This window comes from Lytechinus variegatus, chromosome 6 (genome assembly GCF_018143015.1).
Source record: "Lytechinus variegatus isolate NC3 chromosome 6, Lvar_3.0, whole genome shotgun sequence".
NCBI lineage: Eukaryota > Metazoa > Echinodermata > Echinoidea > Temnopleuroida > Toxopneustidae > Lytechinus > Lytechinus variegatus.
In genome coordinates this window covers 14,813,752-14,879,784 of record NC_054745.1, presented here as the reverse complement: position 1 = coordinate 14,879,784, position 66,033 = coordinate 14,813,752, and the positions used below count along the sequence as shown (strand labels likewise).

The 66,033-nt window shown below is 40.1% G+C and overlaps 2 protein-coding genes across 2 annotated transcripts in view; both read left to right on the top strand.

The window, feature by feature from the left end:
• The first annotated feature begins 6,014 nt into the window (after positions 1-6,014).
• LOC121417065 lies at positions 6,015-51,650 on the top strand. Its single transcript, XM_041610630.1, has 8 exons — positions 6,015-6,113; positions 18,882-19,106; positions 27,557-27,690; positions 30,354-30,626; positions 31,265-32,039; positions 43,184-43,372; positions 48,221-48,431; positions 50,599-51,650. Exons 1-8 carry the CDS (start codon positions 6,018-6,020, stop codon positions 51,108-51,110), a joined length of 2,415 nt encoding a protein of 804 aa, XP_041466564.1. The 5' UTR covers positions 6,015-6,017; the 3' UTR covers positions 51,111-51,650.
• A 5,969-nt stretch (positions 51,651-57,619) lies between these two features.
• Positions 57,620-66,033, top strand: part of LOC121417064 (indoleamine 2,3-dioxygenase 2-like) — a 23,964-nt gene continuing 15,550 nt past the window's right edge. Inside the window, exons 1-3 of the mRNA XM_041610629.1 lie at positions 57,620-57,797; positions 63,144-63,239; positions 64,547-64,666. Of these exons, the coding sequence (XP_041466563.1) occupies positions 57,693-57,797; positions 63,144-63,239; positions 64,547-64,666 (321 nt within the window). The 5' untranslated portion in view covers positions 57,620-57,692. The remainder of the gene's footprint in view (positions 57,798-63,143; positions 63,240-64,546; positions 64,667-66,033) is intronic.

The window sequence follows — 66,033 nt, the reverse complement described above, 5'->3', positions numbered from 1 at the left end:
CTGAAAATTTCATGTAAAAGAAGAAAGTTGTGGCATTTTAAATTTTGCTTATTTTTCACATAACAGTGATATGCACAACTCAGTAATACGCAAATGAGACAGTCGATGATGTCCCTCACTATTTCTTTTGTTTTTATTGTTTTAATTATACAATATTTCATTTTATACAGATTTGACAATAAGGGCCAACTTGACTGAACCATATAGTATTAAACAATGCTAATTACATGTGTTCATGGAGGAATAAAACTTTGTATTAGACATGAGAATGAGAAAATAAGAAAAATTCATATTTCACATAATAAAATGCAAAAGACATAGTGAGTGGATGACATCATCAGTCTTCTCATTTGCATACCGACCAGAAAATGCCAGTATCTGTTTTTGGTGAAATTAAGCGAAAATATAAAATATAACTTTCATGTTTTACATCCGATTTTGATGAAATTTTCAGTGTTGTGTTTGTTGGATTTTTCTCTTTTTATTAAACTTAATTTTGTGTTGGGGTGGACTTGTCCTTTAAAATAAATACATTTTAACATTTATAGCAAGTTCTTCATGTAAACATGCTCAAAGCACTTTCCAATATAGCTTAACATTGTGGGGGCGTCGTGGTCTAGTGGTTAAGCCTCTTTCTTTCAATCTGAGGGACATGGGTTCGATTCCCAGCCGGGGTGTGTTTTCCTTTTAAAAACAAGAAAATTATCCATATTGTACTGCAACCCAGGTGAGGTAAATGGATACTTGAAGTTGTGAGCACCGGATGCGGTAGACTAGCTTAGCCAGGGTAATATAGGAGCACTATACAAATCCTAGGCTATATTATTTCATTTATTATTATAAAAATGAATAATTCTACTCTTCAAGTGCTTACAATATATTAAGTGGGTGTTATACATAAAATTCAAAAAAATATTGTACAGAAGGACATGAACTGATTTTGAATACTGGGACCAGTGAAACTTGTCCACCGTTTACCCAAGTTAGGGATAGAAAAGGGTATGGAAAAAACCCAGCATGAAATGTATTGTGGTGTCAAGTTATTAATCGACAAGTAAACAAAGCAATTTTTCTATGATACTGTTTTTGACCAGTAGCAAGTGAAGCTCTTTGAACAAAGGAAATGATCATACTTTCTGGCTGTTGTAATGATACCGACTGCTCGATTCTGAATGTGCTGTTTTGACTATATCTAGGCGCCTGAACCCCAGTGATTGAACAGCATGATGGCAAGCATCATACGTCAATATCTTTCCGGCCATTATATTGTATCATTGTAGCTCCATGTTTGTATAAATGGGAGTTTTGGGTTTTACAAAGCGAATTTACTTGCTTACTCGTTAATGACAAATTAAGTTCAACACCTAGAATTCTAACAGATTCAGCAGATTCAGAATTACCAATTAACAAATGAACATGGGCAGGTAAATAGTGTCTATGTCTAGGACTTTTTGTTCATTCAAGAGTAGGCTTAACTTTATTTCTTATCATTGATACATTAATTTCCTGAATACAATAGCATTGTGAAAACTAGTTGGAGATTTGGGAACTAAAGAAATCAAATTCAACATTATTCTGCCTCAAAGTGTCCCCAAGTGGTAATAAATACAGAGAAAAAACTATAGGTCCCAATACAAAACCCTGAGGAACGCCATATTCAAACCCATCACCCATTTTTAATTACTACCGACCGCCATTCGTTTTAAAGGCAAGGTCAGTGTGTCAAATGTAAATGGGCCCTGTTGTACAAAGAGTTACGATTGATCCGATCAATCGTAACTCTATGGAAATTCATCAGTGTCATAATTTTTTCTATGAAAAATTTGCACAATGTCCTTTGTAAACAAAGGAAATCACACAAAATTGTTAAGAAATTAATGACTTTACAGATATACATTCATATCTAGAAATCTTTTTGAACAAACATGCATTTCATATGCTGATTTTGCTGGCTTTTCATAGTTGCGATTGATCGGATCAATCGCAACTCTTTGTACAACAGGGCCCCAATTTTGATTTCTTGACTCTAAAACCCCCAAATAAATATTTTGAACAACTCTCTATCAAAATGGAATCATTTGTGACCCTTAAATTGGCAGCCACCTTGGAGTTAGAAGTCGGGGGTAATTCAATTCAGCAAATAGTTGTCGCATGTCAAGTTCTTAAAAACTTTACCCCTAAATCATTATTTCTGTCAGATTTCTAGGCCAAATTGCCCAAAATATTCTCAAAATTGTCTCTAGCTGAATTCTCCCAAATTTCACAAACCCTTAGAAAAATTGGCATACTGGCTATTTTTTCGTTATGAAATTAATTAGAGCACAAATGGTCAAAAAAAATCTTTACACTACACATTCCTCACTTGAACCTGGGAAGCGATTCGCTAGGTCCATTGGAGAGATTGAGCGTTGACCACAGACTGTAGGTAGTTGGACAATAGGGTGACCCTTTGATTATGAGCAGAGCCATCAAGGGATTCAGTCAAGTGAAGGAAGCTACATCTTCATTTGAGTCTTTTTTGGGCAGGTTCATACTTAAAAGAGTGGATGAAGATGGTTATCTTCTTGCTTGTTTTTTCCACCTATGCTGATACCTCTCTTCTGATGTGTGGATGGGCAATACCACACTGTAGCTAGAGATCATCTGCTCTTGTTTTTGTCGCAGCCAGTAATTGCTCTGCAAGCAGCATTCAGGGCTGTAACAAACGTGGCAGCATGTGATGACCTAAAACGGATGAGGACTGCATACTCAGCAGTCAAGTAGCAAAGAGCAGGAGCTGTCGCACGGATGGTTTTGCACCTGTTCCCATTTTGTGTTCGAAAGCTTCTTCAGGATGCTGTTCCTTGCTCCAACTTTAGCCTTTGTCTTGGCAACATGTTCTTTGTAGGTAAGGGAACTGTCTAGGGTGACGTCAAGGTAGATTGGCTTACTGGTGTGTTCCAACCATTTCTATACCGTTTGCCCCTTAGTACTGGTCTGCATCTCTGTTTTTTAGGTGGAAAGCACTGACTCAGTGGGTTTTCTATGGATTTGCCCAGAGATGATTTGCAGCGTAGTAAGGAGTCAGGCCTACCAGAGCATCGCTGAGTGCTTTTTCATCTCTTCAAAGGACTGTTTGTGTGAAGTAATGCAAATGTCATCAGCGCGGACAGGTAGCTCTCATTATTTGGATTGGTTGGTCATTTGTGTAGATGATAAAGAGTAGGACGATGATGCTTCCTTGTGGGAGACCTTTTTGTGTGTCAGCCATCTGCTACTGAAACCACTGAGATTCACAAAACCGTTGATTTGAGAGCATGTTCTGAATCATCTGTCAGGCCATGGATAGGTCCATGGTCATCTCAAAGACTTTCCTTGTGAGTATTCAATGATTGTGTCATAAGCTTCAATGAGGTCAACAAAGGCTGCTCTTTTTATCAACCCTTCCTCGAAGCAATCTTCAATGTACTGTGTCAGATTCAGCAGTTAACTAGAACAAGACTTTCCAGGCCTAAATCCTGCTTGTTCTGGAATAAGGAGCTCATCCACCAAGGGAGCAATGTGGTGGAGGAGCCTTTCAAAGATCTTGTATGACAAAGCAGAGATATTGGCCTGTAGCTCTTTGGGCTGGCTGGTGTTTTGCCTGGCTTGAGTAAGGCAACTACCCTTGATTTCCTCCATAAGTTTGGCATTGTGCTTTCACTCAAGACAGTAGTTTAGCATGTCAAGCCGCCGTTGGAGTGCAACAGGTCCAAGATGTTTCATCTGTTCACAGATCGAGGACATTGTCCAATCCAGCTGCCTTGCTGATCTTCATTGCTTTGATAGCATTGCACAAGTTGTTCATGCTGAAAGTTCTTTTGAATTCAGATGACTCTTGGCAGGCTATTCCCAAACTTTGAGGATGGAACTTCGCGGGTTACCTTGGCTGTTCACTAGAAGCTGGCTGGCCACTTGGCCGGCGGTAACTTGGGACCTACATGTAGATTGGGACTTTGTAGAGTCATTCCCAAGGATCCGAATCTGGTGTTTCTGCTGGCCCTGAGTATAGCTTGTATGGCATCCCTGTGGAATATTCTTCCTTGATGATTTCTTCAGCAGCTCTAAAAATGTGTCGTAATGAGTAGGGAGTGCAGGGAGGTTCTGAAGATATGTATCCAGATCTATGGAAAACTGCTCACAGTTTACTTTCTTCAGGTTGAAAAGTCTGCAGGAGGGAACTTTGCGAGGAGTGATGTTTACCACGACATCAGGCAATTTGCAACATTGATATTTATCATATGAAATTAAATTGATTAACCACTATCAAAGCAACAGCAACAAGCATGTCTAGCAACCTACATGTATACTATGGCGGAAATGAAAGAATAATCGGACATATCTTTATTAAAATTTGTTATTTTCTGGTGTAAATGGAGCCGTTACCATGACAATAGGCCATTTGCATCATTGATATTTATTAATAAAATCAAGCGTTGCTAAGGAAATATCCATTTTATCATTCTAATTAATTAATGCAGAATACTTACCGGAATTTTGCTTTAAAAATTAAATTAATGGGTCAAGCCTTTCGCATGTAGATTAGTTCGTTTTTACTGTACATCCACCATTACCTTTTTCAACAGGTTATTTTTTACCAAATAAGTTGGTATTTGGTTGCCATGGCAATGGTCTGGGATGGTACTTACATAATTACCAACAAGCATATTAATTTTTAGCAACCTAAACTTAGTGGAAATTAAAGGATAAAAAGTGACTCTACATGATTTTATCAAAATTTGTACTTTTCTGAGAAAAATAAGATGTTACCATGGCAACAGGCCATTTGCAACATTGATATATATTTTTAAATTCAAGCATTGTCAAGGCAACATCAATACCTATCATTCCAATAATCTCATGCATAACACTTATGTAGTTTTTGTTCTAAATGAGTGGGAAAACCCCAACACATGTAGTAGCTTTTATTGTCTTTCCTGCCATTATCTTTTTTTTCCATGTTATTATCTTTTTTTTACCAAATTAGGTATTATTTGGTTACCATGGCAACGGAATGAAAGTGTATTTATACATTTAGCAACATCACTCCCTATGTTTAACACCCTAATCGCAGGGAAAATGAAACAAAAAACAGATTATACAACTTTTAAATATTTTTTTAACTTTTCTGGAGGAAAAATGAGCCGTTACCATGGCAACAGGCTAATTGGAACTATTTTGATGATCTTAAATATTTCTGAATTTTATTTGTATTTAATCGGAACCTTGAATTCAATCTCTTGGCTAATTAATATCATGTTTATCTACCAATTACATGGGAATACATGTTATTTTTGAGAAATTAATCGGTTGCCATGGCAACGGTCGAAGACGGCATTTATAAATTTGGCAACAAGCAGATTCGTATTCAGCACCCTAAAAATAGGAGAAATAGCACAAAAAATCAGATTCTACAGAAAATTTTTGGAATTCTTACTACTTGCCGCCTACTGCTAATAAAGTTTTTATTATAAACTCAAAATTTTGACCGTCCTCCGAGTCCATCTTTGATCAGGAATATATTGTAAATTCAGTATAAAACAGACCCTGTGAATTCAACTTTGGCAAATTTCATATGTTTATGCTTGAAGATAGTATAATTGCCCGTGGGGAGTAAGGTGATTTATCAATTTTATTTTAAAGAGACAACTTATCTCGATATTTTTCTTATGTCAACTTTAATTGTGTTATGTTTGTTATTATCATCATCACCATGATATCATTATCCCTCATAGCTCGCGATCACATCATAATTCCCATCGCTTCATCCTCACCGGCACCATCATCATCACCTTCGATCTTCCTCCTGATCATCTTCATAATCATCATCACCACCATCGATCATCATCAACAACAACATCATCCTATTAGACTTTTAATAACAGAGAATCATGGAGCGAGCTCGCGCGCTAGCGCTATATACAAATATAGCATGCATGCATGGCTAGCTTATACGCTTGCATGCATGCATCACGCAATTCGCAAGAAGGACGGAGAATATGGCTGAAGCAGTGGTGGTGAATACCGCGTCCGAGGCGGAGTCGGAGATAATTTTTGAATGTGATATCCTTGACGATCATGAAAAACTTTTAAGGGTGAGATATTAGAAGCTAAGCATAACGAGGACAAATATGAATTTTGCATTTGAACTTTAGAGCATTAGGTGATGAACTTCGGAAGTTCATTTTCATGAGCCCAGGCCAGGTCCATCCAGGGGCAGGGACAGGGAGCTCCGCTGAGCTCCGGCCCGCTTTGCGGGCGCGGGTAGCCGGTGTTCATAAAGCTTTGGTACTTGGTAGGCCTAACTAAGTCTAAGCGACTTTAAATTAACGCCTGGTGATCATTTCTTGTGGTTGGTGATGGTTTCGCGCCTAAGAAAGGATCACCAGTCATTCTTAAAGTCACTCTTAACTTACAAATCAGCTTTAGGCCAAGTAAAATAAGAAAGTAGTTGATCGTCCTCGCGCGCATCACTTTTGGCCGCCGCATGAAAATTTTTGCTATTTACTATTTTCAAAAAAGAAAGAAAAAGAAATTGTGTTGTTTCTCGTCCGCGCCATCTTCCCTTTTTAATTGCAGCATCAATTTTCTTGTTATTAACTATTTTTATGGCTGCTGAATAACGAAAAAAATTCACAAGATTACTCTGGGATCTCTCTCGCAACTTCAAAAACAATTGCAAAGTCCGATATCGCCGTAATTGCAAGAAAGAAAAAAAAATCTGATTTGTTTTTTTGTTGGAATTTTGAAGATACCATCATAAATTAACGAGCATGGGTGACCTAGGCATTTTCGTCCGAAAAATCGGCACAATGTACCGTGCTGACCGGTATGATTGCATCTTGAAAGGACAGGGCAAGCGCAACTAGTTGGAACTGAGCTGAAGCTAGCGGTTTGTTTTTGGTGAAGATTTGTTTATATGCCATTTTGATTAGAGTTACAGCAAAATATACCATAATTATACCTTTTTCATATTAAAAGGACGCACATGAAAAATATTTCACATATGTATACAATATTATTGGTAATAATATTATTATGTGAGAAGTGAGATTTTTATTACTAGAGTAAATGGCGACAATAGTCAAATATGACTAATCGCCACTCAAACCAAAAGAAGAAGAGGAAAGTTTGCAAACTCGGATAAGATCGCGGATTTCTTCATTTTTAGTGCATTTTCGGGGACCCCGCTTACTGAATCTGAACTAATCCGTTGCCTGCTCTGGAAATATGGCGCAGATAAATCAATTCTAATGACGTAATTTGTATTTCAGCGGGGTTTTTTGGTGAGTGATAGCGCCTGTACTTAGATGTGTGTTACGGTGATTGTGTGCTTGTGACTCTGTTGGGTGAACTGCATGTGTGCTAGGATGATGTGATTGACTGTGCTGGCGTGACATGTGAATTTGTGAAATGCATTGAATTTTCTGGCGAGTTTTCTAATGTCAGGAGGCAATGCATCGAATATTCAATGAGGGATTTAATATTCAATATCAATTTTAAAAATGAATAAAAATTGAGCAGTAGTATTCAACATTATGTAAACGAACAAGCACCCGAAAACTGCGATGTGAAACCATGCCCAGAGCTAAAAATGAGATTGGCTCTGGAAAATTGAACAAGACTCCATGACAATAAAAAAGACCCCCGTGCATTTTTTTTACCCTTACATAAATTAAAATGTTTCAATTATTCACTTGACATGAACATTCTGTTTGACAACAATACAGTACCAGTATACATCAGTAATAATATATCAATAGATTTTTATCGCACAATACATTTTCCATAGATTTCCAATCAATCGTAGATATTTATACATATGTAATAATATATATTTCTAATCATTTATTATTAATATTGAGCATACATCGATCACATAATTCGAGCTTGACATGGCCTGACAATCAGCAAAAAAAATAGTAAATAGTAAGGACCTCCCTCATCACTGATGTAAAAAATTGGACCGAGAAAATGCCTCCGTGTTCTTAAAAAAAATAGTAAGATAGCAAATAGCAAGGACCTCCCTCATCACCGCTCTCAAAAAACCCGGACGATCAACTACTATCTTTTTTTACTTGGCCTTATATGAAATGGCACCCTGGGCCTGGGCACTGTTTCTTATCTACATAAATGACCTACCGATGATGGTTAAGTCCAAGGTCCGGTTGTTTGCTGACGATTGCATAATCTACAAGGAAATAAGAAAAGAAGAAGATACACAAGCTCTTCAGGAAGACATCGACTCACTATGTCGATGGGAGTCTCAATGGCAGATGTCATTTAACCCGTCTAAGTGCTACACCATGCATGTTAGCCACAAAGTCAAACCAATCATCACTCCATATACAATGAAGGGGAAAAGGCTAGAACAAGTGACTCACCACTCATATCTTGGCCTTGAAATACACAAGGATCTCACTTGGTCTCATCACATAAACAAGATTACAACTAAAGCAAACCAAATGCTGGGTATCATCAGAAGAAATCTCCATTCATGCAACCAATCAGTTAAAGCCACGGCCTACAAAACGCTTGTCTGCCCACGATTAGAGTATTGTGCTGCAATCTGGGACCCATACCAACCTACCAGTAAGAGGAGCATCGAGGCTACTCAGCGTCGGGCTGCTCGATTTGTGGTGAACAATTATGACAGACGATCCAGTATTACAACCATCCTGTCCAACCTACAATGGGAAACCCTTGAAAATCGTCGTACCAAGCTCCGCTTGATTGCCATGTTCAAAGAGGTTCATAATATCACTCCGTCGAATATCAAGCTTCGTGAGTGGCCTGGTCCAACACGACGGCAAATTGGACCTAATATATTAGAAACCCCTTCATTTAATAAGAACTGTTACCAGCATTCATTCTACCCAAGAACAACCAGGGAGTGGAACCTATTGCCACCAGATCTGCGCAGCATTTCAAATATAAATACCTTCAAGAATAAGCTGGATGAAATCAATGTAGAGGAGCTAGTTAAAAAGGCCCATTTTAAAATATAATTGAGGAAACAGACCCGTTCACACCGACTGCGCGGTATAACAGCCACCAGGCAGTGTTTGCGCAGTATCCACCAGAACCAGAACTCATTCAATGAACAAGGTTATGATATAACCTTGTTCTCAGTTATATCTCCATGTGTGGCAAAATAAGGGTGGCAATGTTTGGCTTATTTTCTCTTTTTCTGTGGGGCAAATGTTTGATTTTTTTTACACTGACAGTTTTCATTACACCTATTGTTCATACTTATTTCAATTTGATTCTTTAAATCATTTTTTCTTAATTGAAAATAGAGATAAAAAAATGAAAACTTTCTTGCAGGGACTCAGTTTTATAATTATGAGGGGAGCAATAAATAGCTCTCCTAGATCTTTTAAGGAGAGCGGTAGAGGAGCACTGCAAAAAGCTCTTCTTCAACATACAAGGGGAGCTTTTTGTCCAATTAACAAAACAGATGGAGGAAATGTATGTACCTGTACTATAAATTTACAATCAACAACCAAAGGAAGTATTTGTAATCGTTTTACAATGTTTTGTAATTAGATTGTGTGTTATCAAAACCTGTTTGAGTTAGGTTTTGACTTTGGCTTAAAGTTAAGTCACTAACAATTTTTTTTTCAGGGGCTCCATTTTAAATTTTTTTGGCAAATTTCGGGGGCTACTTTTTTCATTTCGGGGGCTCTTTTTAAAGGGGAAGTTCACCCTGAAGAAAACTTTGTTGTAAAAATAGCAGAAAAAATAGTGAAAAATATTAGTGAAGGTTTGAGGAAAATCCGTTAAAGAGTAAGAAAGTTATTAGAGTTCGAAGTTTTGGATTTGTGACGTCATAAACGAGCATTTGCCCCATGTGTTATGTAATATAAAATGCACGAATTTCAAATTTTGCATGGTTCCTGATGACAAATTTTGTTTTCTATTCATGATCGGGTGTGAAGTGATTTGTCTATTGATACATGTACACAAAAGGTACAGTGAAAAACCATTGTAAATTTTCTGAGAAAATGACATTTCATTGATTTTTTACCATTTGCTATGTAGGAATGCTGCTCGCATATGACGTCACAAATCAAATAATTGAAATTCTAATAACTTTTTAATTATTTGATGAATTTTTCTCAAACCTTTGGCAATATTTTTATTATTTTTTTCTGCTATTTTTACAATAAACTTTTTGTCAGGGTGAACTTCCCCTTTAAATACTACTTTTTTGTATTTTGAGGAGTACCTGTTCACTTAATAATGAATTATTACTTTTTGTTCAATATTGTATGATTTTTAAAGTTATTTTTCATGCTTAGAATCTTGGATGTGGGTGTGTGTGGGTGGATGTGGGTGAGTGCGTGTGTGTGTGTGTGACTGTGAGTTGGACTTGGATATACCTGTTCGTACTTATTAATGAATTATTCAATATTGTATGATTTTTAAAGTTATTTTTTATGCTTAGAATCTTGGATGTGGGTGTGTGTGGATGTGGGTGTGTGTGGGTGAGTGCGTGTGTGTGTGACTGTGAGTTGGACTTGGATATAAATGAATTCAATATGTAATTTCTACTATTCCAGTACAATACCCTGTACTCAGCCATGTACATGTAATAAAGGCCCACATCCCCTAACAATTCCTGAAGTTCTTTGAAAACGCAGATCTCCATGAAAATTTCATTTCTCTATTGGGGAGTCTAAATTCGGTGAGAATGTATTCATTAAGAACTTAAATATATATGACAATGAAGAAATCATCAAACTTTATTGGCAGTTTTGAATAATATTCATGAAATGTAAACTCTGTCTGAAACAGAAAATCACCATCATTGAGGCCTTTACTGAGTGAATTGTCCCCCAGAGCTCTGGCAGAGACAGAGCTCTAACTGGCTTGCTAGTAAAAGCGCCAATGCGTGAGCCTGCCGCCAGCCTTGTAAAATAGATGGAGCTTTGTTTGATGATTTATTGTCTGATATAATACCTCATCCCCTAGAAAAAGAAAATAAATGATTTTTTAGTTATACTTAATAAATAAGGTAACTTATTTTGGAAGTTAATAAGCCGTTTTGAAAAGCAAAGCGGAATGACAACTCACCAATGCTAGGTTACAAGTCTCAGGGATTTATTTCCTGTGTAATTCGAATTATTTAATCACAGAATCGTGATATCTGTAGGGGAAAAATGTGCATTCGAAATTGCACATGGTGGTAGTCATAATGGACCCCTATACATGCAACTGTTTCCCGACCGTTGCATTGATTTTTTTTTCCGTACTTGGTACCATGTGTATGGAAATACGTGGTACAGAAAAAATAACGCAACGTCGGAATTTGAAACTGCGCTACTCGCTATTTTTAAGGATTATTCATGACTTTGAGTGTTGGATTTTGGATTTTTAAATGGTAAGCGGAGCTCGAGCATATTGAGTTGTTATTCACAATAAGCATGATTTTGGGTGATTTCAAGGGCGACTTTAGGCATTTCCGCGCAGGTCAACGATCGCTAGGCGCGCTATTAATCGCGCTACCAAAAATGGATTAAGGCGCGCATGTAGCGCGCGATCGCTCTCGCGCGCCTTAAAATCGAATCCCTGGCTTACTCCCCTAATGCCTGGCTCGGCTACCTATGCCGTGGTGTAGAGGCCAGGATTACCCATGGTGTACCTAGACCTAAATCACCAATTTTAGTCTTAGTTTTTCGTCCAAAGTTATGTACATGGGCAAGTTTTATGTTTACCCCCATTTAATTACATTTTTCTTACTTTTCATTAAATAAATAGTCGTAAAATTGAAAGAAGTTAAGAGCAAGACCGTTCACTTATCCCGTCTGTTTATTCGGCCATTTTGATTTCTTTTGTTATTGATACCTAGATACACACGCGGTAACACGCGTGCAGAGCTGCAACTTAGATTTAAAAAATACTTGCATTTGTCAATAAAAATTTACGATTCGTAAAATATTTGTTTCGGTTGATAAATATAAAATAATTTATATGATATTTATCGATAAAAAAAATATTTTGCGATTCCTGATATCTATCGGCAGATGCAAGTATTTTTTTAATCCAAGTTGGCAGTTTCTTCTTTCAATTTTTATCATGATTAGAAAACGAAAAGTGAAAAATAATTAACCAAAAGGGAGTAAACATAAAACTTGCCCATGTACATAATTTTGGGCGAGAAACTAAAACTAAAATTGGTGATTTAGGTCTAGGTTCAACACGGGTAATCCTGTCCTACACGGAAAGGCATGTACAGTAAATCCAGGCGTTGGTGGGGAGCACTTGTTCCCTGCTACCACCCTGCCTGTGGGGAATCTACAGGTAGGACTATGGTATGCCAATGTTGTACAGAGCACACTCTTTAAAAAATCATTAAAATATCAATTTTGTGACCAAAAGTACTAATTTCCATACATTTGCAATTTATTTTTCATTAGTAACTTGAGAATAATTTTTGTATTCACCAGAGCGCTCAAAAACTTGAATTTTGGGCATATTTTGTGTACGCCCTCTATTGGCGGAAAGTAATATATGGCAAGAAAATTTTAATTTTTTGATCTCTATTTTTAATTAAGAAAAAAATGATTTAAAGAATCAAATTTAAATAAGAGTCAAGTTATATGAATAATGGGTGTAATGGAAACTGTCAGTGTAAAAAAATCAAGCATTTGCCCCAAAGAAAAAGAGAAAATAAGCCAAACATTGCCACCCTTATTTTGCCACACATGGAGATATAACTGAGAACAAGGTTATATCATAACCTTGTTCATTGAATGAGTGGTGGGGAGTGACTCCATACGTACAGTATATAACTTTCACTCCCCAAAACGCCCCAGGCTAACATGGACAGGGGGGCTCAGAACCGGAGCGTTCAAAAAACTTAAATTTTTCAGCATATTTTTGTCATGTTTGTATAGACTGTAATAGGCCCAGTAATATTTGTCAAAAGTTAAGTTAAAAAAAACACTAGGCTAAATGATTAAAAAATGTGATATGATAAATAGAAAGTCAAATGAGAACAGGGTTTGAAATTATTATGTTTTGAGTACCGGTAATTTGAAGGGAGAGATAACAGGAGATCCTGTTCACATGCATGCGCACCATCATTCAAACCCGGGGGACCACTTCCATTGGTGAGTGGATACCATGCGTGACCATGGCATGTTAACTTTGGTGTTAAATATTGTGTTATCTCTCTGATTTAACACGCCCCTAACATACCTCCAAATCGGTATTTTGAAAACCGTAATATCTGCGTGTTATCTCATTTCGTGTTATCTTCAGCTCCTCCCACTCTACATCTATTTAATCCAAATAATCAAATGCGCCGTTTAATTATAGAAACAAATCACGCAAAATTTTCAGGGAAAAGGGGAGTGTGTGCATGGCGACATGAAGCCTGCATTGTGACATTATTTTGTAAGCGCATATATACATGTAGGCCTAAAGCTAAATAAAAGAGCTAGAAAGAGACGTGAGGAGGGGTATGTGATTGCATTAAGAATTGAATGGAATTTATTTTCATACTTCATAAGATAACAAAATAATATAGAAATTGATTATTTCAGACAGCTTGGATGAGAAATTATAACAGGAGACAGATGCCTCGATCGATTGTGGAGTGGGCAAGGGACAATCGCCCCAAAACATGGGGGCAAGTATGATGTATACATGCCCCCAATAATTTTGAGAACTTAAAAATGCAAATATTGAAAAGCACTTTAAGAAAAAATTAAATCTCACATAGAAATATCAAACACAAAATTGTTTTTTCTTCTATATTATAATTTGATGCGTGGAGCGATCAGCCATGCAAAAAAAAAAATCACTTTTGACTGCCCCTCGCCCCTCCCCCCCATCTGAAGCTTATAGATGGTGTGATAGATAAATTGAGAATAATAGAATTGGAGCTATATAATCATTGAAAAGGGTTTTTAAAACGTGAATATTATATAAAAGTTTCCCAATCGCTAATCTCATTCTTTCTTCATTCCTCTTAATTTCGTAAGAATTTTCTTATTATTTATTTATTTATTTATTTTAACGGATTTTCTTGTCGCCAAGTTATCTCAAAATGGACTTGGTCAATTTCATTGAATTTCATGTCATCTATAGGATCTGTCATGGACACGTGCAGAGAAGCTTTTCAAGGTCATCAAGTTATGACGTCATCTAGGCGCCATTTTGTAAAATCACATCAATCATATCGCCATTATCAATTATCAAAAATCAATCAAATTATCATCAGATGAACTTCAGGTCAAAGTTCATCAGGTCATGTCATCAAAGGTCACCTGGAGGTCACGACGCGCGCGTACGCGCACGTCAAAATTTCAAACTGCTCAAAATTACTTTTTGACCAAAGAAGAGTACGTTTCAGGTCATTTTAAGCATTTCAAAATTTTGCTTCCACGCGTAACGCCTTAACGCAACGCAGAAACACCGTTTTTTTTTACATCTTTGCATTGATAATAAAATTTTGAACAATTTGATACCTTGATCAACCTTCTACAACCTTTAATGACGAAATTAACACCCGTTGATATTTGCAGCACGTGTGCGCGCGAGCTCTCAGTATAGGCCATATATGGGCAAAAACATGCCTATTGCAAATTCACTGTAGCTCTTTAAATAGTCCATTGACCCCCAATTTTTTTTTCATATATCGATAGAGTATTAATTGTAGATTTGATTTCATGTCACCATTGTCCCTCAATTTGATCATGACGTCATCAAAATGGCGCCTAAACTAAAAATTTCATTTTTTCAAAAATGACGTCATCAAATTTATGCAAATTTGGTTGTAACTTCTCGAATATGGATCGTTTTTCGCCTAGATTTCGATATGTTGTAGTTTAGAATGTACTCTTTCTCCTCAGTTCACATGAATTTTCGTTTTGAGAAACGCATCATTGCGTAAAACAGCAATGAAAAGAGGCATGTCATTTTTCCTCATTTTGCGTGTAATCTCTATGGGACATGACTTTTTCTCAAAACTAGATTCGACATTCCTCTATTTTGTGAGCCATATCTCCATTTTTTCTTGTCGGTTTTCCCTGAGCTTTTAGTATGTTGTAGCTGAGATTCTAATCTTTCGGAAGTGTGCCCTCCATTTTTTGATCAGATGCCGGGATCATGCCCGTATTTCGCTTGCAAAATTGGACTTGTAATTCTCAAATTTGCTTACGTGTAAAGTCTATGGGAAATATGCTAGCTCAATCGGTTAGGCGTCAGACTTGCATCTCATTCAATCATGCGGGCAGGGGTTCGAGTCCGCGGGTGAACATGATTTTTTTTTTTTACTCTCTTGCGCATGATCAATTATAACAATTCTAATAATTAATAGCTAAAATATTGCAAAATAAAACAGATTATAATTACCTTTTTTCGTATTATATCTATCTAATCATATCCGTCCATCCACTATCTGTTATAAATCTATCTATCTATCCATATATATGTCTGTCTACATGTATCTACATGTACCTACTTTGTATATGTATCTGTCTATCTCTCTGTCTAATATAACATATCTATCTGTTTAGATATGTATATCTATCTATCGTTCTATATATCCATCAATCTATCTGCCTGTCTCTATCTATCTTTATATATGTATGTCTGTCTGGCTATCTATCTATATCAATCTATTATTCTCTATCTATCTATCTATATCTATCTATCTATTTATCTATCCATATGTCTGTCTGTCTATCTATGTTTTATTAATATAACCACCTATTATTTATCTCTCAATCGATCACTTGATCCATCCATCGCTCCATCCATCACTCCATCCATCTATATATATATATATATATATATATAATCATCTATCTTGTATGTATCTGTTTGAAGATGTATGTCTGACGATTGTCATCACCACATCAATAATCACATTTAGCAATGGTCAAAACTTATTCTTAGGATGTCTACGATCAAGATTATCAATGTATCTAAATTATTTATTTCATACATTAGCCGACACTGAATGACAAATCATGACAGACCACCTAATTCGTCCGCATGACAAATTAAATTCTAGTTATTTTTGTTTGTGCTTTTTTTAGACGTGTTTGTAATTTTCTTCCTCTCCTTTTGTCTTTTTTATATCATGGCAAAAAGTAACAAAATAGATAACTCATGATGATATATGATGATTTCATTTAATCCAAATCAAAGATGCATTTAAAGTGTATTTTCCTAGGAAATTCTGAAGAAATTGTTTAATTATTGTTAGTGGAGACTAAAGGTAGATAGAAAATAAAGCTGGAAAAATGAAAGAAAATTGCATTCAATCCTGCCAAACGAAAGCTATTTGCCTGTTTATGTTCTTTTTGACGCTTGCGTCTGCTAGAAAAAGTGCAGCCATCGTCATCCACAACTTAACCTCTCCTTAACGCAGTGTTAAATTTTCATGTTATCTTTGAACAAAATTTTAGCTAAAACCATTTTCAGAATACCAAATTTCGTGTTATCTTCCTCCCTAACACAGCGTATGGGGGTTGCACATTGCGCTCTGCGTATATCATGACCTGCGCGGTGTTACCACTTGGGATAAATGTTTTTCTTGTTAACACGATTTTCAGAATACCAATCGTGCTAGCTTAACACCGTTTTGTGCTAACACGGTTTTCAGAATACCGCCCCTGGAGTGGAGGCTTCTCATTAGAAAGTACAATGGCAAGTTGAAGTTCTCCCAACTCTGCGCAGTCCCCCTTGTCTGCGCACAAGTGTATCTGTGCGATTCTAGTAAAAGAAGATACGCAACGAGCATGAGCTTTACACATGCAATACATAGACAGGTATTCATAAAAAATCTGACTCAAAATGGTGGAAAAGTAATGAATTTAGTGCATTTCCTGCGTGTGACGGCCTCAACATGCAGTCTTTCTCATCAAAATCCCGGAATCGTGTGCAAAGTGAATGAGTGCGAAGACATCGGGTACCATTTTTTTTTCATACTGAAAATGACTGCCCGAGGTTTTTTCAAGAAAACCCTACATATTTTCTTTCATTATTTTATTGAGAAATTTTGTACACTCTCATTTTTGATAATTATAAGGAACATTATCTGGGAACATTATTAGCTGAAAAATTCGTGAAATGAGAAGAAATTCATGTTAACTCTTAACTCAAATTGTTAGGTGCTCAGACTTGGGGCCCACCGTCATAAAAATTAGTGTACCTTATGCTTTTTAATACTCTCCATGATGAAACCACTGCCTGTTTCACTGCAACCATATTGCCTGGGCCTGGGCTGCGGAATCTGTATGCCAATGCTGTACATAGCACACACTTTAAAAAATCATTAAAATATCACTTTTGTGACCAACTAATTTCCTTACAGTTGCAATTTATTTTTCATTAGTAAGTTGGGAATAATTTTTGTATTCACCAGAGCGCTCAAAAACTTTAATTTTGGGCATATTTTTGTGTATTGCCTCTATTTGTGGAAAGTAATATGGCAAGAAAATTTTCATTTTTCAATCTCTATGTTTAATTATGAAAAAATTATTTAAAGAATTAAATGTACATAAGAGCCAAGTTATATGATGAATAGCTGTACTGAAAACTGACAGTGTAAGAAAATCAAGCATTTGTCCCATAGAAAAAGAGATAAAAAGCCAAACATTGCCATCCTCATTTTGCCACACATGGACATGTAACTGAGAACAAGGTTATATCATAACCTTGTTCATTGAATGAGTGCACGAAGACGGGGATTATTCTATTGCATTCATGAACACATACCACCAAAAAGTCTTTCGCCCCCGAGATTTCTACTTTCTTACTAAAAGAAAAGATCTAGTCCTAAATCCTGTAAATTGGATACAACTTCATATCAGACATTTCTACACTATCGATTTCATTTTTAAACAAGAATTCATTAAAAAAAGTGAGAAAAATATGAAAAGACGAGAGAGACTCCCCTGATGTTTACGCCACCTTCTTGTTTCCTATTTTTCTTCCCCAATGCTAATGTTGAGATCTACTTATTATATTCAGTTAAAATTCCTATCTGTTGTGATAATACCAATGATGGATACAAACCAAATATTTGTACAGCCTCCAATCGGAGGTTTGGTGAAATTATGAACCCGTCAGTCATGCAAATGCGACGATTTTCCTTCAGGGCCAGGCTCTGCCCCTCTAGAAAATCGTGTTCTGTGGTATCACTTGTGGAACCATAGTTCTGTAACAATAAATTTTGGTGGGTTTATTTATTTAATCTGTACTCTTACAATTGGCTTTCCATACTTTATTGCTTTCCATACTTTATAACCATCTCCTCTGGCACCTGGCTGCTGTACATTTGTTCTATGCACTGTAGCTCGTTTCTTTCAACTCGGTCCAAACCCGGCTCGTAAATCTTATCAAAATAAGAAGTCAACCCGGAAAGGCTCGGCATCCCAGACCAGCTAAAATTGATTTATGTCCACACAAAAAATGGAAAAAAAATGGAATGGAAAAAAAAATGGAAAAAAAATGGAAAAAATGCAATGTTTTGACCTACTTGACTCTTATCTGTGACCGACATCACCTGATCTTGATCTCAAGAGACGATACAAACCCCAAAAATATTTTATTCATTGTTTACATGTATATTATCCAGTAGTAATGTACATGTAGAGAGGGGATTGAGATGATACTAGGCCAACTCGCAATCCCTCACATGCTTATAAATCATCAGTGCAGCTAGCGGGCAACAATTATCAAAGGCCATCTGGGTTTATTTACCGAGTTTCCAGGGATTCAAAGTGAATACTGACCCGTAAAGTTCCGAGCCGGACAATGCCAACTCGGCATGATTCAGTCCGGTAAACAATCCAAGCTACAGGACTAATTTGTTTTTAAATATGATCTTCCCCTTGCAGAACTACCTACCCAATGGCTATCACTACAGAGTGTGGCTCTTCGAAGCATCGGAAGATAATCCAGAGAATTTCAAGGCCATCGTATGGATGAAGGTTTCAACGCAGGAGGAGGCCGAAGCATGGTTCAAGTCTTTGATGGGAAAATCAACCATCACATGGAGGGTCAGAAAGACGTACCCAAATTTTCAAAAAGTTCCAAAGTTCAGGAGGAGAAATGCATTCAGGGTATGACTATAAAATTTAGTTTCGGTTTGGTACCTCTCTACAGCAGCCAACTGCCTATCAATAGTGAACACTTGAACTGACTACCCTGGAGACAAATTACATGAATGAGAGCCTGTTTATAGCAGCCAACACCAAAGCCATATTTGGGTGATCAGGTGAAACATTTAGAGTAAAAAAGAGCTGCTGGGCAATTTCATGGAACACATCTTTTTAGCTAATTTATAAAACAGTGAAATCTGTTTTCTATGACCGGTATTCTGAAGTCAGGTTTAACTTCGACCTTGTCTAAATCTGGGCTAAATTAAGGCAAGCCGAAATGTCAAAATTTTTACTTACATTGTATATTTCTTATGATTACTGAGCTCATTCTGAACTCGTGATGATAAAGAAAGCTATCTCTTTTATCCTCCCGAATGAGCTGAAACATTGAAATTACACTGTTATAGATTATGCCCCTTATGGCTATCCATAGTTAAACCACAACATTAACCCTAAATAGACTGGGCTATTTCGACGCCTAAGAAGACTGGGGGGGGGCTGATTCAGCCCCCCCCCCCTTATGATCTCGGCCGTCGATCGCGCGATCGCGACGAAAATTGGCACACGCGTTACCCATGGCATTATCTACAAAACTATAACATCAAATTCTGCAAAAATCTCATGTTTCATTAATTATGCTAATTTATGCGTAAAATCATAAGTTTGCTGTAATTAATAAAATAATGCCCCTGAAATGCTAATTTTTGTTTCACATACTCTAGATAGGCATCTGATCAAATTTATTGAAAAAAAATTTCAACATCACATTTAATTTCTTATGTATTCTATTGTTTTCTAAATTTCTTATGTATTTCTTTGTTTTTCGACTTTTTGTTTTTTATTGTTTTTTCAATGGAAATTGTCGGGGACTTTATTTGGACCATAAAAAAGATAAAATTAATTGATTTTAAGCAGTAAAAGGAAAAATAATGATACATTTATGAATTTTGGTTCAAAATACTATTTGCATTGGATTTGTACACAAATTCACGTTTTTGAGTAATTTTGAGTGTGCATGCACTTACGAAATGTTGCGTAATTTCCGAACCGCGTACCCGGGGGTCACAATTTTGGTCTCAAAAGTTGCGGGAGACTTGAAAGTAAAAAGTCAGTGAGCGACGCGGTCAAAAAATTTTGCACGGCGGATTTATCGCGAAAAATGTCGAGGGGGGGCTGAATCAGCCCCCCCCCCAGTCTTTTTAGGGTTAAGCCTTAGCTTAAATTAAACCTGACTTCAGAATATGGACCATATGAGTCGTCTTAGGGGAAACACAAAGGTGGCATTTATTATTGACTGGTGGCTGCTATAGACAGGTTCATATACACAGGATACAACACAGGGAATTGAGTGGAGATGGTGCACATAATATGTGGAACACCAATGTAGCAATGATTGCATTCAATATTAAAAGCACTTGGACTCCCAAACTATGAAGCGCTCTATCATTGTATATTGCTTCCATGGTAACCTGTAAATTTACTTCAATAACTCCATACATCTACTTGATTTGCTAGTTCAGCCCTCTGGACTGCCATACCCGAAAAGAACTCCCAAGAATTTAAAAAAGCGCGAGCGCGCCCTCTCCCGTTCAGGCTTACTACCCATGATCACCGCGCAATTAGCGTCCATCTTCCTCTTTTGCTTTCGGCAAGCCATCTGTCAAGACGTGCTCAGATAAGTCTCCTAAAGCTCAAATCTTTTTTGAGCTTTGGTATATTCTTTTTGCTTATCTGTTGTGCATTCTCCCTTTTAAATTCAATCTTTCCGTTTGTGTGTAAGATTGTGTTCAGAATTTACACCCGGCGCGACTTTTTAGCGTGTTTTTGGTGACACTTAAATTGTTTTCCTAACGTTTGGGTTCTCGTCGCGCCGCATCGCTAGCGCGTTCGCAAGGCACCGGGTTTGGTCTGCCTACGTGGCAGCAAGCCTTCACCTCCTGCCACGGTTATTGTTCTTCACGTTCAAAGTGTGGTGGTTTTTGGTGCCGTTTTTGAATTAAATTCTAGACAGCCTTTACACTTTGTTGTCGAGGGTGTTATTGTTATTTCTTTTTGCAGGTTGGGATCTTCAACTCTGTTCCTTCCTTGCTTTCCGGAATTGATTTATCAAGATTTTCGATTGATTATTGATTGATTAATTCTTCAATTCTTTTTCCTTTCTGTTCTGAATAAATTTCTTGATTGATATTTTATTCACAGGCGGATCTTAAAGCTCAATTCCTTTTCCTTCTGTTCTGAATAAATTTCTTGATTGATATTTTATTCACAGGCGGATCTTAAAGCTCAATTCCTTTTCCTTCTGTTCTGAATAAATTTCTTGATTGATATTTTATTCACAGGCGGATCTTAAAGCTCATTTCCTTTTCCTTTCTGTTCTGAATAAAATTCTTGATTAATATTTTATTCACAGACGGAACTTAAAGCCCTTTTTCTCTTCTGGGTTTGTTTAATTCGACTTACGCAATTATAACTTGATTGATTGGTTATTCAATCCCCCCCCAAAAAAAAAAATTCCCTCTCCCCTCCTAGTCTTATATTTTTTACTTCGACAGGCGGGTTCTACGATTCTTTTTTGAGGATTTACTGTGTCGTTCTTCCTCTTGGAATCGTTACTAGAGACGTTCCTCCTTCCTCCTGTTCTGAATTTCTTTACCTTTCCACAGGAGGTTACGTTTTTCCTCTTGGAAATTATCGTAAAATTTCTCTTATCTGGAATTGTTTGCCTCTCAATCCCTTTTCTTCCTGCTCTGAAATTCTTGTTTTAGTGTTTCTTCGCAGGTGGAAACTTCGTTCCCTTCTGAGCTTGCATTCATTTTTGAATTCTTGCTTCGATTTTTTCCTTCAGGCACAAAAAAAAAAAAAAAAGAGAATATAGTAGGGGAACCTTGTAGGAGTTTCTTTTTTTAAAGTCTCCGACCTCCTTTCTATTTTCTTACAGGTAGATACCTAAACTATTTTTAGGTTCTTCTTCCTCCCTACCCTTCCCCTTTTGAATTGTTCTGTTTGCTCAAACAAATTTCTTATAGGAGGAGGGAAAGACCACTCCGGTCTCCACTTTTAATCTAAGCGAGATCTTTGTAATAATAACAAAAAAAAAAAAAAAAAAAAAAAAAATTCTTGTTTTTCTTTTTTCAGAGTAGAGAGAGGTACCGATGAGTGGGACTAACACAGCCCCAGAGGACCTGGTGCCCTCCACGGGGACCGTCCCGATTGCAAGTTTACAGAAGTCGGCCGCTTCCCCCGGCGGCGGTGAGTATGAGGTTGCGTCAATCAGCATTCCGAATTTGCGGTCGGATGCTAAGAGTAGGAAGGCCGAGACTGTGGTGCCACGGTCTCGGACAAAGAAAAAAGTGGTAGCCAAGGCTTCCAAGCCTAAACCAGGTTCTGCCGCCGCAGCACCCAAAGGGCTATGCGACCCACCGGCTACCGGGTCACCGGAAGTCCGGGGAGAGAGTGCGGTTCTCTCCCCCCGGCACAGGTCAGGCTCTCTGTCGTCTAAGTCGTCCTCCGTGATAGCATCGGCAGAGATCGCCCAGCCCCTGACCGCGAGAGGCGTCACACATCAGACTGTGACCACAATCTGACCCCGTCAGATTCGGGTGAAGTTTCGTTGTTGGCGGCCGCCCTGCCAGGGGCGGCAAATCGTAAGAGATCACCCGTGCCTCTTGTGCCTTCTTCTGCTCCGGCCACGCCGGCGGAGCCCGCAAAAAAAGAAGAAGAAGAAGAGGTCGAAGGAGAGGTCGGCCAGCCCTGCTGCCATGGGCGTTCCTCCTTCAGACCCTTGTGTCGGTGGTCAGATGTCACAGCTATTCATGCTGCTACATTCTGCTACCGCGAGAGGCGTCACACATCAGACTGTGACCACAATCTGACCCCGTCAGATTCGGGTGAAGTTTCGTTGTTGGCGGCCGCCCTGCCAGGGGCGGCAAATCGTAAGAAATCACCCGTGCCTCTTGTGCCTTCTTCTGCTCCGGCCACGCCGGCGGAGCCCGCAAAAAAGAAGAAGAAGAGGTCGAAGGAGAGGTCGGCCAGCCCTGTTGCCATGGGCGTTCCTCCTTCAGACCCTTGTGTCGGTGGTCAGATGTCACAGCTATTCATGCTGCTACATTCTGCTTTCGAGCAGTGCGGGTTCACCCCACCCTCGACGTCTACTCACCCCGCTGATGCCCCCGAGCATCAAGCGAGACAAGTGGGCAATAACCACCAGACACCCGGGATATCCTCGAGCGATTCTGTTGAATCGCCAGCCAGTGCACCGGCTAACCGGGCACCTCAAGATCGCGTGTGCTTTCCAGCATTTTCGTCGATCTCAGAGCACGTGTCCCAGCCGACACGCGTGGCCACCCCGGCACTTACTGGACTCCCTTGCCTTCATGAGAGCCGGCCGAGAGGCCGTACGGCTCCCGCGGCTCTCGGAGCTCCTCCAGGGGAGGAAACTTGTCATGGGGACAACCTCCCGGTTCAGTCCATGGAGCGAGACTCCCTTTACGAGGAGTCTCTCGAAGGCGACCAGTGCGAGGATAACCCCTATCCCGCGGTCGACTCTTCAGTAAGCGCTCAGGCGCTGCTTGACAAGTATCTACCTCACATCTACCCTCCGAGCGGGGGTATTGATGAAGCAGGGGAGTCCTTATTTTTCGCCCCGCCTCTTCAGGCGCTCCGAGCTCAATCGGCCGAATTGGGGGTCTCGGAGAGTGACGGGGTCGCCCAGCGCCCGGCGGCTCCTACGACGAGGAAGCCTCCAGCTCCGAGGGTGCAAACCCACCCCCGCTCTGCTGCTGCCCGGAAGCGCCAGGCTCCGGCACCGCCGTCTCGAAACTTTCAAGTCTCTCGAGGCCAGCGAGAAGGCAGAGGCAGGGGAAGAGGGGGGCGACCCGCTTCGAGGGCGCCGCCCAAACCGAAGCAGTCGGTTTGACATGCTGTCCCGAGCGCTAGGCAAGGTAGGCGGGCGTCTCCGTCATTTTCTCCCGGCTTGGGAGGAAATCACGGAAGACGCATACATCTTATCCGTCATGCGAGACGGCTTCTCTATAGAAATAGAAGCCTTCCCGCACGGTGCGATTCGCATCGCCTCACCGCCTTCCTCCACCCTCCACCATCAGTACATCGCGGCCGAAATCACCGCACTGGTGGAGAAGGACGCGATAGAGAGGGCGACAGACAACCCCAATCTTTGTCTATTCCCAAGCGCTCGGGCAAATTGAGAATGATTCTCAACATGAAGAGAATCAATACGTTCATTCCGGCCGAACACTTCCGGATGGAAACGTTAGCCACGATCCTCCCCTCACTGGAGGCGTCGGACCTGGCCGTGTCTCTGGATTTACGCGACGCGTACTTCCACATTCCCAACCATCCAGCTTCGCGCCGGGCCCTCCCGTTCGGGCTGTGACCGGCGCCCCGAGTGTTTACTCGCATAGTCACCACTGTGGCAGCCTATTTGAGAAACCAAGGCCTGCGACTCTTCGTCTATCTAGACGACTGGCTTATTGTCGCAGACTCGGAGGCAAAGTTGCAAGCTCACCTCTCCTTGCTACTACGGGTGACTCAGAGCCTCGGGTTCATGATCAACTGGGAGTAATCGGAGCTCACTCCCTCCCGCGTTCCCATGTATTTGGGCGCGAGGATAGATATACCGAACCAACTCGCGCGGCCCAGCCCAGACAGGGTGCGGTCGATCACGTCTCTCGCCCACTCCGTAAGGGGGCGCAGTCACGTGAAAGCCCGCGTCTGGCTTCAGTTGCTAGGTTATATGGCCAGTCTAGTAGACATAATACAAGATTGTCGTCTCTACATGAGGCCCTTCCAAAGACATCTCCGCTACTGCAGCCCCGGGGTAGACTCACTGCAGTCTCGGATTCCTCTGCCACTGTCTATCAGTCGCAGTTTAGCGCCCTGGACTCGCCCAGCATTCGTGGCTCAGGGCAAGCCACTACAGACTCCGCTCCCGTCAGCCTCAGTGACCACCGACGCCTCGCTCTCCGGTTGGGGTGGCCACTGCGAAGGGGAGATGGTGTCCGGAGCTTGGGCTTATCCAGGCGCTCTCCCTCACATCAATGTGTTGGAGATGCAAGCGACGTCCAACGCACTCCGCCACTTTCAGCACTAGCTGACCGGGCGGACAGTGCTGGTCCGTACGGACAACAGGTCTGTGGCAGCATACATAAACAAGCAAGGGGGCACGCGGTCGGATTCTCTCGACGCGTTGGCTGCGGATCTTTGGAAGTGGTGGCGTGCAGCAGAGATTGTCCCGATTGCCTCGTACATACCGTGCAGGGACAACCTCATAGCCGACTTCCTCTCTCGGGGGCGTTGCCTCCCCTCCGAGGGGGACACTAAATCCAGAAATCTTTAGGTTGATTCTCCGCCACTGGACATCGACCTATTCGCAACAGCGCTGAACCGGAAGCTCCCAGTCTTCTGCTCTCGAGTAAACGAGACGGAAGCGTCACATCTCGATGCTTTCTCAATGAACTGGGGACATCAGAGGTGCTATGCCTTCCCGCCTTTCTCTCGGATCCCGCAAGTCCTCCGGAAGGTGGAGGCGGACAGGGCGTGGGTACTTCTCATAGCACCCAACTGGCCGGGAAGGGCGTGGTTTCCTCAACTACTGGAATTATTAGTAGGGGATCCTTTCACTCTACCTCCGACAAGTCAGTTAGTTTCTCAGCCCCTCTCGGGAATCAGGCATCCGCGGCCGGAGTCACTACACTTGACTGCGTGGCCGCTCTCGGGGAGGATGCCTGGGCCCTAGTTCTGTCGGATCGGGCAGCCAAGTTTGTTTCGGAAAGCAGGCGTGCTTCCACGTTGGACTTATACAACTCCAGACTTGGCATTTTTTCGGAGTGGTGCAGTCAACGCTCACTCGATCCTCGTTCTGCTTCGATTGCATCGATTGCAGATTTTCTGGTTGGCCTTTTTGATAAAGGCAAAGCGATCGCAACTATCAGGGGCTATCGGTCCGCGATTACAGCGACGCACCGCGGTTTCACGGACGGCTCTTCAGTATCTAACTCGTCAGTCATTACGGAGTTATTAAAATCTTTTTCTTGAAGCGTCCACCAGTCAAATCCCTAGCCCCGTCGTGGAGTTTGTCTGCAGTTCTTAGGGCCCTTGCAAACCGCCCTTTGAGCCCCTAGCGGAGGCTTCTCTCCATAACTTAGCTATCAAAACAGTGTTTTTAATGGCTATCGCTTCGGACCAAAGGCGAAGTTCTCTCCATGCCCTGTGTGTTTCGCCGGGACACATTCGCTGGGAGAGACGAGGTGTTAGGTTAATTCCGACCCCCTCGTTCATCGCAAAGAATCAAACCATGTCCTCTGGTTCAGTTGAAGTCTTTCTGGCCCCTCTGTCTAGTTTTTCGTCTATTTCAGAGGATAGATTGCGGTGCCCCGTGAGGGCGTTAAAGTGGTATTTGGATCGCACTAAATCGTCTAGGAGTTCAGATCAATTATTTGTAATTTCACGTGAACCCTTTTCAGCAGCATCCCGCGACACCATCTCTAGATGGATTGTTGAGGCCATCAACTCAGCGGGCGCTGGTGCGTTATTGTCTGATACAACCAGACCTAAGGCCCATGATACTAGGGGTATTAGTTCGTCATGGCCCCTTTTTCAGGGCATTCCTCTCGAGGACATTTTGAGGGCCGCCTTTTGGCGCTCAGCTAACTCCTTCACTTCTTTCTACTTGAAGGACATTCCGTCCAGCGAGGCGAGATTTGCTGCTTCGGCGCTTAAAGCAGCTGCGGCTTTTTCCCCCTCTCCCTAATTTTCGTTGTTTTTGTTTTTTAAATTTTCTTAGGCTTACAATTGAAAACATGCCTCCCTACGGCTTGAGTCCGTGTTGGTCTAGCAAATCAAGTAGATGTATGGAGTTATTGAAGTAAATTATGAAAATACTTACCTGATTTTCTTATTTACGAGATAACTCATACATCTACTTGATACCCTCCCACCGACCCTCCGCCTTGCGTAGCAACATGTTTCAACGTATGGGCTTGCAAAAGTTGAGGAAGATGGACGCTAATTGCGCGGTGATCATGGGTAGTAAGCCTGAACGGGAGGGCACGCTCGCGCTTTTTTAAATTCTTGGGAGTTCTTTTCGGGTATGGCAGTCCAGAGGGCTGAACTAGCAAATCAAGTAGATGTATGAGTTATCTCGTAAATAAGAAAATCAGGTATTTTCATGGTAACCTGTAAATATACATGTAGATACACTATATTAAAACATTGATCATCATTGTACTTTGATAGTTACCTGCCAGCGCAAATGATATTTCATGAGGAATTCAGTTTACCTGCATACGTAACAAACTATTAAAAAAAAAGTAAGAAGCAAAGTAGAGTGCAGTCAGTGCACTGAATTTTAAAATGGAAGTATTCCTTTCATTACATTTTTAATCTTCATACAGGTGGATTATGGATGCCAACATAATACTCGTCCAGCCAAAAAGGAACAGGTTCGAAAGTCCTCAAAGCACACTTCGTGTGAGGCCCGGGTCTACCTGGTCGTTAAGCGGCAAAGGGACAAGAGCGGTAGATGGAAGTAAGTATTATCATAAAGAGCTTTCGCTTTGCAAGACGGATGCTTCTATGAATAAAACTAATGATTTAACCGTCTGCATTTGCATAAAGTATGGGGAGCCCTCTTTTTTTTTCTTCTTCAATTTGCTGCACTCGACCCAGGTGTGGTGAATGGGTCCGCGACGGGATTAAATTCCTACATGCACTGAGCACCGATGGTACCAGCTTGAGCTAAAGCCGGGGTAATAATAGCAAGTTTTTTGTATCCTCGGGTAAGAACCCAGCTATTATTATTATTATTCATTTTAATGGGGCTGCTTTTCTAAACTTACTGCCTAATTCTGCAAAATTGAATAAGCATTATTGTACAATGCCTACTTACATGTAGCTTGTTGTACGCAAGCAAATGGGAGGCTGAATGTCAAACATTCGTAACATTGCACATAAGACGTACCATCCAAAATGTACTGTTGCACGGCTTAACCCTATATAGCCTGGGCTATTTTGAAATTGCATAGCCCGGGGGGAGGGGCCTATTAGGCCCCCCCCTCGGATCTCGGCCGTTTATCGACCGATTGCGACCAAATTTGGTGTGTGGGTGTCTCATTATGTATTTTACAAGAATGCGTTGTCAAATTTGTGATATTTATTATCATTTTTTATTTATCTAATTAATTATGCAAATATTCAAATTTTTTCAAGGAATTTTCATATTTTTGTAGTTTTCCCCCCATTTTTTGAGAAAATGCAATGGAATCAAGCATGTTAGTAGCCAGTCATGTAATCTAAAAGACAGCTCACTCAACTGTATTGAAATTGTATAATTATTAGATTATAATAGTAATTAATTATGCGCATATGCTAATTTTTCTCGATAATATTCTTGTTTCCTTCCGTGTTTCCAAATTCTTATGTATTTCTTTGTTTTTAATTTATTATGTATTTCTTTGTTTTAAAATCTCTATTTTTTATTGTTTTTTTTAAATCTAGAATAGTTGGTGATAGCCCAAAAGAAAGTTATGTGAGGAAAAACAGAAAAAAACATTCATCTGACAACACTTCTTGTAAAACCCATACATTGTACACACAAAAGTCAATGGAAATTGCCATTTTCGGTGACATTGGTCACGAATATGTGCTATATCTCCGCAAGTGTACCCCCGATTTTCGCAAACAGGGTCTCAAAATGTGCGGGAGATGTGAAAGAAAAAAGTCATGAAATTTCAGCGTATTATTTTTTTGCATCTAGAAATTATCGCGAAAAATGTCGAGGGGGGGGCCTTTTAGGCCCCCCCCCCGGGCTATATAGGGTTAAGGAGGTGACGTCACAATACGACTTAATTCATTGTGCTCAGTAAAAATGAAGGTGCAATACGCGTATAAGCCTGCTGACTAAATGCGCAATGCTGGCCAAGGTCATGTGCGCTTGTGGGTTTTTACTTTTTGCTTTCAGTATTTTCCTCCCTTTTCATGGATTACTACAGGGATAAACTGTTTTTTTCTTCATATTTTCGCTTCCGAGCGTTGTACAACACAAATAGCGAATATTCTTATTCGTTGAAAGAAAAAGACGCTCTATTCAACTTGGCTAACGCCTCGTTATATAGAGCATCTTTCTTTCACCTCATGCAAAATCTCGCACTATCGCACTCATGCCTATAAATGCTATTGGATATTATACAACGCCCACTTAGCTTGTTGTACGCGATCAAATGGGAGGCTGAATGTCACACATTCGTACCATCCAAAATGTACCATTGCACGTCTTTAGGACGTGACATCACAATGCGATTCCATTGATTAAATAAGGTAACAAAGCCCGTACAGCTCACTGGCTAAATGCGCAATGCTGTCCAAGCTCATGTGCGCTTGTGGGCCGGCCCGGCTTGTGGGATTTTGCTTTTTGCTTTCAATATTTTTGCTCCCTTTTCATAGATTACTGCAGGGAAAAACTCTATATTCTTATTCGTGCAATGGTGCGAGATTTCGCATTCGGTGAAAGAAAGAAACGCTCTATTCAACTCGGCTAATGCCTCGTTATATAGAGCATCTTTCTTTCACCTCATGCGAAATCTCGCACTATCGCACTCATGTCTATAAATGCTATTGTATACCATTACAATGAATTGGGATTTCCATGGCTCATTTAGTGGGCTAAATCACATCCAGCCCCTGTATAATTGGTTTTCCCTGGAGCCCTCGGTCCTCCATATCTTTCTGGTTTTCAGAATTTTATTATAAGCTGATGTTTTGCTGGAAACGGCAACAGGACCATAGGTTTTACGTCAAGACAAGTTTGTTTTTGGTGTTTCCAATGAAACCGTCACCATTGCTTGTTGATATCAAAGGCTTTTCTGTAAGCATCGAGCACCCATCCCAGGCAAACTTCTTTAGTAGTAGTAGTACGATAAACACCGGAATGAAATTCTTAATTGTTTACAATCATTTTGTTGTTGTTGTTGCTATCCCAAAGCTGATCAATATATCTTCTTATCCATCAGGAGTTCTGAACAAGATGCACCACATAAACATTTATTATAACTCTGATACTCTGATTGTTTGTTTTGTTGATATCCCCTAGCCAGTCAATATATTCCTATATCCATCGAGGCTACCTAACAAAATGCACCTTATACAACATTTATTATCACCCTTTTATATCGTTTGTTTGTTGATATCCCCTAGCCGGTCAATAGATCCCCACATCCGTCGAGGGTACCTGACGAAATGCACCATATACAACATTCATAACCACTCCATCCGGAGCGCCGAAGCAATGCGAAGACGTGATGTGTCGGAAGACACCAGGGCCAGGCTCCTGCAGTTCTATGAGGATGGCTACAAACCTATTGGAGCTCTTGAAGCCCTCAAGAGAAGTCTCCAGGAGGAGTATGGGTCAGACTATGCAGAGAAGTCGGCGGACAGGTCGCTTTGTCCAGACATCCAATACTGCTATAGGTAGGATTATCAGGCTATTTTTAAATTTGGTGTTGGTATTTTTACAAGCATAATTAATTACACGTCAAGAATATAGTGGAGGCAACATTTTTAGACCTTGGCCTTGGCCTCTGCCAGAGTAACGAGTACAAAATATATGGAAGAAGGCTGTCACTAGCTGCATTGTGACTCGGAATGGCTTGCCTTCTTCATTATGACAGGCTAGATTACCAGTATTCAGCATAGGTCTAATGTTGTTGTAACAAAGTTGCAGTAGGCTGATTGTAAATATAAGAGCATTTTTATTGCAGTTTAGCAATAATAATCTACTGCACATAATAATAATAATATAGCATTTATGAGGCGCCGATTTATCTAGTTGCCTATTCAATGGCGCACTATATATTACCCCGGCTGTAGCTCCAGCTGCTAAAGGCGCTTGGTGCATTCAAGGAATTAATCCTGCCGGGTACCCATTCACCTCACCTGGGTCGAGTGCAGCACAGTGTGGATAAATTCCTTGCTGAAGGAAAACACGGCATGGCTAGGATTCGAACCCACGACCCTCTGAAAGGCGAGAGTCAGAACCACTAGACCATGACGTGCCCATTTTGGTGCGTGATAATGGGTTAAACAAATGTTGTTTTGTTTCTTTTCAGATTGTACTACTCCATTTACAAGCCAGACTGCCATCAACGGATACGAAAAAGTCTTCTAGAAGCAATAAAATCAAAGCTAGAACTCAATGACGTAAACAACAACCTTCACAAGATAGCCACCACGAAAGAAGGTCACACCGTTATCGCAATATGCTCGGGTTCCATGAGGCGGACACATGAATTCTGGCCAACCAGCAAGGAGCTATGCTATCTTGATACAAGGGTAGGCCTTGAGAGACAGAACTGGAAGGTCACTTTCCTCTTGACCCCGAGTCCCATAGGAGAACTTCCCCTTGGGATTCTTCTTTCTTCCTCAGGTACTCCAGAGACTCTCACCCTGGGTCTCCAGCTGCTGCACAAGCTCTTGCCCCAGTTCTCGTTCTTTGAGCGCGGGCACAGTGGACCAAGCACAGTGATAACCAGGGACGACGCTGACGAGATGCTGGCCCTGCACGAGGTCTACCCTACGGCGGAACTGCTCATAAATCCCCACGCTGTCATCCAAACCGCAAAGGACTGGCTGTGGGATCCTGGAAACAGGATCGGCAAGGTGGATCGGGTAGAGCTTCTGCGACACCTCAAGGCTGTCGTTGATGCGAGGACACCGGACGAGCTGAACTTCCTGTACGACCTCGCGAAGCAGGATGCAGAGAATCGCGCATACAAGGAGTACGTTGATTATCTGGGGGAGCTTTACGAGCGAAGGGAGATGTGGTCTGTGGCACTCAAGAGAATTCCTGCTTTGTTTGATAACCAAGTCTTACCATCAGCCAAGGTCAGTCAGTGACATTGTTTCTCTTTGATACATATCAACAGGTGTGTAGAGGTGTTGTGGCTCCAGATATTTCTCAGGACTTTGAACCACAAGGTCAGTGGTATGAACCCCACCACAGCACTTGCTTCTTTTGGCAAGGCATTTATCTACATTTGCCACTTTCCATCCTGGGTCCCATTGCATGAAAGTTGCCATTTTGGTAACTTTGCCATCCAATTGTAACTTCCATGGAATCCTTGATTTTGATTGGTTGTTGAGCATCGTTACCATGGTAGTTTATATTGGATGGCAAAGTTAAACATAATAGTAACTTTTATGCAACGGGGCCCAGCAGGTGTAGTAAATGGGTACCTACAGTAGTTGGAAGAAAAGATGAGATACAAGATTTTATTTTAACACCATTTTTGTCTCGCCTGCATAGCAGAGCAAAAATAGGCACCACTTTTCCGACAGTGGCGGTGGCGTCGTCAACATTGAAATCTGAGCCATGGTTAAGTTTTTGAAATGTCATCATAACTTAGAAAGTATATGGTCCTAGTTCATGAAACTTGGACATTTGGGTAATCAATTATTACTGAAGATCTTGCCTGAGATTCAGGTCACTTGACCATGGTCAAAGGTCATTTAGGGTCAATGAACTTAGACCATGTTTGGGGAATCAATATCAAAATCTTAACCAAGGTTAAGTTTTTGAAATGTTGTCAAAACTTCGAAATCATATGGACCTAGTTCATAAAACTTAGACATAAGGGTAATAGTGTATCACTGAAAATCCTGCCTGAGTTTCAGGTCACCTGATTTAAGGTCAAAGGTCACTTAGGGTCAACAAACTTTGTCTATGTTAGGGTTTTATGAGGGATTGCCATCATAAGAATTAACATTAAAAGTTCATGGATCTAGGTCATGAAACTTGGACATAAGAGCAACCATGTATCCCTGAATATCATTTGCGAGTTTCACTTCACATGACCAAAGTCAAAGGTCACTTAGGGTCAACAAAGTTTGGCCATGTTGGGGTTATTTGAGGAATTGTCGATATAACTTTGAAATTTTATGGATCTAGTTGATGAAAGGGCAAGTCCAAGAAAAGGTCACCCTAGAAGGCAAAATTTCATCTTTAATTTAAGAAGTTATCTTTGGTGGGGTAAGAAAGCCAAAATGTTGAATTTTAAAATTTCATTAAGAAAAATTTGATAATATGCATATTTATGCTAATTTGGGGCACCTAATTTGCATAATTGGTAAAATGGGCGTTACGTATGGGACAATTATAAAAACTCATAGAAAATGAAAAGAAAACTTGTGAGATTTAGTCATAGGTGGGACATGGACCCCCTAACATCTTATTACTTTTGGGGGAAAAAAAGTGGTGTCATCTAATTAATTATGCAAATTAGGTCTTGTCCAAGGATGGAATGTCCCATACGTAACATTTTGAGGATGTTTTTTTAAGTTATTTCTCATAATACAATACTTGTATTGTTGCATCTCTGGGAAGTTCTAATTTATAAAGTATGAAAATGTTATACCCAAAAAAGTTTCAAAAATAGAGTTCACCTTTTAATTAAAAGTTAATTAAAAAATTGTTACGTATGGGACAACATGTTACGTATGGGACATTTACACACAATGTCAATGGGGAGATTTGTGTACAAAGTGAATGGAGAAAAAAAAATTTCAAGAGTGCTCTAAAAAGTGATTATTTACCTTTTCTTTAGTTTTTAAAGACTGATTTGTTATGAATACTGATTAATGAAAGCAATTGAAACAAAAAATTTGTGAAAATGGAAAAATATGAAAAAACTAAAAACAATAGAAATACATAAGAAATTCATGAAACCATGAAAAACAAGAAAAAAAAATGTTGAAATGGCTAATTTCCTCTTCAGTCATATCAAATATGTCTCAATAGAACATTTTAAAAGACTGAAACTCTTTTGTTATTTCCATATTTTAAATTATTTCAATTTTTTGAATTATGGGGAAAATTGTGTACGTTCTCTATGGGGACAAAATGTCCCATACGTAACTGTCCCATACGTAACATGTCATTAATTTCTTTAATTAGAGTCTGTAATTAGAGGGATTTCGCTTATGACATGAAACTTGCCTTAGATATACTAGAGTATTGTGAATTTTATCACAGTAAGTTACAAGTTGTCAAATGAAATACTTTCAGAGAATTCTCAACTTGAAAAAAATGTTTCAAAAATTGTCTTTTTTCTGCGTCCCATACGTAACGGCCCATCTTTTCCCTCTAAAAGGTCAAGGTCAAATGTCACCATTTTTTGCATGATTACCGGTATTCTTTTCCTAGATGTCTACCATCATGAGGGTATTCAATCTAATCAAAGTCATTTAACACTATTTTTCAGGTCATTAAAGCCTCTGAAATGTCCCATACGTAATGCGCGCAAATTCTTGGACTTGCCCGAAACTTGGACATAAGAGCAGCAATGTATCCCTGAATACACTGTGCACATTTCAGGAACATGGCCAAGATCATAAAGGTCAGTTAACTCTGGCCGTGTTAGGTGTATGTTTTGAATTGGCATCATAACTTAAAAAGTTTATGGATCTAGCTCATGAAACATCGACATAAGGGTAATCAAGTAATAAGTACTGCTGCTACAGTATATCAAATTGCGTATTGCAGGCGAGACTGCCTGAGGCGTTCCACTTGTTTTTTGGACTGCTTGAATGTTTTATTGAAATAGCACAGTGTGCACATCTCAAGCTTTGGGTGAACCACAGACTTCAAACCTTGTTTTCTCCTTATTCTTTAATATGAGGCCACCATACTTGCCAACCATTCCGATTTTGGCGGAATCATCTCGATTTTTTATTGCCAATTCCGCATTACGAATATCAACTCCATAATTCCGATTTTCATTAATTTTTACATTGTAAATATTGAAAAAATGGCTGGAGCGAAGGTTAGACCAATCTGAAGCTTGCGGACACCTGGATATCGCGATATCCCAAATAGCATTATTTTCCACTAACTGAACACACTCTTGTACGTAGTTTTTCACTTTGCCTATCTCACATGGCGCGCACATTGCAGAAGCGCGTGCAAACACAGCTAGAGCGACAACACATGCAAATACAATGCATGCTGCGACGTCGCGAGCGCGAGTATACCTCGCTGCTAACCCAGGGAGCTTCGGCCTGTGCCGGATTACCGACGGGCCGGAGCTCCGTGGGTTACCGCGCTGCAAGTGCATACGTGTGCAAACGTAAGATCCAGCTCAACGATCGTCGGATTAATGGCCAAAGGATATAGTTTTCCGTGAAATTTTGAAGCCAAAATTACAAATTTAGTGTGTGGAAACTGGATACCGTCGCCAATGCGTCGTTTGGATTGTGAATGTGAGTTGTGACTGTGATTCCGATCGTTATACAGACAGTGCATGAGTGCAGTGGGCAGTGACTGAGTACCGGTACCGAGCCCAGTCGCGGCCCGCCCGCTTCCCGGGTCGGAGCTCCCTGGGTTAGTGTGTACCGTACCGGTGCATTTGCAATTGCATAATAAGTTCATGTGTAAGTTTCATATGCATTTAGACTGTTAGTCTGTTTTCGTGAAATAAAGTCAAAATTATTTAGAAATACAAGGAGTATTCTGAGAAATATCCAGTTATTATTGTAATGGAAATACATGTTTTTGAAGTAAAAAAATATGGTACAATTTCATGAAATGAATCCTGTTGATTTTCCTGTTTCATATTTCATTACTTTGGGACAAAATTAAGATATTTTTCTTCTTTGTGGACAGGTAAAAGGCACTTCAAAAGTGAAGGAAAGCCCCCCATTTCATGTTCGAAAATTCCAAAAATTTCTAACCGTGGCAGGGGGGTACCCCCAGACCCTTCCCGCGCAAAATGTCACACGCTCGTTACTCTGCGTGAAAAATGGATTCCTCTTTTTTTTCTTCTAAAGTTGGCAAGTATGGGCCACTGTGTTGGCTCAGTTAGACCGGTGTGTTGGCTTAGTTAGGCCAGTGTGTTGGCTTAGTTAGACCAGTGTGATGGCTCAGTTAGACCGGTGTGTTGGCTCAGTAAGACCGGTGTGTTGGCTTAGTAAGACCGGTGTGTTGGCTTTATAGTTAGACCAGTGTGATGGCTCAGTTACACCAGTGTGTTGGCTCAGTTACACCAGTGTGTTGGCTCAGTTACACCAGTGTGTTGGCTCAGTTAGACTGGTGTGTTGGCTCAGTTAGACCGGTGTGTTGGCTCAGTTGGTTCAGTTTAATTTGGTTTATTTTCATATCTCATAAAATATCAAATACAATGTACAATGTAACGTCCATCAAAAGACAGTAAATCATTGATAATAAAATAATACATACATCACCATAATAAATCAGACAGATGTTATACAACTGAATGTTTGGATTGGAGACAGATATATCAATAAGATGAGAATATGAAGGGCAAACTATTCAAAAAGCAGAGCTCATTATTTATAGTTTCCCTATTAATAAAATTTACATCAATAACTGGGATATACCCATTTGATTTGATTTGCTAGTTCATTACGATGAACCTGCGTGTCGAATATAGAGTACACAACTTTTCCTGCGCGCGCGCTGCATCTCCCTACCAACGCACTATCCCAAGATCGTCGCGCAATTTGGCGTCCATTTCCTCTTTTACTTTCGCCTGCGGTCGAGTGCAGTCGCAAGCTAAGTACACTCTCAAAATTGCATTTCTGTTTTCCGTTTGGATACTTTATTGTGCAATTCTTCCCTTATTTCAATCTTATTTTCTCTCATCTAAGATTGTTATAGGATTATCACGTCGCGCAGAGCTTCCGTGATATTATTTTAACGTTTCTTGTCCCTCTTCGTGAGTTTTTTTTAAGATACGTTTCTCACAGGCGGGTTGTCTTCACCTCTCTCCGCCCCATAGCTCCGCGCCTTCCTGCTCGGGCGTTGTCTTCGCTCCTTTTTAATTCTTTTAATTCTTTTTATTCACTGACTTCTTCGTTTATACGACTCGTGAATTTAATTGATTTATTTCTCCACAGATAGGTTCTGTAGGACGTCAGGAGCGTCGTATTCCAGCCTCGTTTCAAGTTCTTTGTCTCTTGTTTCGAGTTAGTTGATTGTTCTTTTGTTTCAATCAAGCCTTTGTTCTTGTATTTATTAATTGAATTAATTGGTTAATTGATTAATTAATTAATTGATTGATTCTTTTAATTCTTGACTTGCTCCTTTGCCTCGATTCAAGTTCTTTGTTTCTTGTTTCGAGTTAGTTGATTGTTCTTTGTTTCAATCAATCCTTGTTCTTGTGTTTATTAATTGATTAATTCTTCAATTAATTAAAAAAAAAAAAAAAAATTCTTTTCTTTCCTTCACAAGAATACTTAAAACATTTTTTTAGGAAGCCGTCTCCTGTCAGCGTTCGTCGCCTTTGACTCGGCCTTCCTTCTTGGGAAAGCTATCTTTGTTTTTCCCCCCTTCCTTTTCAAGTCAGCTACCGGTCTCTGGACTTATAAACTTTTTTTTCTTAAACTTCTTGTTTATAAAAAAAAAAAAAAAGAAAGGGAATCTTGTTCCCCTTTTTTCCTTAGCTGATCCTCACCTCAAGAAAAATTATTTTTTCTTTTGAACAGGTGGACACAACAAAAAAAAAAAAAAAAAAAACTTAGTGTTTTCTTCTTTTTAGATGCTTCCCCCCTTCTTTCTTTTCAGAAATTTGGCGGAAGCAGATTCTTGTTGTGATAATCAAATAATTAATTAATTAATTAATTAATTTTTCTAACGGTCTTCAGGGACAGTGTCTCATAATAATTCCTTAATTATTACTGTTTCCTTTGTTCTGGGATTTTACCTTGTATCATCCTTGTGAGATCCGTTTTTGATTCTCAAAAGTCCGCTTTTTGAGGTCCTTGTCTTCTGGGTTGGGGTTTGTTACCCCCCCCCCCCTACCCCCTTTGCTTCTCTGTTTTTTTTTTTTTTTTTTTTATCTTACTGCTAGATCACCCTACGGCAATAATGAGCCTTTCGGACTCTCTTCCTGAAGAGCCTCAGGCGACTGCTGTTTCGGGGCCCGACACCGGGGTCTTATCCCCCACCACAGGTAGTATAGATAGCGAGAACAGAGTCAGAGCCCCGTGGGCTCTCAAAGGGGTGGAACCGTGGACGCGCGTTCACGTGCCCCGCTTAATAAGGGTGGAACCGTGGATTTGCGACCACGTGCCCGCACGGTGATGGCCAAGGCTTCCGTCCCGGAACCTGAACCTTATCGGGGAGCGTCGCACTAGTACAGAAAACGGCGACTCCTCTAGGGCTGTCAGACCCACCGGCCATCGGGTCACCTAAAGTCCGGGGGGAGAGCACGGGTCTCTCCACCCGGCAAAGACTAGGCTCGATGCCGTGTAAGACCCCTCTAGGGAGCGTTGGCAAAGGGCTACCAGCCCCTAGTCGGAAGAGGCACCTGAGTCCGACCGTGTCGGACTCTCAATTCAATCTGACGCCGTCAGATTCGGCCGACGCCTCCTCTCGCTCGGCTAGCTCTCCCCGTGGGAGGCTAGCTCTCCCCGTGGGAGAGCTAAGGAGAGGAAGACAGGCGCAGCCCAGCCTCTTGTCCCTTCTTCCGCTCCGGCGCCGGAGCAACCGAAGAAGAAGAAAAGAAGAAGAGGAGAACCACAGACGTAAGCCCCGCTCCGTCGGGCGGTCTGTCCTCTGATTCTTTTGATGGCCAGGCCTCTCAGCTTCTCAAGCTAATCTAGAGTGCCCTCCAGCACTGCGGGTTTTTACCCCCAGGCTTGCCTGCTTCAGCCGACGGTACTACCAACCGAGCGGATCAAGCAGACACCGGCCATCCAACACACCGAGGTGCCCCTAGCGATTCTCACGAACCGCCGGCCCTCAAATAAATGGCCAGGCGTCGTAACCTCCTGTTACAATTAAACGCCCTCGAGTATCACGGATCTTATCCTCATACTCCCTGTCAGCTAAAACCGCCGTGTCCAGCACCGGGCAGGTCAAGCAGACAGTCGCCATCTCACACCTCGGAGAGTCACCGGCAATATCATGATTCGCCGGCTCACGCACCTGCAAGGGAAATTCCCGCTAATACACAGGTGCTATCGACATACGGGCGTCGCCCGCCACTATGTCGCCAGACTCCCGAAGATTGTACCCTCTTCTGCCCCCCAGCGGGGGCCGCACAGAAGAGGAAGAACAAGAAGAAAGTCTAGGTCGCTAATCCCGCTTTGCGGGCAGACCTTTCTTTCTGATTCTTGTGCCGATGGCCAGGCGTCGTAACTTCATGTTACAACAGAACGCCCTCGAGCATCACGGATCTTTATCCTCATGCTCCCTGTCAGCTAAAACCGCCGTGTCGAGCACCGGGCAGGTTAAGCAGACATTCGCCATCTTGCACCTCGGAGAGTCACCGGCGATTTCATGATTCGCCGGCTCACGCACCTGCAAGGGAAATCCCCGCTAATACACAGGTGTTATCGACATACGGGCATCGCCCTCCATTATGTCACCAGACTCCCGATAATTGTGGGTCAGGCCCCATGAGCAGTGCGGGTAATTCACCCACGCTTCTTATCAGCTTCAGCCGCCCTGCTAAGCACTGTGCGGCTCAAGCAATCACCTGTCCTCTCACACCGGGCATTTATTGAAACGCTGTTCACCTACACGGTGACCCCCGTTTCTATGCAGGTGCTTCCGACATACGGCTTTCAAGCATCAATATGTCGGCAAGCTCTCGGTGACCGACGGCTGGACGTTGCATCCGTTCAGGCTGCATCTATGCGTCCCCGAGCATTACGGGTTCTTACCCTCGTGTTCTCCGTCATTATAAGACCGCCGCGGTCTTATTGCCGGTGTCGGGTATTGAGCGGATTGAGACTTCTCTCGCCAACCCGCACTCCGGGGAGCCATCGGCGAGTTACCTACATGGGTATTCCCCCTTATTATGCAGGTACTCCCGAATTCGCCCTCTACGTCAAGCTCACGTACGGCGACGACTCCTTCAGCGGTAACTCTCTCCATTCTACCCCCTAAGCGGGCCCGTAGAATGGAGGTAAGAATCTCTTACATACCGCATGCCGCACTTCTCTCGTGAGAATGTTTGGCTGCTTTGAGAGGGCAACCTATCACGTCCGCGGACCGTCCGCCCAGGCGACGGGACCGTCGGTCTCTGGCCTGAACCCCACTTTCTATTCGAAAGTAAGGGTGCCCTGTCTTACTTAGCTCCTACTCTTGCAAGGCCAGAGTCAGGGCTAGTACAGACACCCGTCCTCCAGCGATCGCCGCTGAAGAGAGGGCGACTCCGATATGAGCACCATCACCGCTCAGCGGTATGTCTCACTATCTCATAGCTCTCCGAACTTATGAGTATGTATATCGGATCTGAATGTCACGGCGATTAAAAGTTCTTCTATGCTAGATATCCCTCCTGTTGACATTCACAGCTGTTCCCCGAGCCCTTCCCGGTCGGGTAAGCATCATCTCGGAGGAAAGTAACCGCCGTACATCTCATGAGATTGTTGGCTATGTACGTGCGCTCAAGCTTGTTTAAAGCCCCAGACTTCTCTGTCGGCATTCTATGCCTACCTTCTGGGCACACCCACCGTACCGGGTCGGCGAGTTTACACCAAACTGTACGCCGCCAGACCATCGGTCGAGCTCTAACAGTCTATCTTATAGACTGCCCTCTATGTGGGTCAAGCTTGCGGGCGTCTCCGCCGTTTCCTCCTTGTGTGGAGTGGTCTACGGTGGATGTCTTACCGTGCCCGTTTGTCGAACCGTCTTCTCATTTAGAAGCTTTTTCACTCGGCACACTCGAGTCGCCTCGCATGCTGCTTTCATCCTCCCTCCATGCAATGCATGTGGCCATGGTCACCGCACGACCGAGGATGATGTAACCGTGGATGTATGTATGCTTATGCCTACCTAACCACGATCACTACGACCCGCTTTTTCTCGGGCCGACTGTGGATGAGTCTTTTCTTTAAGTGATTTACTTCACTGAAGTTCTTCTTTTAGAAACTTAGATGCTCATCCCCCGCTGCTTAGGGCGTCATTTTTGCCGCCCCCGCAGCTTTTTGGAACTCTTTTTTCTCCGACATCGGATTGTTCCACGCTGCCGCAACCGGCGCTGGCGGTGCTTGCTCTTACGATCACCTGAGAGACCAGGCCTTGTGGCTGTTTTCATAAACAACTGGTTCTCACCGCAGACTGATGGAAATTTTTGTGATTACTTTCCTCAAGTCTCCCTCCTCCTTCGCTTGTTTCTTCAAGCGAGGACATCGACACTCTTAGCCAGTTTCCGTCCCTAACTTGATAGGACAGGGCCGTTGCTACCTCATTCGATTCCGTTGGGAACGTAACTGTTGAGGTATCATATCTGGCGATGTCTGTTCGTTAGAACATCTCTTGATTGTCGCTTTCACGTAAGATCATGACAGAGACTTTTCGCCAGCTCCCTCTGGCGTACACTTGCTGCTGCTAGGGATTCCCCCGCCTAGCCTCACGGGCTCTCTCGGCGATGGTGGCTTGAGCCAAGCCACCTCTTCCACCGCGGGCACTGCACCCTCAGATGGGTGCTTCAATCAGTACGGGAGAAAGGGGATCCTGAGTTCTCTCTCGATCACTCGGTCTATCACACTTTTGTCGTGATGTGTACCGCGCTGTTTCTCTGACACGCCCGGTTGAGCTGTTTTGACCAGACTGCTTTATTCTACATAGGCAGCAGGTCCGCGGCATTTCTTATTAACAGGATGGCACTCAGTCGCTTTCTCGACCCTTGACTGCCTTACGAGTGGTTTTCTTCTTAAATCCCTACTCTCCGTCGTTCCTGGTCCCCTTCGGACCGCTAGTAACGTTCTACCACAGCTCTCTATCAGAATTCTGCAGATGTTCTGCCCTCACGCATTTGAGACAGATATCGAATTCTGGGCGCTTTCTCCCACGCGGAGGCTTCTGAGATATCTCGCCTTCTCAGATTGTTCGATTGATCACTTACTGAGCCTTAAAAGCTTCAGTTTTCCGATCACGATTCTTGTTGAAATTTTCAACAAATTCCGAATTTTACGCTCTAGTCAGCTGGTGATGTTGTTCTCCTGACACTAGGCCGAGGGCCCATGATACTTAGTATCTTTCTTCTTGGGCTCTTTCTTGGAATCGTCGTTCACGACTTCTCGAGGTCCGCCTTTTTGACGCTCCTCTTTCCTTCACTCCTTGCTCTTAAGGACTTCTTCACATGAGGCTTTATCGCCTCCCCTGTCCTTAAGGCAACGGCCTTCGTGTCTTCATCTCCCTATTTTTACGCACTTCTTAGTCTAGACATGCCTCCCTTCACGTTGAATCCGTGTTGGTCTAGCAAATCAAATGGGTATATCCCAGTTATTGATGTAAATTATGAAAATACTTACCATGATTTTCTTATTTACGAGATAACTGGATATACCCATTTGAACCCTCCCTCCTACCCCTCGCCTTGTGTGACAACATGTCTTGCCCGCAGGCTCATGAGAGGAAATGGACGCCAAATTGCGCGACGATCTTGGGATAGTGCGTTGGTAGGGAGATGCAGCGCGCGCGCAGGAAAAGTTGTGTACTCTATATTCGGCACGCAGGTTCATCGTAATGAACTAGCAAATCAAATCAAATGGGTATATCCAGTTATCTCGTAAATAAGAAAATCATGGTAAGTATTTTCATAATTATAGTAGTTGTCAACTTGTTTTGATATCAATATGTTACAAGAAAAGAAAGAGGAAGAGAGAGAGAAAAAAAATATAGAAATTTCCGAAAAAAACCAAGAGAAAGAAGGTAGAGCGTCCTTCTCTCAACCGGGAGGTCAGGAGTTCAAACCCTGGCTGTGTGAGACCAAAAAGATGTTAAAAGATGGGAAGTGCTGCTGCAATAAAATGAGGATTTTCATCTTTTTTTCAGCTTGATGAATTTCATTTGTATTCCATCAAATATTCGTGTTAGTTTTTGTCAATCAGTTTTGACAAGTTGCACATCTTTTTAAAGTTTAGAATGTTCTTTTGCAAACTCATGAAAACTATCAAATTTCATTTTGGGTGACTTATTGTTGCTTTAAGGGTGGCTGGTCACTGTTTTAAATCAAAATGGGTAATAACAAATTCTTTTGATTTTTCTTTATACCCAGGTGCCATTGAATAAGATGCTGAAGAAGGCCAAGGGGTATTCAGTTTTGATGCTTATTGATGACTTACTTCATCAGTTATGTTCTTACTACGTGCGAAAGCTGATCGATGCTGGGAATAATCGTCTGGGACGAGTGATCTTTCCTTGGAACCCTAAGGAATCCGAAGGCACAGAAACAGTTGTGAATAAGGTGAATTGATACTGTCTTCTTCACTTAACCCCTTATTAAACCGGGGGGGGGGCGTCAATTTGACCCCCCCCCCTTCAACAAATTTCATCACTACCCCGTAGCGCAAAGTTTTTTGATCACGCCGCTCACTGACTTTACTTTCGAGTCTTCTGCATCTTTTGAGACCAAAATTGTGACGCCCGGGGACGCGGTTCTGAAATCACGCAACAAGTGCATGCCAGACCCGAAATTGCTCAAAAACGTGATTCTGTGTACAAAGTCAATGCAAATTGTGTGTTCAGCCATAAATCAGAGATGTATTATTATTTTTACTTTTGGTGGTTTAAATGGATTTATTTCATGCTATTTATGATCGCAGAATGGTCCTTACAAAGTTCATTGGAAAAAAAAGGTTTGGAAAAACAAAGAAATACATAAGAATTTAAAAGACAATAAAATGCATAAGAAATTATATTTTTGTATTTTTTTGTAGATATTTCTTAAAATGTAATAATTGATACTCCAACCAAAATTTAGCATTCTACTAGCTATATAAATTGAGTTAAAGGCAAAAACATACCCGGTACACAAAAATCTAAATTTAGGGTAAATTTCATACGCTTATTTTGTATAATTAATTAAGTAGAATATAAAGACTTGATTTTCAAAAAATTTTACCATACAGTCTTGTAGTTTACATCCAGCTCTATGAGTGTGCAAATTTTCGGTCGCCAGATCTGAGGGGGGGGAGAGTCAAATTGAGCCCCCCCCCCAGTATATACTGGTCTGAAATAGCACAGTTAAGATAGGGTTAAAGGTATTGTTTAACTTTGTGAGCAGCCGATTTAAAAAATTCTCAAACCAAGATGAAACATGTGTACAAGTGCATGTATTAGAACTAATAAACCCTGAAAACAACCATTATTGAGAATGAAAAGCTAAAACTACATGGCAAACACCGATTTTGTAAATAGGCGTCTTATAGACGCCTAAATAGTACACATAACTGTATGGGATGAAATTAAGTTGGTGTTTCCGGTCACTTTATATTTCAATTTTTGAAGCACTAAATAATGATATTCGAACGCAATTTTTTCAGGGCTTCATTTTTGTAACATATCACAGACACAGGTGACAAGTGTGGCCTTCTAGCTCAGGTTTTTTAAAAGTCAAACCAATGTTAACCAATCACTTTAAGATTTCTTATTCTGACCAGGGGTGGTATTCTGAGATCCATTTCATCTCAGATAAAATAGAATATTTTATCTTCATTAAAATTAGTGAGATAAAATACGCTTAAAATCTTTCCAAATTGGTATTCTGAGAACAATTTTATCTTAATTTTATCTCTGTAAGACACACCTATTTTTAATCAATATCCAATTAGAAACATGCTTTTATAGCTCGCTTATCTCACTCAACCAATGGAAATCCATTCCACCAGGAGGTGTGGGAAAGGAGTGAGATTGTTTCAATTTATTGACCTTTAATAAAATGCACTTGTACTATCTAAGAGATAAATAGCCATCTTAGAATACCAATTTCATTTTAAGCGATAAAATAAAATATTTTAAAGATAAAATGACCTCAGAATAATGCCCCTGGGCCCTGTAACACAGAGGATAGCGATTAATTACTTCTTTGAAAGAGCACTTCTGATTGGTTTGTTGTCGGTCTACCAAGCAAAACGCTCATGCAACAGTGATCTTGATAGGCCGTTTCAGTTAGCAATTGATCGCAAAACTTTGTGCTACGGGGCCCTTGATCCAGTTGGGGAGGAAGACTTTTAAGTAATTAAGGGTGTGTTTATGCTTCCATTGCGAGGACAGAATCAGCGATTTCAAACGTCGATTCAAAACGCCGATCGTAAACGTGGTTCTGGGAGTGCTGTTTATGCTTCACTTTTCGGAGCAAATCATGATCTCCAGCTGGCTTCGCATCGTAAAGCGAGGTCAAATTGGGCGCGCCTTTTTTCGAAAGTTTTCCCGATTGTTGTTATTACGTAGAGATAACATGGAGCAATACGACTGTATTTGCCCGCGGATTTTCATCTCACCGGAAGCATGTAATAAATGACGTCATTTAAACACGTTTACGATCGTGGTTCTGTTTATGCTTCCCCAGAAAGCCTGATTCTGGTCAAACGACGTTTACAAACGCACCTTTTGGTGAGTTTAGGATCGGCGTTTTGAAACAGCGTTTAAATGAAAGTAAGCATGGACGCAACTGTGTTTTGGACTAATCACGTTTGGAAACGCTGATTCTGGCCTGAAAAGTGGAAGCATAAACATGGCCTAAGTTGCCCTTTTCTATACCTAGATAGCCTCTCCAACTCTCATTTAGTTAGGTCTGTGGTGTCAGATTTGTAATGTAATTGAATAAGTATAATCCATGCACTCTGGCAGTGTGATATCAAGTTCATCTGTTGGGAGTGTTTTACAAAGATTTAAATATGACTTAAAGATAAATTGCAGTTCTGGTAACGATCTCAAAATGACTTTTTACAGAATCTAATATAATGACCACCCAAGTGTCTGTTTGTATGAATAAAAAATATGTGCCAAAGGATTCTTGAAGAAATTGTGTAATTGCTGAGAAATAAGCAAAATAAGCTTGGTTCGGTCACTTCCGTCGGGTCTTTATTCCAGCAATAATAATAATACACTGCCCCGCGTGTGCCTGTGTTGGCAATCTTCAGTGTGATCGTATTTCAGCTTAGATTTTATGATTTCATGATTTCACAAAGTTCAGTTTATATAACTGTACCAGATCTAGATCCAAGATGATATAGTCATACCGTAAGTAACGGTGTATTAACCGCACCTTTTTCTCGGCGGGGTAGAAGCAAAAGTCGGGGGTGCGGTTTATACACGGTGACGGGTCTAAGCCAGCCCGCCGTAACCCCTCCCGTACATGTACGATGTCTGCCAGTTCACAACACATCGAGTGGCCGGGCGTAGCCGCCCAGGCAATGTCGTTTAGAGGGGTATGAGCCGCGGGTAATGGGAAGCGATTATTGCAATATTAATTAAATGTTGTCCATAACAAACGCACCCACCTTCATGACACTAATTTTGACTTTATTCTCGATTCAAAGTAGTGAAGTTCCCTGGCTAATTTAAAAGAGACGCCAAGCATACTCGGTAATATTTTGTCACCGCTGAGCGAGAGTTGAGTGAGCTTAGAGATTGCGTTGTAATGTGGTTATAGTGCGACTTAAGCTGGCGCTATTCAAAGTCCTGTTTCGCGCCAGCTTGTTTTTTTTCCTTCCTGTTTGCTTTTCATAAGATACCATGTAAACCACGCACGAGAGAGACGGCACGAAGCCGTAAAAAACAACTGGAAAAAATGCCAATTTCTTTGTTTCTTGAACCTTCCTATAATCCCGTATCCAAAATTCATGCTAAGACATCAAATTTCTGAAAGTGATTGTGAGATTGTGATGCAAGAAATGTGAATGTTTCTTCCTCCTATGCTGGGAAAGACACAGATCATAATTTGATAAGATGTACTGGCATGACTTGTACTGTATCGTAGTTTGCAATGTAATGGCAGTGCTGTGTGTGTACACTGTGACTGTGAGGTGAGCGAGTGTGTAAGTTGCCAATATTGTCGGGACCGTACATTTGTAGATGAATTGATCAAGAACAGCATATTTCTGCATACCGGTAATCTCTTTGGATACTTTGAAATCTTAAAAACTTAGATTTTGTTTCTTCGTACCTCAAATATGCATGTAAATGTGAGAAGATTTTTTTTTTTTTTTTTTTAGTCCTAAGTTGGGGGTGCGGTTAATACACCGTTACTTACGGTACTTAACATTGGTTTTATAGACTTCCTCACGAAATTAGTGTTTTACTGCAAATACTATAATTTAGCTTTAAAGTGGCACTTAAATCCTATGTACATGATATGTATTAAATGCACAATTTTATTGATTAATACACAGTGGTGCGCATCCTCTTGGCGTGATCTGACCACTGTGGTCATGCCTGTATAACGCATGCAACTGGGTAGTTAAAGGACAAGTCCACCCCAACAAAAACTTGATATGAATTAAAAGAGAAAAATTCAATAAGCATAACACTGAAAATTTCATCAAAATCTGATGTAAAAAAAGACAGTTATGGCATTTCAAATTTTCGCTTATTTTTGACAAAATAGTTATATGAACGAGCCAGTTACATCCAAATGAGAGAGTCGATGATGTCCCTCATTATTTCTTTTGTATTTTATTATATGAATATTTTGATTTTCTCGTCATTGTAATATGAAATGAAGTTTCATTCCTCCCTGAACATGTGGAATTCTATTATTTTAACATTTGTGCTTCAGGCAAGGAGGTCCTAATTGTCAAATTTCGTAAAAATTGAAATATTGTATAATTCAAACAATAAAAAAAACAAAAGAAATAGTGAGTGAGTGACGTCATCGACTCTCTCATTTGGATGTAACTGGCTCGTTTAAGCGAAACTTTAAAATGTCATAACTTTCTTGTTTTTCATCCGATTTTGATGAAATTTTCAGCATTGTGCTTGTCTGATTTTTCTCTATTGATTCAAATCAACATTTTTCTGAGGTGGACTTGACCTTTAAGTGTGACCCTAAGTCATGCTTAAATCACCACCCCCCCCCCCCCTTCCTGAAATTGCTAGCAATTACAAATATACCACTGCTTTGTGATGGATCATTTTTGATAGATAATGTTGATGTATCTTACATTTGTGCTACCTCTGGAAAAATTTGGATCTTGCCCCTTTTGGAAATAGAAACTCAATCTTTTGCTTCAATGAACTGAATGGAACAATTGTCCACATTTTCAAAAGTTGTGAATGGCTTAACAAGTAAACCACACTTATTGATTTGCAGGTGAATGAGGTTGACTATGAAATCCTTGTTGAATCGGATGGCCAAACCACCACCTTCAATGTTAACATGGAACAGGGTCTTTGCGGCTGCCATGTTGATATAGCACGCATCCCCTGCCGACACCAGATGGCAGTGTACAAGAAGTTTGGGAAGAACTGCGGAACCTTCTTCCCGGCAGAGCTCAGGTCGTTGTTCACCAAGATCGCTACAGGTGGGTAGAGCAACTCAGGGAGGATCTTCTCAAGGTCTTGTTAGAGGCTGTTCTCACTACGTTCCTAAAACTAGTTTAGTGGAAACTAGTTAAACGCGTAGTGAGAACGGTCAAAGCGGTCTTGGAAGCGATCTTCCAAACCAGTTTGGAAAACCACCTCGCGATGTAGTTTTCAAGATCGCTTTGCCTCGTTAAAGTGGTTTTAGCGTAAGTGAGGACACAACCGTTCTTCGGGAAGCGATCTTCGCACATTTTGAGCGCGCTACTCCACACGACAGGTGTAGAATGCCTATGCTGCGGTTTCGAATTTCGCGCGAAACGTGTCACCCTACTGAGAGCGTTTCCATAGCAACAAGAGCGCTTTACGTGAAGTGATTTTGAAAACCACTTTGGTGTGATCAAGTGGGAACGCTAGCAAAGCGATCTTCCAAAGTGGTTTCCTGAATCAGCTTCCAGTAAACTAGTTTTAGAAAGCGTAATGAGAACGGCCTCAATAGTGACTCCCTTAGGATTCATAAGTGACTCCTTCAGAGTTCATAAACTGTCCCCTTGAGAATTCATGAAGGATCCATTGTTATACACGTTTGATGGTTCTCTGTTAATAATAATAATATGCATTTATAGGGTGCCATCTATCTGGAAATATTCTATTCCGAGGCATGTTATTATTATTACCTGGCTTTAGCTCGAGCTGCCTTTCAGCGCTCATGCATTCAAGGAAATAATTCTGACGGGTACCCATCCACCTCACCTGGGTTGAGTGCAGCACGGTGTGGATAAATTTCTTGCTGAAGGAAATTACGTCATGGCTGGGATTCGAACCGACGACCCTCTGGTTTCAAAGTCAGAAGACTAATCCACTGGGCCACAATGCTCCAAGATGACTGCAACATCTTCACATGCGTCAACTCTCAGATGTTGCTTGTCCTCCATTTGAACCAAACTGTTAGATAAACAAGATGAGATGTAGAACACACGTTTGGATTGATAAATGAATTGACCAAGTAATGTGAAGAGATGTCGCAAGAAGTATTACTGTTTCTAATTTCTGATTAATACAGCAATTGTAACTATAGCAAATTAATGTTTGCTCCTTGGTGCAAGAAAAAAGCAGACCAGCATTCAAGTGCGAATTTGCAAGTAATTGGCAGACTGACCAACGATTTCAGGACAAAAATCGATTTTGCAATTGATTGCAAGTTGCAACACAATCTTAGAGTAAGTGTACAATGTACATTACAACAGCTCTTACCTAGAGTCAGGTTTCATCCCAGCCATGGCGTAATTTTCTTCAGCAAGAAATTGATCCACAATGTGCTGCACTCGATCCGGATGAGGTTAATTGGTCCTGGCAGGAAGAAGTTCGTCCAAAATCTGTGAGCATTGGCATTGTTAGCTTTATAGTGGAGCAGGGATTGCATATGAAGGAGGGCCTTGAGTACCTAACAAGGCGGATTATGTGCGACATAAAAATTCTGATATCATGATTATTAGTAGTATAATCATTATTATCATTATTATTACAAGTAGTAGTAGTTGTACTCATACATCGATGTGTTGAAATACATTTTCCCATTCTCTTTCGTATAATTTTTAAAATGTTTTTTACAACGGAATTATAATTGTTCAATGTTAATTTTATGTATGTGTTTTATTCTTGGATGTCACCGTAAAAATCCAGGTCTGGATGGAAAGCCTGCGGGCTACAGTAATTTGTCTTACTTTTTCCCTTCCCAGGAAACCTGGACTTGTACTGTATATATCCTTGTTTCTTCCCTGTCTGTACTCATGTATTTACCTTGTAACTTCATTTTGTTGAAATGCTGAATAAAATAGTAATAATGATAATAATAATAGTAGCAGGTAGTAGGAGTATTATCATCTTCATCATTATTATTGTTCTTGAAGACGGACAGTCAACCTGCCCGAAACGTCAAGTAACCTCTCTTCACTTCATCCTGCTACAACTCAAACCATCGCTACTCAAGCCATATTCAGCTCATCGCGTCTGGTTTACAGTGCTTTTCAGGACTTCGCTCACTTTCAAGGAAAGAATACTTCTAAATTTCCTCTTTTCATCCTTTCTTGTCTTTCTATTTGAATCTTTCTGCCTGTATATCCTTCCCTTCTTCATATTAAGCGTTTTTATTGCTCTTGCTTATAACAGGTAAAGAGAGTCAGGATGACGTATGGTACCAGCCCTTGTCTGTCAGCAAGGAAATCCAGATCACTGCTGATGGCAAGGAGGTCATTTTTGCTGACGATATCCAAGTGGAAGAGGCCCTGATAGAACTCTCTAGTGCCATTGAAGAGCAAGTAGCCTTAGGGATGATCGAAGGCAATGACGATAGTGATGATGAAGATGTGGAGGAGACGCAGAGTTATGAACCACACGAAGCGCATCAACAGCTCCAGAAGGTCTTTGCTGACTTGGAGAAGAGGCTGTTGGACGATCCTGTGGCCTTCGAAGGACCTGTCCTGGACTTTGCCAAGAACTATGTGGAGGCCTCTGAACGTGGCCAGCTGTTGTCAGCATTGAATTCCTTCGGCCAGGATGGAAGTGCCGGCTGGAAGATTCAAAGGATGGATGAAGATACTGCTCCAGACACCTCTCGGTTGCACGCTGTGGCTGAGTCAGCGGAAATCCACCTTAGGAAGAGGGCTGTGCATCCATCATGACCCTCGTTGCGATTCTGTGTACAGGGAAGCAATACAACTATGCTTGTCATGTGCCAAAGAAGTGCAGGGCTCTGTAATACAAAGGTTTGCGTGAATTGCAAATATGAAATAACCACACTGATTGGTTCCCGGTCAGTATTTTAAACAGAGTGTGCATGCAACGATGATCCTGATTGGTACTTAGCGGTTGATTGCAAACCTTTGTGTTACGGAGCCCAGGTGATGATGTCGATCAGTATTGGTGCTGGCAGTAAAGCTTGAATATGGAGAGTATTTCATCAACAATTTTCATTTGTCAGAGCTGTCAACTTTCCTGGTTTTTGATTGACTGAGAAGTGCTTTGACTGTAAGTGTAATTGTGAGATAAAACAGTACTTTGATGGATAAAATTCCATGCAAATCCTTTCATTGCACACTTCTTCCAAGGTTGTCTTACAAAGCACCAAACCCCAATTCTGATTTTATACAGAAATGATACCACCCTCAAATTGTTGAAAACTCATTACGTACTGATTTCACTTGCAAATACAGAAAAGGGAAAAGAACCCACTGGACTATTCGTATAAGAGTAGGGGGGAAACCCTGGTGTAGTGGTACACCTGCATTCCCCCCAATCAGTAATATCGGGAGGAGAGACCTGCGGGTCATAGTGATTCAGTTCGCTTTTCGCCTCCCAGGCACAGATGACACCAAAACAAATAATAATAACAACATCTTATCTTTTTTCCTTCTTTTTCTGTTGTTTTTTCTTTGATGAAATAGAAAATGAAGGCCTCTTCTGATTTGCTTTTTTCTTTTTTGCTTTGACATAACAGAAAATTGAAGATTGCCCTCTATGTTAATTTTTGAGCAAGCGAGCTGAGGTCATACCTATTTTCAGCCAAGATCCCCCTCCCCCCTCAAGTCTTCTTAGGCATCAAAATTTCCCAGTCATTTCAGTGTTTATCCAGTTTGTAGATATAATATGATTAAGTGCAGATAATGGTCTTTTGAATAAAAATCTAAACTCTACAATTTTTTGATTTCCTGACATAGCACCACTCAAATCAAGCAAACTGATGTTCCAAATATTGAGCATCATTGATTGTAAGAAAAAAGAAGCAAGGTGAAGACAGAACTTTCTCCAAACACTCTTAATGCTGAAAAGGTTCACTTGTAAGTTGTTAACTCGTGGTGATTTGCATGAAGTCCAGATGTAGGTACTATCTGTTCCTTTTGTCGAAATGGAATTAAAAGTTACGGAGAGTTGGGCGACCCAGGGCCCCCGTCCTACAAATTGTTATGATTGATCAAATCATATTAAACTCTATGGAAAACAATCAGAAGTCCTTGGAAAACAGTCAGAACTCTTTGGAAATCCATTGGTGTCATAATTTTTTCTACAGGAAATTTGCAAATGTCCTTTGTAAGCAAAGGCGAACACATCAAGAATTGTCAAAAAAAATGTATGAATATACATATCTAGAATTTTTTGTACAAGTATGTATTTTAGATGTGGACATTGCAGGCTTTCCATCGCTGAGGTTGATCAGATCAATTGCAACTCTATGTAAGACGGGGGCCCAGGGGCCCGTTGCAGAAAGAGTTGCGTTAAAAACCAAGTCCAAAAATCAATCGTAAGTCCCAAATGCGCACTGTTGATTGGTTGAAAATCAAGTTGCGCATGATTTTTAGAGTTGCGAATGATTTTTAGAGTTGCGATTGATTGCAACTCTTTCTGCAACGGGCCCCAGATCTCTCTTTCCGATCCTTCTTCCTAGTTTCTACCTTTTTTCCCCCTCTTTTCCATCTTTTTTTTTCTCCTCACTTTTTCTTTGTTTACTCCATGGAAAATCAAAATCATGGAAGGGGGGGGGGTCACTGCTCATGCCCCCTATAAGGTTTAGGGGCATAGAACCGTGGAGAAATATGTTCACATCAACCGAATTCCCTTGCAAATCATCATTAACCGCATTATTTTCAACTTTTTGAGAGTGTTCGAGCGGTATGTTTAATCTGTATATTTCCAAGGGCAGATATGTCATGGTGCCCCTGTGGAAAAGTGAGGCAGCATTTTGTATCAAATTTCATGACTTTGCCTGAATTATGCATGTGGGCGTGCTTGTGTGTGAATAACGAAGTTTACATTTGATGGGCATGACATGTTGAACTATGCAAATTAAATGATTGAAGAAATATTATTTGATGTTCTCTGTAGCATTATTATGTAATATCCAAACACTAAATAGAGATTGAGGGAGATGTAAGATATGGAAGCTTAAAAGTGCCACCCAGATGTTGAGATAATTATCTCGTCATGTCGATATCTTGCAAGTGAAAAGACCAGATGACGAGATCCCAGATCTCACCATGTCCATATCTTTTAGAAGAGATGATCAGATGACAAGATCCCGGATCTCGTCATGTCTACATCCCGTGGGAGAGATGATCAGATGACATGATCATGGATCGAAGATCTTGTCATCTGATCATCTCTTCTAAAAGATGTTGACATGACAAGATCCGGGATCTTGTCATCTGATCATCTCTTCTAAAAGATGTTGACATGACGAGATCCGGGATCTTGTCATCAGATCATCTCTTCTAACATTTGTCGACATGATGAGATCCGGGATCTCGTCATCTGATCTTTTGCGATCAAGATGTCGACTTCCCAAGATAATTATCTCAACATCTCGGTGGCACTTTTAAGCTTCCATAGTAAGAGGCTTGATTTTGCTGTATTACATGTTTTCTAAAGAGTCCAGCTGTGACTGAGTGATCCATGGTGCCTGAATAGATGGTTGAAACTCTGGGGTTCGATCCCGGCCATGACACCTTTGCCTGGCGTGAGCAAGGCATTTAATCTTTATCCTACATTCAAATAAATGGAATTGCTACTTGCCTTCTTTATAATGAGGAGTGCGCCTCTTGAAAAAAAAGACTCCAGCCCGACTCAGTCTCCAACAGATGAAAGGACAATTCCACCCCAACATTGGCGGCGGAAGCCAAATAATTTAGGGGGTGTCCACCTGAAATTTTTGGATGGACACATGTAAAAAATTGGACAAGCGCCCCAAAAGGGGGGACCGTCCCCCCACCTAAAATTCAGGGGGGCACGTCTCCCCCTCCCCCACTTCCGCCGCCTATGCACCCCAACAAAAAGTTGATTTGAATAAAATTAGAAAAATCTAGCAAGCATAACGCTGAAATTTTCATCAAAATCGGATGTAAAATAAGAAAGTTATGACATTTGTTTTTGCCTAATTTCACAAAATAGTTATATGCAATTCCTGGTCAGTATGCAAATGAGCGAAGTGATGACATCACGCACTATTTCTTTTGTATTAAATTATATGAAATATTCTGATTTTCTCCCAAATTTCCGGTGAAAGAAAGTTTTATTTCACCCTGAACATGTGGAAGTACCATTGTTTAACATTTTATGGTTCAGTCAAGTTGGTCCTTATTTTAAAATCTGTAAAAATTGAAATATTGCCTCAAACAATTAATAAAAATGAAATAGTGAGGGACATCATTGATTCTCTCATTTGCAGGTGACTAAATTGTGCATATAACTATTTTGTGAAAAATAAGCAAAAATTTAAAATGTCATAACTTTCTTATCTTACTTCCGATTTAGATGAAATTTTCAGCATTGTGCTTGCCTGATTTTTTTCTCTATTGCTTCAAATCAACATTTTTCTAAGGTGCACTTGACCTTTAAGTTGGAGAGGGAGGGAAAGAGGGTGAACAAGAGATGAGGGGGTAGATATTGATTAAAGAAAGAGGAAAGGGTGGGGGGTTTAAAGAGAAAGTGGGGTCGGGGTTGGAAATAAAGAGAGGCAACTCGATTACAAATATGGAGGGGGAGAATGTAATAAATTAAGGAGAGAAAGAAAGAAGGACTGCATATGTTGGAAGTTAAAGAACTTAAAGGGGAATGAAACCTTTGGAACAAATAGGCTTGTGTAGAAACAGAAAAAATCAAACAATAAGAATAAAGAAAGTTTGAGAAAAATCGGACAAATAATGAGAAAGTTATGAGCATTTGAATATTGCAATCACTAGTGCTATGGAGATCCTCCCATTGGCAATGCGACAAGGATGTGTGATGTCACTGATGAACAACTTTCCCTTTGGTGGACTATAAAATACCCTCAAAATGTCTCTTTGCTTTTTCTTATGATGATACAAACTCTCTATCCATGATGTATTCTAAAAAAATATGTATTACATGCCCTCATGTAGAAAGAACACATGATCTATGGATAGATGTGATAAAAGAGGCAATTCAAGTGAAATATATACTGAAGTAATGGGGAGAGTTGTTCACAAGTGACATCACACATCTTTGTCGCATTGCCAATTTGCTATCTCCATAGCATTAGTGATCGCAATATTCAAATGCTCATAACTTTCTCATTATTTGTCTGATTTTTCTCAAAGTTTTGTTGATCTGTTTCTTTGATTTATCTGTTTTCACACAAGCTATCTTGTTCCAATGGTTTCATTCTTCTTTAATGAAAAAGGAAGAGGATTTAAGGAGAGGAGTAGGAAAACTGTTAGTTCACGAAAGAGAAAGAGTAAAAATGATAAAAGGGAGGAAATTATTATTATTATTGGTGATTTTTTACCTGATTGCTAAGAAAGCATGAATGCTTGTAAGCAAGCAACCAGAGGACCGACGGCTTAAGGTCCTCTCCGAAGGACCTGGTACTGAGGATTAATGCCTTACCAAAGGGCACTAGCGCACTTAGTGGGAATCGAACCCGGGTCACCATAATACGAATCCCCCACTCTACCGACTGAGCTATCGCACCTCCTGACTTTTGGGATGATAACCTTTTTTTTTATCATTTAGAAGGATTGTCAGATTTATCGGGGGGGGGACGTTTTCAATAAAACAAAATATAGGTCTTTACCCTTCAGGCAGACAGAATTAGAAAATGCAGAATTGGGCGATTCCGTACGGGACATTTTAGCAACAATTTGCAGTCTCTTAGCTGAATGCTTGAGCAATAAAACTTTTTTTTGTCAATGATAACGTTATAGCGGGTATTGATATGACAAATACTGATAACAAAAAAAAGGATATCATCCCAAAAGTCAGGTCATCTCGTCCTAAATGATGTATTTCTTACCATCATAAAAGACCAAAAATAGTAGGGGGACATTTGATATTGTGATTTCCACCCCGGGGGGGCCACTTACATTGACGAGTGGATACCATGCGCGACCAAAAAAACACGTAAAAAGGATGTCCTTTTCACGATAGGGCACGTTACGTACGTAACGTGATAAGGGTGTCAAAAACACAAAAATAATGAAAAAAGGGTATCTATTTCGCTAGGAAAATTACGTGTTTAGGGTCGAATTTGCGGAGATCATAAAACAAAATTAAAATGTCTTATTAAGGATGTCCTTTTTGCCCCAACACTACGTGTTTAGAGTCCTATTTGCGCGAGGTGTAGAAGGTGGGGTCGTACTAAACCAAATAAGGTAAAGCCGAAGGACCCGTAACAATAAAACATTCCTGTACTTGTTTAGGGGTTCATTTCAGGGAATATTTGCCAAGAGTTTCGTTTTGTTTCAAAGAACTTGTTAAGAGTAGGGTTTCACACGCAAATTCTTGTTAAAGGGTGCATTTTCAGAATATGGAAATTACGTGTTTAGGGTGCTTTTCAATACCCCATGGTCGCGCATGGTATCCACTCGTGAATGGAAGTGCCCCCCCGGGATTTCCACCCACGATACCCAGTAGTCTTTTATTATTACCAAAAACCAAATTGTTTGGACAGCAGGTTGAAAAATGTGAAAATGGCGAGCCATTTTTCTAGCTAATCGCCGAAATGGGTCTTTTAAAGATGTGTTAAGTACTGAGGCGGGGGGAGGGGGGAGGCTGAAACAGATCTCACCCCCTCCCCCGATCTTACATGGGGCATAAAAAAAATTGAGGGAAAGAAGAATGACCTACTTGGGTGTCTCACATTGTAAGTAAAGAAAAAAATGTACATGGTGCAAAATAAGCAAGCAAAAATTCAATTTCAGTGAATAAGAAATAGATTTTTGTTGTTTCTTAGCAACTGGTATACCCACATTTTTAAAGAAAATCACCCCCCCCCCCCCAAAAAAAGCAGATTCCCAAGAGCGGCCTTGTGAATCTGTTTTTTTTTTTAAGAGATGGCACATTTAACCCCTTGGAAATTTGACAAGCAAAAAAAGTCACCTAAATTTAAGGTCAATGCATCCGCAAGCAAAACAAACATTTTAAGGTCAATTCGTCTCTCTCTCTCTTTAATCCTACGGGGGGGGGCTAGCGCACATTCAGCTCCACCCACCCCCGGGCACCCACCCCCTTGGGTCCGTACCTGGTATAGAACTCGGTTTGAACTCCAGTCCCCAGTGACAGCTGTGTGAGGGGAATCCCCTTACCTCTCTGCGCCCGACTCCAAACAAAAATAGGGAAATCCCCTTCACTGCACATGATGCACGCATGCGCACTATTCGATGTAAGGTGTTAATTTTTCAGCTAGCTGTCGATAGACCGCAGATAGACGTCGTGAAAAAAGCTTAAATTGTAACACCAATGTTGAAGGAAAGATGTCGGGCGACCGCCAGTGTGATCAAGATGAATTTCCTTCAGTAGCTGATCCAGAAAAATACAATGCTTCTCACCTCTATGGATTCGTTGAGCAGAAAACGGACGTAAGTTTACCATCATGACAAGCTATGCGGCGCGGCCGTATGCGGCCCAAAACCACTATTTCGGCACAATTGGTCAAAAATCATGTCTCCAGCGTTCTTGCTCATCTTTCGGAGAAACAAAGCTTTTTCTGAATGATTTTGTGTTTTAATGTGATGCCAAGGGACATGTAAACAAAAGTTAATTTAATTTCAAAGGCAAAATTTAAGCAATAAAGCGTTGGGGGAGGGTTGAATTTGGGCTACAGGCTAAAAAGTGCATGTCGCCAGTAATAATTTTTCATGTTTTTTCAACTTTATTTGAATATATAAGCACAGAGAAGAAACTTAATCACAGCTTTATAAAGGCAGCTAAATGCCCCATGAAATATACCAAAATCTTTTGAATTAACCGTTGTTTTAAAAAAATACACCGCTTGAAAATGTGTCTCCGGATCTAGTGAAACCTACGTTACCATTTTTATACTCCATATTCGGCTATGATATTACAGTGAGAACTACACCACTACATTGTTTTTCTAACAACAAGGGGTATACATATATGTTTAGCAATGCTTTATCATTCCGATTCAAACGTAGTGCGACTTGTAACATGAAGAAGAGATATTAGAAAAAAGTAGTTTTAAGAGGTGTAACATACGTTACCATTTTTATAAATTGTATGAAGGTACAGAGCTCTGAATCATTGCTCATGAGTTGAGACTAAAGGAGTATAATCTCTCTTCCCATGGGGGTCTTAGGATTCATTATTATATTGCCAACTTATCAAATTTAATCCACAGATGTAACATACGTGATGTAACATACGTTACCACACAATCGGAAATATCTGTATTAATCAGTAATTCAATAAAAATAAACATAGTTGAGGTATGCGCCGTCTGCGAGTGGTCATTAGAAAGCTTAGCAACAGCTTCCCAGGAGTATCGACTGTACAAAATACAATTGAACCTGCAAACAAGATGGGTTGAAATTTTGGGTGAGTATTTCAAGTTGAAGATATACATTGTTTTTGTTATATAATCATGTTTTTTATGTGATTGTTGTGGATTTATTTGGTATATAGCTCCCAATGTAAAACATAATCATTACGTTGATCTGCAGGTATATTATTTCCAAATAAATCACTCAATTATCAGGTAACGTAAGTTTCAAATTTTGGTAACGTAAGTTTCAAAATATAGCCACATTAAAAATAGATAAACTACAGAAAAATATGTCACTTTGAACCAATTTTATTGTTGCAGCTAAGATGTAGAAGAGTTTCTGTGTCAAACCATGTTAAATTGTGTGTTTTTTTATTAATTGTTAGGGGGGTTCAGTGTAACGTAAATGAACATAACTGTCTGTTCAATAATTTGATTTGTAAGTTTTGTTGTTGAACCTGGCTTAAATATTATCATACTTCGAGTATAAAGAAAAATGTAAATTATAAAAAGAAAAAATATTGAATAAGCGATAAATAAGATTATCAAGTTTTTCTTTAAACATTAATGGATCAGGCATCTGTAATGATGTGGTAACGTAAGTTTCATGCTTTGGTAACGTAAGTTTCAACAATCTTGTGTCATTTAAAAGGCTTTTTCAGAGATTATGCATGGATAAGAACAGATTTTATTGTTCTAGTATAATTGTTAGTGGGCTTCTCTAGTGGAAGAGTTGTATTAAATAGTATATATCTCCTATGATCAAATACTAATTAGGGAATTCCTTACATGACCATTTGTAAACAAAAAATATCACTAGAATTAGTGTTGGGAATATCAATTGTTATCTCATAGTGAAGAAGAAACTATTTTTAATGAAGAAAATACAACAAATGGTATGAAATACACGTTTCAACGATTATCCTTGCTCATCATGGACCAAACTAATAAACTCATAAACCCTATAGTGACATAAGTTTCAGTAAGTGATATGGTTCATAAAACTATTTTTTTTTTTGCATTCTTCTCTTAATTTTTATAGAGTCGCAATGGGTAGAAGCAGAGCTGAGATACAGGCCGCTTATAGGGCACGTAAGCGCAAACAGATTGTATTCTATACCAATCTGTCATTAATTTAACAAAGAAAGAAGCGAGTCAAGGAATTCACAAACACAAGAGTAAACAGGCTCAGGGAACGAGTTCGCCGAATAGCTGGTGTTATAGATTCAATTGCATTAAGACTGAAGTTATCATTCCCTATCATTGTTATTAATACATTGTATAATTTGTAATGTAGCAATTAGATTTTCACTTAATTTATATTTATAACAAAGTCGAAACATTAATCCACGAGGCAAATTCATGTGGCATGATAAACAACTGATATTTTTTCTCACATATTTTCCATCAATTTCGTAATATGGGTTAACTTAAAAAACATGTTTAAAATGTTTTAGGCCTGCTTGCATGTAAATTTATTTAATTCATTTTTTTTTTTATTTATGCATGTAGATTTTGTGAAACTTAGAAATGTGATGTTATTTCTTAGGCTATTGACATCCAACTGAGGTGTTATTGATTAAAAAGTGACAAAATTTGTTTATTATTTACCTTTTCCTATAGTTTTTCTTCAGCAAGTTCATGATAGATATGATATTGTGCATAGGGCGTTATTGTTCATGTTTGATAACACATATAACCGAGTATCTCATTTATTGCCATTTCTTGTTGTTCCATGCAAGGGTTTGGAATTTTTGACTACAATATTGCAATCGCTGTTCTCTAGAGTGTTCCTGAATTAAGTTTATTGTTGTTTTATTCAATTGTTTAAACAGCCTATTAAAGCGACTGGTAATAATGGACTCAGAACATTAAAGATAACAATTTACAAGAGGATTGATAGTATACTTTCATGCTGATAAAATCAACGTGAAATCTACGTTACCAATTTCTCAATTGAAATCAAACGCAAAGCATGGCATACTTATCCCTTGAATAAAGAAATAGCATTGTCCCAACTCTTGTGATTTTATTGGCATAATGTATCATGATGTATAGTGCCTCAAATTGTCTTCTCACAGGTTATGGATTATTGTTCTTGTGTAAAGTATATACACTGACAAGTCAGAAAGTTTTACAGTTTTATAGATATTCGAAGAGTACAGTTTTATAGATATTCGAAGAGTAGCGTTTGATAATTTTTATCTCCAATTCATTGGAACATGGGGTGTTGTATACGTTCACTTACAATTAATGACAAATTAATGTATGAATATAAACCAAAACAAAATCACATATAATAATATTACCCATGTAACTTACGTTACTTATAATATGTAACTTACGTTACATGGAAACCATTGAATATAATTCTAAGTACACAGTATCACTTGCGTCCTTGATGTTACTCAATAATTGTCTGGCACGTTGGTACTCCTAAATGATGAAAATAGTTTCTGTCGTAGATTCAGATGTCAAATAGAAAGAAAACTCATAAACCTGAAATTAAGTAGGTTTAACAAAATATGACACGCTTATGTTTCGTATCTCAAGTAGGTCATTGGTCATGGTATAATCTGGCAGAAATTTTTAAAAATATTACAGCCGATGGTTACTGCACTTCTGGTTTATTACGTTCTCAATTCTTGACTGTAGTGACCGATTTAAAAGCATTTGGGATTTAATGATAGTGGTAACGTATGTTACAGAGAGAAATTTACATCCCGTGAAAGAAATTATCCCACTATGATAACGAAGTAACATTATGTGCTCATATTTTTCAACTATGAACTTGAATATATGTCACTTTGAATGTTAATAAAATTAATCCAATTTCGTTCACTTTATTTTTTCATTTTTGTGATTCTCCAATTGTGCCGAAATAGTGGTTTTGGGCCATGCATACTCTAGAGCTCCGGCCGCGGTGCGGCCGGCTTTACGGCTCGGAGCTCGGCCTCCCGGCCCCTTGCGAGTCTTCGTCGACATGTACTGGTCCAGAGACAGAGTGGCACTGGTGGTAGCTGGTCATGTAGTGAAGATACATTGATAGGGGGCTCAGAACCGGAGCGCTCAAAAAAACTTAGATTTTCAGTATATTTTTGTTATGTTTGTATAGACTATAGGCCCAGTAATAATATATTTGTCGAAAGTTAAGTTATTTAAATTTAAAAAAAACACTAGGCTAAATGATTAAAAAATGTGATATGATAAAAAGTCAAATGAGAACAGGGTTTGAAATTATTATGTTTTGAGTAATTTGAAGGGAGAGATAACAGGAGATCCTGTTCACATGCATGCGCACCATCATTCAAACCCGGGGGATCACTTCCATTGGTGAGTGGATACCATGCGCGACCATGGCATGGGGTCTCGAAAAGCACCCTAAATTAAATACATATTTCCATGTTCTGAAAATGCACCCCTTAACTAGTATTGGCGTGCAAAACCCTACCCTTAACAAGACAGTATTGAAAACAAAAAGATGCCCTTAATTGGCAAGTATTCCCTGAATCGACCCCCTAAACAAGTATAGCGATATTTTTTATTGTTATATGTCACAGACGTCGGTTTTACCTTTACCTACATCATTGGGTTTATATAGTGCAGCCCCAACTCCCACATGTCGCACAAATTGTCTACTCTAAACACATCGTGTTGACTCTTGGGGCCAAAAGTAAATCCTTTATAAAACATTGTTTTACACCCTCGCAAAATTGACCTTAAACACGTAGCTTTCCTAGCGAAAATAGACAACCTTTGTCATTATTTTAGTGTTTTTGATACCCCTATTACGTTACGTACGTAATGTGCCCTATCTTCAAAAAGACATCCTTTTTACATGTTTTGGTCACGCATGATATCCACCTGTCAATGTAATTGAGGAGGGTGGGCCAGCGTACCCTTTCTTCCATAGACGCTGTAGTTAAGCATCGGTCGAAGCTCCACTATTACGAGGCCAATGGCAGACATCCGTCTGTGTAGGTGGAGGACAAAAAAAAATCAGAAAACGTTAACAAACTCCTCTGAATCAGCGGATATGTCAGTCTAAGGGTAGGGTATATAGCAAGGCTCGACATTATTAGCAGTGCCCCCAGGCAATCAAAAATAAGAGTCGGGCCACAAAATTTTGTGAAAGTCTGCAATTGGTGGCCCAGTTGGGCAATCAAAGTTTTGATAAATTGTAATGTTTTCTATTGTTTTAGGGCCACCAAATTTGCATTTCGGGCCACCAAGAATATCAAATTGATAAGTTTGGTGGACTGATCGCGCTGTACCAAGAAAAAAAGTTAGTGTGGAGCCTTGTATATAGTATTAAATCTAGGGTTAAACTTACATGTAGACCTGTGCAATTCGTATGTGGCAGGAGAGCAAATATGCTCACCCTTTCCAAATCTTATTTTTAACATTTTCTTTTACCTTTAAGACTGATCTCCCAGACTACTTTAAACCCTGGACAGACTTGGCTCACCAGACAGAGTCTCTTGTACAGGATGGCATGCTCAGGAATGAAGTACACAAGGTAATGTATTATTATTCATCAATCAATTTGTGCATTTCATTTTAAAAATAGACTGAAAAAAAATTCAAACATTTGCAGAAAAAAACACCTCCTATTTACCTTGCCTGATTGATTCAGAATTCACATACCAAATGTTTTGTTTCTAATTCTATCTTCTTTCTTTCCTTCCTTGATTAATTATTTTGTATTATACATTGTTGTCATTTGTGTTATTTTATCTTTGTTCACTTGTACTGTAAGGGGTCATTTTAATAAGCCATTATTTGTGCTTTTAATGATCCCCCACTATAATATGCATTGAACATTGTATTTATTTGTATATTTTGTTTCTTTTTAAAGTGGAAACAAATTGAATTGAATAATATATGTGTGCTTTTTGTGACATCATTCCTTAGTGTTACTCCTGAGTTTTGTTGATGAGAGTGTAGCCTTTTTAACATTAATCACAGAATTAAGCAGAACTCGACTGGAAGACTGTTAGTGTTAGATGGCAATCTGTTTCTAATTATCTTTCAAATTGACTTCAAACCTCAAACCTCAATTATGCCTGCCTAAAACCATTGTTGCCTGTTGGTCGTATGAGTGCATTTGTATATAAACTTTTTTGAGTCATGAGTGATTGCCAACCTTTCTAAAACTGATGTCAAAAGGGTCATTATAGGTGAAAGAGGTTACACTTCGTAATTCCGAAACACGTAAATTGCCTATACCTCGCTGTTCGTTAATCCAAAAATGTAAAAGGGTTCATTAATTCGAACATTTGTGGCGTTAAATATTCCGAAGGTTCGATGATCCGAAAACGAAATAAGGTTCAATATTCTGATGATTCGTTAGTCCGAAAACGAAAATAAGGTTCATTGTTCCGATGGTTCGGTAATTCGAAAATGAAATCAGGTTCATTTTTCCAAAGGTTTGTTAGTCTGAAAACGAAATAAGGTTTGTTAATCATTACGTTTTTGGACTAACGAACCTTTGGAATTGCGAAGCTCGTTTCGTTTTCGGATAAACAAACTTTGTTTTCGGACTAACGGACCTTCGGAATTACGAACCTCATTTCATTTTCAGACTTACCAACGTTCGGAATCACGAACTTTCGGAATAATGAAGCTTCAGAATTACAAATGTATGTGAATACAAACACTTGGTAATATTATTGGATTGTGTTCGAACTCATTTTGAGATCATTACCAACACTGGTATTTATCTTTAAACCATCAAAATTCTAAACTAAGTTAACCTGCTATGCTGGCTCTGCTATCAACATTAACAATTTCTTTGATTTTTGTTTTTTCAATTCATTTTCTCAGCTACCATTACTTGAACACAGCAGGCTAAGTTCAGCCAGCGAGTTGAAGACAGCCCTTGTTTACCTGACCTGTATCTCATACGGCTATGTATGGTGTGAAAGAGAAGATGGCATTCCAGAAGTAAGTTAAAAGAAAAGAAATATGTTGTCGCTTTGCTGGCAGACGGACGATAGGTTGCGTGTGCACGTGGATGTGTAAGTGCTGAATTTGTCATTCCTGTGCAGCTGTGAAAAGGGTGTTAGCTCTAAAGTCTAATGTACTACACAATGTAAATTGTTATAAAGTGCATGCGACTAAAAAAAAATGTATTTGAGAGTTAATGCAATGCGAATTGTATGGTTCAAGGAGGAGGTAGTACCCTTTTATGCCAACTTAATACCATTTTGATTATCAAAAACAGTTTTATTTGTGCATCGGGAGCACTAGTGAGCTTCCGATAACCGGTAACTATGGAAACTAGTCTAAACCCACTCGGTTGCTCCTCTTTGGTTTAACAGTTACATTATGCTCACAAAAACCCACAAATGCACTCACATCTGTGTATAATAATGTTGACTTTACAAAAGCTGTATAAAAGCTTGAATAAAACATCAAATTCCTGAAGGGGTTTTTCTTCCCACAAATCCATGTTTTACCCTCACAGAGCTACCAAGTCTCATGCATTATGCGTGAGACTCAAGAATTTTGGACCCTTGTTCATCCCCTCAAATCTCTGTCTCACGCAACTATCACAGCCTATCCCCATATACATTGTACACAATGTCTGTGATCTCACTCAGATTCACAGAAAATCTCACGCATAGCTGGTCTTTGAACTTGGTATCTCTGCCCTCATGTCTTGAAAATTCCTATTTGTTTATTTGAGGATCAGAGGCACAATGATCTCGACTCCTCTATACACTTATGACATGTCAACGATGACCAGTCCTAGGGACGGCGATTTTCTGTTTTACCGTTCAATAAAACGGAAATTCTGTTTAGTTCTTATATTTGTCATGTAAAAATTGATGGAATTCACCTTTGCAAAATGGAAATCAGGTTTTTGCTGTCTACATTTTCATGGACAAAACAGACTTTCCATCTTTAGATCAAGTTGAAATGGAATTACAGATTTTCAGAAATGGAAAATACTGTAGCATAATGAGTTGTACCTTAGAGTAATATGTCCTAATTTGAGCGTAGAGGGCGATATTTTTTATGTTGTGATACTTGCGTTGATGAAGTACGTCAGTTCGCTCGGAGCTGTGATGATGTGCAGTTGTATAGTAGCTCCCGATATTAAACTAAGATTTATACTGTACACAAGATCTTTCCACTGTGCTTTCTTTATAAGGTGAGTGTTAGTGCTTGATTTTGCATGTATGTCTGAGAGGAAGAGAGTGTACCACGTTGCACAATAGACTTTTGTGAGAGAATCTGCCCCCGAAAACAATTGAATGAGTGAAGAACAGCGTGGACTGGGTTCTGGAGACTGCGAGACGGCAGAA

Coding starts and splice junctions, on each gene's coding strand:
- LOC121417065 (XM_041610630.1), top strand. CDS start 6,018: ATGGCTGAAGCAGTGGTGGTGAATACCGCGTCCGAGGCGGAGTCGGAG. Junction 6,114..18,881: donor ATCATGAAAAACTTTTAAGG/GTGAGATATTAG, acceptor TTCCCCTTGCAG/AACTACCTACCCAATGGCTA. Junction 27,691..30,353: donor GACAAGAGCGGTAGATGGAA/GTAAGTATTATC, acceptor GATATCCCCTAG/CCGGTCAATAGATCCCCACA.